Source organism: the organism of the source record quoted next, unplaced genomic scaffold (assembly GCF_019419815.1).
Source record: "Pyrus x bretschneideri cultivar Hongxiangsu unplaced genomic scaffold, Pyrus_bretschneideri_v1 Contig14, whole genome shotgun sequence".
In the NCBI taxonomy this organism is placed as follows: domain Eukaryota; kingdom Viridiplantae; phylum Streptophyta; class Magnoliopsida; order Rosales; family Rosaceae; genus Pyrus; species Pyrus x bretschneideri.
Window position 1 is genome coordinate 4651776 of NW_025999435.1, and position 68925 is coordinate 4720700.

A 68925-nucleotide genomic window follows, 5' to 3' on the forward strand; every position below is an offset into this window, starting at 1 on the left:
TTTTAGTGGGCGTGATGGTAGGTTTGATGCAGGTTGATAGGTTTAACAAATCTGGTCAGGCAGGTGCTGTTTTAGGCTTCACAGTGGTTCATGTGGACATCGAGATGATATGCAGCAACAGCGGGTTTGTGGCTCGATGACAGAGTATAGTGGATGCAAACGATAGTTTCGGTGCAGGTTTGGGCTCTGGCAAATAACGAACGGTGAACAGTCGCAACGAGTTTAGGGTTCTGGGTTCAGCGCAGTTTACCTCCCAAGTCTTAAGCAAAAATATTCAATTTTTTTCTTTGTTTTCAAACAACAAAACCCTAATTAAAACAAAACTGATACTGAACAAACCAACAAATCGATATCAACCCCAGAACAGATTAATTCCCGAATGATTTAACCTGCTCTGATACCAATTTGAATATCAGAGTGCATCACAAACAAGACTACAAAATAGAATATTATTAAACAAAAAAGAATGCCGAAATGGCTACAAAACTCCAAGAGGCTACATTGTGAATGACTTATTCCACAAAGCTACGAAGCATTATATTTATAGCGAACAAACATAACCCTAATACTAACAGGCTAGGCCTAAACTAAACTTATAAGAAAACCCAAACAATATAATACCTAAAATACTAATATATTCCAACACGGCCTTCCCAGGCGGGATGGTGACGTACGTGGGGTACATCTATCCTTGCATGTGCTTTTGCAACGGGTATATGTGATCTTTTCACCTTAGTTAGATCAGTAAAAGCATTCGGCATGCTCTGAGCAATGCTCTGAAGATCTATAATTCGACGACCTCAGTTTCAAACTAAGCAGTGCAGGGATCTAAATAAGACATAGTGGAAGCATACCACAACAATTCGTGGCGTTCTCTAGGAGCTTTAACATGCTTATTTCCCCCTAACGATGAGAAGACTGTCTCATCAAAGTGACAATCCGCAAAACATGCGGTAAAGAGATCTCCTGTCAAGGATTCTAAATAGCGAACAATTGATGGCGAATCATAACCAACATATATTCCCATTTTTCTTTGAGGACCCATTTTGGTACATAATGGCAGCGCTATTGGCACATAGACTGCGCACCCAAACACATGTAAATGCGAGACGTTAGGCTCGTATCCAGTAACCAACTGTAACGGTGAATGAGGTTGGGTAGTAGTGGGCCTCAGACGGACCAATATAACTGCGTGCAATATTGCATAGTCTCGACAAATATCGGCAGTTTAGTTCGCATAACCAAAGTTCGAGCTATCAATTGAAGGCACTTTATGAAAGCTTCTACCATGCCGTTTTGGGTGTGAACATGGGGTACATGATGTTCCACATCAATCCTTACTAACATGCAATAATGGTTAAAAGTCTGTGACGTAAACTCTCCAACGCTATCCAATCGAATCAACTTGATTGGATAATCAGGGTGGTAAGCCTTTAGCTTAATAATGTTTCGCAAATGTAGTGTTGCATGTGGACAACAGGCAAACATGTGACCATCGTGTCGATGCATCAACCAACACCATAAAATATCTAAATGGTCCGCATATTGGTTGGATAGGTCCACAAATATCCTCTTGAATACTCTAAAGGAACTTAGGAAGGTCGTGAATAATCTTTGTAATCGAGGGTTGAGTATTTAACTTCCCTAAAGAACATGCTTTGCATGGCAGGAATCCAACGTAGGGAGGTAAATGATGCACATGTGACAATTTGAGGATATGGCGCATCATGTCACGTCAGGGATGTCCCATACGGTCATGCCAAAGCAGCAAAGTGCTCTGGACCATAGCGGTACAATTGCATTATTACATAAGTTTCGGTACGAATGCATCAGTACATAAGTTTGGGTACAAGTGTATGGACACATAAGTTTCGGTACAATTGTATCGGTACATAAGTTTCAGTACAATTGCATTGGTACATAAGTTTTAGTACAAACGTATCGGTACATAAGTTTTAGTACAAAATGTCTCGGAACATGACTATAGTACAGACATAGGTACATAATATGCATATATATATATATATATAATTTACTCACATTGAAAAATATATGATATATATATATATATATATGCTTTTTTTAAATTTTTTTATTATGGAAACTTAATAATAATTGTCAAATAATATTTATTGTTTATGACACAAATAATGGTAAAAATAAATAGTAAATTAGCATTGTTGAATATCTATGCCTTAACGTACCCAAAGCTAAAGGTTGTAATAAAACGTCACCATGCCTTCAAATGTACCTAAGCATTTAAGATGAAATGCATCCAAGAATCCAATAAGAAAAAAATGTACCAATAAACAACAATCGCTCAAAGCTATAGTTTGGGTTCTGCAAGTCGAGGTGCACAAAATTTGAATATATGCATTCCTATTGCCATTCAAATTTCTTTTTCCTTGGAATTTAAAATCTCGGATTTGTTTTAGGTGCACCAAAACTGGACAGTCTTGGAATTTTCTATTCTGAATTGTACTTTTGTATTTGAGTACAAATTTCTCCTTCAATAAATTAAATTAGTTTAATAAGATATCACATCGGGAAATAGAAGATCAAAGCAAAGTACAATCAAAAGTAATAGGAAAAAAAAAGAAAGTTGTAGCAATGGTCCCTCAATTTTAATCAAATTAAAGCAATGATCCATTAACTAAAAATTATGACTATTGGTCCTTAACTCATCAAAATGTGCATCTATAGTCATTTTCCTCAACTTCATCAGAATTCTGTCAAAATGAGTCATGTTGAAAGGACCATTACTACAACTGGGTTAAAGTTGATGGATTATTTCTCTAATTAGGTTAAAGTTGAGGGACTATTTCTCCAATTGAGTTAAAGTTAAGGGATCATTGCTACAATTTTTCTCATTTGATTTTTCATATTTACCCATTGATTCAGCTTCACGTGCCACGCACGTGACTCATTTTGATGGAAGTGCTAACGGAGTTGACGTAGAGGACTATAGCTGCACATTTTGATGAAGTAAGGGACCAATGATCATGGATTTTTAATTGAGGGAGAGAAATTAAGGAGAAAGAGGAATGGAGGGCTTGTGGTTGTGATTTGTGAGCATCATAGAGAATAGGGAAGACAAAGGGTTTGCGCTTGGAAAAGGAAAAGGAAAAGGTGGGAGAGGTGGTTGGCAGCTGTGATTGGGTCGGTATACTTATATGGAATGCTAACCTGGTATCCCAGAGACGGTGGAGTTTTCACCGAATTTTGACCTTCTTTCACAAACTCTCTCTCCCCAGACATAGTAAGAATAAAAAAGACCAAAAATTGACAAGGGGCCAAAACTCTCTCTTTCTCTAGCATGCATGCTCTGAAACACTTTGTCCCCTTGGTGCCCTTCTTCCGATTTTACCACAAATCTCCTTCATCTTCATTTCCCTTTGCAGACTCCCCCATTGTTGCAGGCAAGTTTCTCTCCCTCTCTTACTCTCTTCCTCTATCTCTCTCTCACTTTATCTCTATTTCTCTGTCTTTTGCTATTTTTGGGTGTATATATATATATATATATGTGTGTGTGTGTGTGTGTGTGTGTGTGTGCGTGAATGTAATCTTTGTGTAATGTAATTTTTATGCGTGCGTGTCTGTGATTCGAGGAAAATGAGCTGACTTTTTGATGATATCAATTTTTGGGCGAAAAAGTTTGGATCCTTATGGGGTTTTCAGTTAGGTTACATCTTGCTCTGTTTTCTATTTTCTTTTATCCCTCATGTTGTTTCCTTGTCTTTATGTGTATATGTATATGTATGTCAATGTGTATGTGTTTTTGTGATTTTGGTGAACAAAAATTGACTTTTTGGGAAGTTTTCATGTTTTGGATAGAAAAGGTGGAAGGTTTGAAGTTGATAGGATGGACTACAGAAGCTTTCTAATAGCAAAGAGAAGCAGACAAGGTCAAGAGTTGTACTGGAATGAGCTTTATGACAAGAACCGGAAGAATAATCATGCGGGTGAGTCGGCCAATGTGAGTCAACCCACAAGAGATGCTGAAAAGAAGAACGCACGGAAACGAAAATCCACTCATGGCTCAAAGAAATTATCATTTGGAAGTTTAGTGGAGTACGTGTTGTAGATGATTACGATGAGAGAGAGGATAAGGCGAGAGCCTATGAATCACTGGATGTTTCTGATGAGGCTGAGGAGGCCAATGCAAGTCCACTAGCACTAAGTAAACACAAGAAAAGGCTTGGGAAACCAAAATCCAGTAACCAGTCCAAGAAATAGATGTCTATAGATGATTTTGATGATGGTGAGGAGGCCATAACAGATTCATCCACATGAGCTAAACTCAAAGAAAAGGTTGGAAAACAAAAATCTTATGAATGATTTAAGAAATGGAGGTCCTAGTTCATCTATAGATGTGTATGATGATTATGAGAATTCGTGTAGAGAAATTGATAGTGATTCAATGGATTTTGATGAGGTACATAGTGCTGAATCAAAGAATGAAAAAACATCTAAATTTGACTCTGAGAAAATTGAGAAATATGGTACACTTGATTTAGAGAATAATTATTCCTACATGGTGTATTTAGGTGAAGAGGAAAGAGAAGATGAGGAGGAAGAGGTTTTGCTCTTAATAGCTCATATGAAACAGAGAACCTCTTGTCTAGTGAAGATGACAATTCTTATTCGGATGATGAAGATTAAGACCTTGAAGAGGCAAAAAAAATTGGGTTTTTTTAGGAGTCAAGTTCAACTAGTAGAGAAGACCAGCAAAGCAATGAAAATGATGCTAAGGTGAAGGTAGGCCAAAGTATTGATAAATGTGATATTGAAGTGAAGAAATGAAATAATGTTAATACAAGAAAGCAAAGAAATGGGAAGCAGAAAAACGGGAAAGTGTTAAGGATAATGTTGTGGTGATGAAGGTTTATAATACTGATCAAATGGATGTTAAAAAGGGACTTGAGAAAGAGAGAAACAAGAAATCTGATGAAGGTGTTGATGAGGTGAAGAAGGGGAAGCATTTTAATGAAAGTAAGAGAGTGGAAAAGGGGAAACACGTCGAGGATGAGAATGTTGAAGTGAAGAAGGGGGAGAGCTTTAATGGTAGTGAGGTTAAAATGGAAAGTGGGAAAGGGATAAGAGGAAATGTGTTGAGGATGATAACGTTGAGGTGAAGGGGGAGACTTTTGATGATGGTGAGGTTAGGAAGGGAAATGAAAAAGTAGAGGTTGGTATGACGATAAAGAGAAGGTTTGGGTTGGATACAAATGCTGAAGTTAATAGAAAGAAAAATGTTCATGTTCATTTTGGTTAGAATTCCAGAAGTGTGGCACAAAGAATTCATTCACAAATAAATCCAAGAATTAAAAAAGAGAGTACTGAATATGTAAATGATAGAGGAAAAACTATGTTTGACGAGCATGATGATATTCATGAAAAGAAAACTGAGTCTGTTGATAGAAGAAACGATGAAGATGATGAAACATGTGGTGGTTGGTGGAATGATATGCAAAGAGTACGCACAAAGAATAAAGAGGAAAAGCTTACTAACAGACAGTTTGTGGGAAACAAGCTGCAATGTTTTTAGGGTTCTTGTGGATTCCATATATAAGGACCGATAGTGCTACAGGGAAGAGTCAGATCCTTTAGGTAGAAGCCCCCAAAGATGAAACAAATCAACCAGTAGATGACACTACCACTCTTCCATTGAAGTTTAGTTTTAGATCGAAGCAATCAAGCATACCGGAGAAACCAAAAATTAAGCTAGAAGAAAAGGAACTTTGGGACGAGTTTTACTTTAATCTTAGTTCTTGTGAGATTAGTTCCACCAGATCTAATGATGTAGGTTGACATAAAGTAATTGTTCGCAGTATGACTTTCTAACGATTTTCAATTTTTGTGCGAAATAATTTGGATCTTTGTGGGTTTTTCAGTTGGGTTACATCTTGCTCGGTTTTTTGTTTTTGTACAATTTTTGTGTATGTTTGTGTTCGATTTGATATAAAAGAGACGACTTTCTGGATTTTTTCATTTCTTTGCTGAAAAAGTTTGTATCTTTGGTGGTTAATAAGTTAAAGTTTGCTTTTTTTTTCCTCATCTTCTTTCCTTTTCTCTGTGTGTTTATCTATAAGTATGTTTATGTGCATGTTTTTTTTTGTTTTTTGTTTTTTTTTTTTTTTTTTGTGATTTTGGTGAACAAAAAGATGACTTTTTTGGGAATTTTTCATGTTTTCGGTTAAAAAGGCGGATCTTTGAAGTTGATAGGATGCACTACAGGAGCTTGCCAGTAGTAAAGAGAACCGGGCAAGGTCAAGAGTTATACTGGAATGAGCTTTATGACAAGAACTAGAAGAATGATCTTGCGAGTGAGTCGGCCAGTGTGAGTCAACCTATAAAAAATGTGGACAATAGGCAAACATGTGACCATCATGTTGATGCATCAACTAACACCATAAAATATCTAAATGGTCTGCATGTTGGTTGGATAAGTCCACAAATATCCCCTTTAATCCTCTGAAGGAACTTAGGAGGGTCATGAATAATCTTTGTAATCGAGGGTTGAGTATTCAACTTCCTTAAAGAACACGCTTTGCATGGTGAGAATCCAATGCATGAAGGTAAATGATGCTCATGTGATGATTTAAGGATACGGCGCATCATGTCATGTCTGGGATGTCCTATATGGTCATGCCAAAGCAACAAAGTGCTCTGGACCATAACAGTACGATTGCATCTGTACGTAAGTTTTGGTACGAATGCATCAGTACATAAGTTTCGGTACAAGCATATGGACACATAAGTTTCAGTACAATTGTATCGGTACATAAGTTTCAGTACAATTGGATCAGTACATAAGTTTTAGTACAAATGTATCGGTACGTAAGTTTTGGTATAAAATGTCTCGGAACATGACTATGGTACAGACATAGGTACGTAAAGTCATTGTTCGCAATATGACTTTCTAACGATTTTCAATTTTTGTGTGAAACAGTTTGGATCTTTATGGGTTTTTTAGTTGGGTTACATCTTGCTCGGTTTTCTGTTTTTGTACAATTTTTATGTATGTTTGTGTCCGATTTGATATAAAAGAGACAACTTTCTGGATTTTTTCGTTTCTTTGGTGAAAAAGTTTGTATCTTTGGTGGTTAATAAGTTAAAGCTTGCTTCTTTTTCCCTTATGTTCTTTCCTTTTCTCTGTGTGTTTATCTATAGGTATGTCTATGTGCATGTGTTTTTTGTGATTTTGGTGAACAAAAAGATGACTTTTTTGGGAATTCTTTATGTTTTGGGTCAAAAAGGCGAATCTTTGAGGTTGATAGGATGGATTACAGGAGCTTGCCATTAGCAAATAGAATCAAGTGAGGTCAAGAGTTGTACTGGAATGGGCTTTATGACAAGAACTGGAAGAATAATCTTGTGGGTGAGTCGGCCAATGTGAGTCAACCCGTAAAAGATGTGGAAGAGAAGGATGTCTGAAAACAAAAATCCACTCATGGCTCGAAGAAATTGTTGTATGGAAGTTCAATGGAGTATGTGTTTGTAGATGATTATGATGAGAGTGATGAGGAGACAAGAGCCTATGAATCACTAGATGTTTCTAATGAGGCTAAGGAGGCCAATACAGGTCCTTATAGATGATCTTGATGATGGCAATAAGGCCACATCAGGTCCCTCCACAAAAGCTAAACTCAAAGAAAAAATTGAGAAATGAAAATCTTGTGAAGGATTTAAGAAATGGAGGTCTGGTTCATCTATAAATGTGTTTGATGATGGTGAGGATTCGTGTAGAGAAAATTATAAGATCCAATGGATTTTGATGTGGTACATATTGCTGGCTCAAAGAATGAAAAAACATCTAAATTTGACTCTAAGAAAACTGAGAAATCTGGTCCACTTCATTTAGAGAATAATAATTCCAACATGGTTAATTTGGGTGACAAGGAATGAGAAGGAGGAGGAATATGTTTTGCTTCTGATAGCTCACATGAAACAAAGACTCTTGTCTAGTGAAGAGGAAAATGTTCATTCAGATGATGAGGATTATGACCTAGGAGGGTCAGAAAATTCTGGGTTTTCTAAGGAGTCAAGTTCACCTCGTGGATAAGACCAGTAGAGCAATGAAAGTGATGTTGAGGTAAAGATGCGCCAATGTATTGATGAATGTGATATTGAGATGAAAAAGGGAATATGTTAATGAAAAGGAGAAAAGAAGGGCAACATTTTAATGAAAGTAAGAGAGTGAGAAAGAGGAAACATGTCGAGAATGAGAATGTTGAAGTGAAGAAGGGGGACAACTTTAATTGTAATGAGGTTAATAAGGGAAGTAGGAAAGGGGATAAGGGGAAATGTGCTGAGGATGATAACATTGAGGTGAAGGGGGAGACTTTTAATGATAGTGAGGTTAGGAAGGGAAATGAAAAGTGGATGTTGGTATAACGAGAAAGAGAAGGCTTGGGTTGGATACAAATGCTGAAGTTAATAGAAAGAAAGATGTTCTTGTTCATTTTGGCTAGAATTCTAAAAGTGTGGCACAACAAACTTGTTCACAAATAAGTCCAAGAATTGAAAAATAGGGTATTGAATACGTAAATGGTAGAGAAAAAAATGTGTTTGACAAGCATGATGATATTCACAAAAAGAAAACTGGGTCAATTGATGGAAGAAACGATGAAGAGGATGAAACCTATGGTGGTAGGTGGAAGGATGTGCAAAGAGTACGCATGAAGAATAAAGGGGAGAAGCTTACTAACAGACAGTTCTTATGGGAAACAGAAGATTGCAATGTTTTTAAGGTTCTTGTGGATTCCATCTATGAAAATAGAGAAGTGTTACGGGATGGGTCAGATTCCTTTAGGGATGAATCCCCCAAAGATGAAACAAATCAACCAATAGATGGCACTACGGGACGGGTCATGTTTCTTGGCAATGTTTTAGCACTAGTGTCAGATTATGGAGGCATTCATCAAAATAGGAATCAAAGACGAAAAGTCACCCACAAGTACCTCAATAATTCGTTCCACCATGTCAAAAAAAAAAAAAAATGCTCATCATGTATCTTTGAAAAGTCACTGGTGCATTGCATAATCTATACGACATTCGTCTATACGCGAAAGTTCCAAAGAGGCATGTGAAATTGTATTTTCTTGATCTTCTAAAGCTATTACAATTTGGTTGTAACCGGAATAACCATCAAGAAAACAATAATATTGATTTCTTATAGGTCTCTCGAGCATCTGATCAACGAAGGGATAAGAGAAGTGATCGTTTCTTGTTGCATCATTGATCTTTCTGTAATCAATACACACCCTCCAACCTATGATCGTTCTCTGAGGAATCAATTCATTTTTTTCATTCTTTATTGCAGTAATACATTATCGTTTTGGTACTACATGTACTGCACTCACCCATTTGCTGGAAAAGATTGGATATATGACCCCAACATCCAACAATTTCAAAATTTCAGCACGCAGCACTTTTTTCATGTAAGGATTGAGGCGCGTTTGAGCTTTCTATGGATGGCTTTGATTTCTATTCAAGTACTATTTTATGCATGCACATAGAAGGGGTTGATCCCCTTAATGTCGGCAATTGTCCATTCCAAGGTTGTTTTGTGTTCTCTTAGTACCCATAGTAGTTTTTCGTTCTTACGTGCACTTAGATCAGAGGCTATAATGAAGAAGAGTTTTAGAAGAATGCATATTTTAACATATCAAGAAGAAGATTCAATTCTAGCTTTGAAGGCTCAATAATGGACAGAAAATTTTGGTTTATGGAGGCAAGGTTTCAAACTTCGGTTGCCATCTAGGTGGGTAGATGGCTGCAGCATTGAGTGTTGCCTCAACTACTACGTTTTCTTCATTTTCAAACTTCATGCCATGTTGTGTGATGCATATTTCCAGAGGGTCATCAATGCTTATCTTAATGAAAGTCTTTTTGACAAGATAATCCACAACGTCAATACTAAAACAATCATAAGCTCCCAATGATTTTATCAAAGCTTCGAACATCTGAAACTCAATAGTAATATCTTGCATAGTCATGGTTACTAAACCAGATTTAACTTCAATCTTTCCACCTACAGTCGCCATGAAGGGTCAACCTAGGATCAGAGGAAGTTCACAATCTTTGATCTCCATTTCTTCCATGTTCAAAATAATGAAATCAGCTAGGAGGATAAATTGATCAACTTTGACAAGTACATCTTCAATAATGCCTCTTGGGTATTTCTCTGAGTGATTCGTAAATTGCAAAGATATTGAAATAAGTTTCATCTCCCCCTAGCTTAAATGTTCTTATACAGAATAAGACTGACACTTGCCCCTAAATCAAGCAAAGCCCTTTTAAATGTTTTGTCGCCAATAATACATGGGATTGTAAAGCTTCCTGGATCTTGAAGCTTTGGTGGCAATTTTCATTGAAGAACTAAACTAACAGTTTCGGGAAGCTTCAAGTTCCACTTTTAGTCATCTCTTGCTTCCGGTTCTGGCAAGTGGTACTTTGGATTAGACTTGTGTATTGTTGATATTTCCGTTGAAATATCTAAAAAATCAAGGATTAATATGGAAAGGCGGTGAAATGCAAACTTTATCCTGTATCGTCGAGATATTGGAAAATCAATAAATATCTACAATGTTTACCGATTCGCAATAGAAATTTTGCCAGAGCCCATTGCAATTTTAAACTTTTGAATTTGTTTGAGAAATTTTTCTCTAATTTTAAATCTGAATGAGTTGATATATCCATTCCATTGCAACTTTTCATAATTTCTGTCAAAGGAAAATGATGTTGATACATCCATCGATATTTTCATAAATTTACATACCAATATTTTCACATGTATTGATATTTTCATAAATTTACATATCAATATTTTCACATATATCAATATTTTCATAAATTCACATACTAATATTTTCACATGTATCGATATTTTCATAAATTTACATATCAATATTTCCACCTGTATCGATATTTTAAACACTGATTTAGAAGTAGTGGTCCGTGGCGGTTAAAAGCAGTGGCCTAAGCTCGGCGTCTGATGCCAGGGGCTAGGTATGATGCATTTCTATGCTTGATTTAAAGTTACCAACCACTACTTTTTTTGTCCGGAGACTTGTACCGGGCTCATCCTTGAGCCTCTATGTTCTTTCGAGCTTTTTTGTGAGTTATTTATTTGGATCTAAATACGAAAATAGACTTTTATTGATTTATAATGGATCTTCAAAAGACCCCATATTAACAAGTCCCATAACTCCTTATTCAAGAATTTTCTTTTGATTTGGTGTAGTGAATGTCAATGATTCAATCAATATTATACTAAACTGTCACATCTCGGGCTCGACTCCACCGTAGCACAATATTGTCCGCTTTAGGCCCCAACTACGCCCTCACGGTTTTTTTTCTGGGAACTCACACGAGAACTTCCTAGTGGGGCACCCATCCTGGTATTGCTCTTGCGCGAACTCGCTTAACTTCGAAGTTCTGATGAACTCCGAAGCCAATGAGCTCTCAAAAGGTCTTGTGCTAGGTAGAGATGAGACTATACATATAAGGCTTACAAGATCCACTCCCCTGAGCGATATGGGATGTCACAATCCACCCCCCTTAGGGGCCCGACGTCCTCGTCGGCACACATCTGGCCAGGGATTGGCTATGATACCAAATTGTCCCATTCCGGCCTGGGCCCCAACCATATCCCAAGCTTGACTCCACTGTAGCACGATATTATCCGCTTTAGGCCCTGACTACTCCCTCATGGTTTTGTTTCTGGGAACTCACATGAGAACTTCTCAGTGGGGCACCCATCCTGGGATTGCTCTCGCACAAACTCGTTTAACTTCGAAGTTCCGATGAATTCCGAAGCTAATGAGCTCCCAAAAGGCCCCGTGCTAGGTAGAGATGATAATATACATATAAGGTGTACAAGATCCACTCCCCTAGACGATATGGGATGTCACATAAACCACCAATTTGCTTAATTCACCACAACAAAATCTCTCCACAAACATGTCAGGAATGGTACCAACAAACAAATAATTTATAAAAGAGTAATGTTAGAGATACCAAATTTGGAGACAAAATTTTAGAAACTAAAGAACATGAAAGTTGAAGATTATTTTATTACTTACGTGTTGATAAACATGCTCATTGATGACACATAATTTAGTTCGTGAATTTTATCTTCCTAGCATTACTCTTTATAAAAACACATTCAAATCTCTTGGTTCAATAGGAGATTCTGAGAAATTTCTCTCTGCGTTTGGGCCTTTAACCAACCCATTATTGATTATGGACCCAGTTGGTATGACCCGTTTTAAAGTTGGCCCATTTGCTCCTTTTGAGGGGCTCTATAAATCCGAACAAAGCAAATTAGGGTTTCTCTATTTGCTCTGAGAAGAAGAAAGTACCAGCCGCTTCAGCCCTTCACAGCCAGCAGACCCTCCAATCCATAACAATGGTATTGCTTTATTCTCTCTCTCTCTCTCTCTCTCTCTCTCTCTCTCTCTCTCTATATATATATATATGTGTATGAATCCATCCACTGTTTGTTTCCTCAGAAATTTGTTTGTTGTTTTAGTTTTCTGGGAAAATGTTGTAGTGATATGGGCTTATATTTTTTGTGGAATTAAACGATAAAAAATAGTTAGGTGTTTTGAGCTACCTCTAAACAAGAAAAAGTTATGTTGATTTGGTAGTTATGTCCGCTGTGTTTAAAGGAATGAATGTTTTGTGTGTTTCAGACTAAGAGGACGAAGAAGGCCGGTATTGTTGGGAAATATGGTAAGCTAAGTTCCATTTGTTTTACTTAAATCTTAATGCTTTTGTTGTAATGCAATCTGTTCTCTGTTATGTTGCGATCTCTGAAATTACTCATTATTCTGTAATTTAATTGCTCGTCTCATGGTCGTGTATCGGTGTGAAATTTATTTGCTCTAGTAGGTTTAACTTGGCCGAGACGCGGTTTATGTTGTGATTGTATGCCTGAATAATTGATTTTCATTTTTGCAATACAAGAGCTAGTTATAGTTACCTCGCAGCCAATATGTAGTATGTAAAACCGAATTTGGGATTGGAAATTGAACCGTCTTTTATTTTTGTTCGTTTTCTGTTTTAGTTTCGTTGGTAAGGGAAATGTGTGTTCATGTGCGTCAAATGGTTTTGGTGGAAATTATACACAACAATACAACATTCAGATTTGTTAAGAAATTCTTTGAGTAGATATGTTTCGCATTTGTGACGTTTTGATCTGATTCTAGATTGAAGTGTTTACGATTCAGTCTTCCGCCTCTTATTACAGGAACCCGTTACGGTGCCAGTCTGCGTAAGCAGATTAAGAAAATGGAAGTTAGCCAGCACAGCAAGTATTTCTGTGAATTCTGTGGCAAGGTATTGTGGTTGTATTTTGTCAACTATTTGTCTCTCTAGTCTGAGGAAACATGATTAAATTTTTCATTTCCATGTAGTATGCTGTGAAGAGAAAGGCCGTTGGAATTTGGGGATGCAAGGACTGCGGAAAAGTGAAGGCAGGCGGTGCCTATACTTTGAAGTAAGAACCCTTTTTCACTGCTTTCTCACTTTTCTTGAATTTTCTGTTCGCGTAATTAACTAAATGATCATTCCGTAATTTTAAACAGCACTGCTAGTGCTGTGACGGTTAGGAGCACCATTAGAAGGCTGAGGGAGCAAACCGAGAGTTAAGCCTGCTGTTGTGACCTCTACTACGTTTTGAGCATTTGCAGCTATGGATATTCCAAACAGTTTTGGGGATGTGGTTCTCCTTGTATTTCATTATATTGTTTCGAACAAGTTAGATGAAAATGTTGACTCGTTGTAGTATGTTTAATCTGAGATTTTAGCGGCCATCTTTGAATTCGGAGTGCAATTTAATTGTTTCTGGATTTCTGTTTGATACTGCAAGTTATGTCATCTCTTTTGCTGAGCGCAAACTTTAAGCTTGCATCCAACCCTGAGCAGCTCTGGTCTCTTTAGCTTTGCATCCAACAGTGACCTGCACGGCAATACTTCAAACGCTGACGTCGGTCTGAACTAATCTCGGACGGATCATGTGCCTCAAACTGCCGCCCTTGAGCAATGAACAAGTAGATTCTGCAGAAGGGTGTTCCGCTCTCAATGGTCTTCGATTTGTCGGATGCCATAGCAGTCCATGGAGACCGGATCAATCGGATGCCACGGTAGTCCATGGAGACCGACTTAGGTGCCGCAATCTCTTTTTTCCGTCTTTAATGTTCGCATGTCTTGCTATCTTATACCAACTCTGTAGTGGTCAGGTGCCGCAATCCATTTGCTGCTTCTGGCCCAGCTACTCTTACATCGGATTGTTATGAAACCAAACGGTGATGATACTGAAAGTCTGAAAACGCCAGTACAACTCTCTCCTAATCCCCTCGAACTGAAGACCCATCCACCTCTATCTTCGTTATTACTTGAAACATAGCGAGTTATTCATTCAGATCCAATCCTAGAGACCTAACAAGGCCCTCAACTCTAGTCGGAGTGGATTGGATTGGAAAAGTCACCATTCAATCCAACAACCGGATGCGGATTGGCTTTATCTTATTAGATTATAATTGATGAACGCCGTAGGTGAAGGAAAAACCAGTTCTATGAATTAAAAAAAAAAAAAAAAAAAAAAAAAAAACCCCTAGTTGTCAATCCTACAATGTGTAAACGGAAATACGATCCTGTATTAATTTTCTTTTTGATGTATTTCGTACTTATAGTCGAATAGGGGTGTGCTATCCACACACCCTATTTTACTTCTTACACATCCTTGATAATTTATGCCCGTTGTTCTTCTTCAATTCATCCGATCCGATGGTCGAAAATTAAAAGTGTGTGAGAAGTAAAATAGAGTGGATATCACACCCCAATCGAATATAGAGTCGTTATAGAATATTCATGGCTCGAGTTCATCCAGGCAAAATTACATATATAACAATAACCAGTAACGTTTACAATAGGAAGCAAAAACGTAGAATCACAAACCTTGGTCTATAACTTGCACTCTTACTCATCATATGTACATAATGCTGAAAGGCCAGAAGGTTAAAAAAAAGGCGAAAACCGGCCTGCTCCTCAATCAGCCATAACTATAGTTGACTGAATGTGGTTCCAGGTATGTACCTCGCATTCCCCATCAAAATAATTGCAGGAGCAAAGACACCAAGTAGAAGAGAAGAAAAACAAACCCATTTACTGATTTACGCGGTAGTTTTGCTTGTGTGGCTTTGTCACACAATCATGATGGGTGATTGATCGGAACATCAGGTGAATGCGGGTAGTGCCGCTGCTGTCATTGTTACAATGGGTGTACTTGTTTTTGCACAGCCTTTACAGCCGCAACTCGTGCAGCAATTGCTGCTTTATTAGCTATCGCTACAGCTCGGTTCACCCTTTCTTCTACTTTGGCCACTGCATATGCTCTCTCAGCAGCTCTCTGTGCTTCCTGCTCATAAGATGGCATTCAGTAAGAAACTCATATAGTTGCGGTAACTGGTAAGTGCTTGTTCAAATCAAATAATTAAGGTTTTGCATTCAGTCTTCACGTAAATCAACACCGAGTATTTCTATTGCAGAACTGTCATTTTAGAGGAAAAGCTCAGGTAGTGTAAGGTCAAGAGAAAAACGGCGGTCTAACTCTAAGGACTGATGAAATCTGTAGTAGGCGTTGGAATAATTCATCTATGCACAAACTTCCAACAAACTACGACAAAAATGCTATCATGGTTGATGTCAAAAAATAAAAGAATTATTTCCAGTTTTTCAGTACGATATTTACCTAAAATCAAATGTCTGTAAACTTGAATTGATAATCAAGTCAACAACATACAATACAAAACACAGTTAAGCAAATCAAAACGACTATTTACCTACTAAATATTTATGGTTGTAGACCAACACATTTACAGTAGAATTTGTTCCAATGAAATACTGATACCACAAGGACTATAAAAGACAATTACCTGGACTGCATTAAGCACTTTGGCATGGTTGGCAGAATAAGAAGATCCAGGTTGGGTATTTTGCGCACTGGGAATATCTAGGACCCCGTTTTGCCAGTGACCAGATTGTGTTTCCCCATTCCTGAAAGTGTACATGCCAAGTCCCTGCTTTCTACCTTCATGCCAGGCTCCTTCATATCGATGGCCATTCCCAAACTGATAAACTCCAAAACCGTGCATCTTGTCCGCAAAATATTCCCCAGCATATGTGTCACCATTTCTGCGTTATCATATATACCAAATCAGCCCTGTGCTTGCGAATTTAACTTTCACTAGCATATCAGAGGAACAAGTATTCTTAACATGTGTGAGACAAACACAGATGCAAGCGCCCACACACATGTATATGAAATTGAAAGGAGTGAAACTAGATCAGTTTTCCTTTCGAATTTAACCAAGTATAAGAACAGTAGTCAAAATCCAAAGTGTCTTGTTTATATTAAAATATAAAATAAATATTAGATTACTGAGACCCTGTAGATAATGTGCCGGAGAATGAAATAGCAAAAAAAGTATGAGATAGTTCCAAACACCATGATGCTGACCATTTAATCTATGTATTCTAATATGATGCTAGCCAATACCCACATTTGAACCCTAATAACCTGCACCCTTGATTGTTTTGGTAATTATGCAAAAGAACAACGAAAAATCCAACTGAAGGCCCGACTGACTTCACACGGAGCATCTATAAACTCATGAATGTAAAAACAAATACTTAACTACAGAGACAAAAATCAACAAGTCACTAAACTTGGTGCAAAATGTATAACAATTCCATTAAGCACATGATACCTTAAAGGCTCAAACCTTATTTAGACCTAGCTAGCCCAAAAATTGCATACCAGATGACAAGACCACATAATTGACTTAATATCTTAACAACCTAGTAACTGAGAGAGGTACAAAAACATTTCAAATCGGTCATCCTAGTACTGTGTAACTAAAACCCTACCATACCACATAGAACAACAAGGCAACTAGATGAATCAGTGTTCAATTCCAAACATCAATATCATAGACAAGAACATGGAAATCGAAACACATATCCATTCACTTCATATATGTTAAGGAAGACAGTAAGCTTTTACCTGAATTGATAATGACCAAGTCCATGTTTGACACCCCACTTAAACTCCCCAACATACCGACTTCCATCCTCGCAAGTATGTATGCCACACCCATGACACTGCCCATTAGACCACTCTCCGGCATAAACATCACCGGTGAAGAACCTATACACCCCAATTCCATGCCTCAAGCCGTGCCTATACTGCCCGCGATACCTGCTACCTCTGGCCCAAGTCTCCACACCATAACCATCATACTTCTCATCCACCCAATCACCTTCATACCTCCCACTCATATGATAGTAATAAACCCCACTTCCTGAACATTTTCCTTTATCAAATTCACCCTCATAAACATCCTTATTACTATACACCTGCACCCAAGACCCCGAATTCGGCTTTTTGTCCAACTTTGGCTTCGATCCAATTGACCAAAGAACAGGCTGAGCGGGCTTAGAGACGCAGGAAGACGAACAAAGCTTGATTGGCAAAGAGCGGGAAAGAAACAACCGAGTCGAAACAAAACGGGGAAGTGCAATGTTGAGAGAAATCAAAAGGGCCGCCGAGAAAGCGATCACAGAGAGGAAATCGAGAGCGAAAGAGCGGCGGGAACTGGTGATGAAGTAAAGGGAAGGCAAAAAGAAGAGGACAATCAAGCGGCAGTGGACTCTGAGCAAATGGGCACAGCGGAAATGGCGGAAAAGCTTCAGAACCAGTGATCGGGTGGCGAAGGGAATGATTGCAAGTGAAGCAGAATACAGAAACGAAGAAGAAGGGCCGGAATTGAAAGCAGTGTGGCTATGGCGGTGGAAGTGAATCGGGTGGTGGTGGAGAGAGGAGAGTGTGGGAGAGTGGGATAAAGTGGAAGGTGTGTGGTTCATTGCAGGATTGTAAGAGATGGGTTCCTCATGGAATTTGAATTGGGTGTGAATTTGGTGGGATTGTGCTGCTTGGCTTGGTGATTTCCAGGTCTGGGTTGCTTGGAAATGATCAAGTTGGTGGTTTGGTTTGGTGATAACATGTAGAACTAATTGGGTATTTGAACAATTAACATTTGGGTTTGAATTTAAAAGTGCTTTTGAAATTGATGAGGAATTGATTCCTCTCAGATTCTGCTTTTCTGCCTTCCTTTCCTCTTCCGATCTGAGTTGAATTGCATTTACAGTCACATATTTTCTTCTTCCTCTCTCTCTCTCTCTCTCTCTCTCTCTCTCTCTCTCTCTAGCTTTCTCTCTCTTCTGTGACTTTCTGGGTTTCTGAGATCAGAGCAAATGGAAGATATCTGTGTGATGTGTTGCTGTTTCTTGTTGCATTTGCTCTGGTTTTCATGTCTGGTTTATCTGCAGAAGCCAGAACTGACCTGGGGTGGTCTTTCCTCTTCTCTACAAAGCCCCTGGACTTCAGGATATTTTCTGAAATACCACCGCTCTTTCTTGTATTTGAAGGAAGCGAAACAAGTGGCAAGGCCCGAGTGGATAATTGCTGACTGTTTTGTTTGTTGTTTTTTTTTTTTTTTATGATACATTGATATTTCTGCACAGGAAGAGTTCGGATATCATCAGATGGTACTGCGGAGTGGCGATTGACGTTTGCGGTTTTCCGTCTTGCCGTCTGTTAACTTTGACAATCGTAACGTTTGATTGGTGCTGATTAATTAGTTATTTAATTTGAAATTGATGTTTTGCAAAACTAAATAATTTTCTAGTCTTTTACAACGTCACTGCATTGCTGTACTAAACTACATTATTGATGACTGGTTTTTATGATAAGAAAAAAAATTGTTGGGACCAATTAATTAAATGAGAATTTTAACGAAAAATTTATGATATTGTTCACTTTAATGAAAAATCATATTTTTACATAAAAGTCAATTATGGTACTATTCACTTTACCCTTTATTTTGTCCTTATCGTTAAAACTCAAAGTTTTCAAACATTTTTACACTAAAAAATCAATCATGGTGCTATTCACTTTACCCTTTATTTTGTTCTTATCTTTAAAACTCAAAGTTTTCAAATATTTTTCATTAGTTTTCCTTTAATGTTAAATTAAACTAATGATATTTTCTTTCGAATGTTGAAGGAAGTGAAACGTTTGAATTTACCTTAGCCGGTTGATGGAAAACTAATTAAGCACTACATTTAGAAAGAAAAAAATATATACATTTGTAAGAAGTGTACAATGAGATTTTTGACCGCAATAATAATTTCCAACAAATAAGAAGAAAAAAAACATTTTAATTTGTGCCCGCATACTCTTTACAAAATCTCGCTTTACACGTACACTCTATTTTATCTCACTTTATCACATGTACTCTTCTTTTGTATTCCAATTTACCCCTTTTCTTCATCTAAGTTGAGTGAAGTGTTAATTTTGCTAATGTGGCATTGCGATTTTCAATAGTGAATATAAACATTTGTTTAAACAAATTGCAAGTTTTTATAACGTTATGGGGAAAATGATTCACTTAAGGTCAGGAAGAAGGGATCTCATTGTTTCAAAAAGTGAGGATAATTGCAGAGTTCACATCCCATCAAATTTTAACGATCTGAATAATCTATTTTTCAAGTATCCATTCATAGATTATTCTTGCAAAAAATCAATTTCAATCCAAGGGTGCATAAATCCTTGAAATTCCGTGAAGAGTGCAAATGAAGAAAAAAGATTTCTGTGGATTTAGTGCCATGATGCATGATTGTGAGAATCCTTCATTTGCACCCTCTATAGAATTTCACGAAATTTCACGTAATTTAATCGTGACCGTCCAAATAGAAGGGGAGAGAAAAAAGAAGAGAGAATCCTACTCCAAAAAAACGAGTGCAAATGAAAAAGAAAAGAGTGCAGAAATCACTTCCCGACTAATAGACAAAAGAGGGCTCCCAACCTTCCAATTCAGAATCCATGCAGCATAGATGTCCCCTTGCAAATTGCACACCAAAAATATATACCAACATCTCATACAAGTGCGTATGTAATACGACTCAAAAGCAGAATAACACATCCAGTGCGTACAAAAAATATCCGAATGTAGAGGGTATAAAATTAGGGATGTGCTATCCACACATCCCAGTTTTACATCTCACACACCCCTTGATAATTTATGTCTATTGATCTTCTTCAATTCATCCGATCCGACGGCCAAAAATTAAAAAGGTGTGTAAGAAGTAAAATGGGATGTGTGGATATCACACCCCTAAAATTATATGATGCTATATTCCAACAATTAAGTGCGCATATAATCCTACTGCTGCTCTATTAGACAAGAATATTAAGAGACTACACGATACAATTCTCAAGACACAAGAAAATTGTAGAGATGAACTAGCTATTCTCAGAGCGCCAATAATCCCGCTTTAGCTAATAAGAAAACGAAGAAAACAAGTCCGGCAGAAGCCACTACAACGTAATTATTGATAATAAAGCCAAACGGACAAGTCCGCCCGCTCTCGAGAACATTACTGACAGAGGGGAGTAAGTCTCACATGAAAGCCCTGGCTGAAGCTTGAAATTTCAGCATCATGGCTTGTGAAGCTTGAATCCGAACACTCTAGGAACATAACTCTGTGACGCTTTCTGTGGCTTCAGGTGCCCGTATGTCATCATGAACAGGTGCGGAAATGTGCTTCCGAAATAGGCTCCATCAATGTCTAGATAGAGTTAAGTAACTCAGAAATTAATGCAAGCATAACTAGTGAGCATTGTGTCCGACCATCAAAATGAGCCACGGCCCTCAATGATGTTATAGATCACAAAGCAAAAGGCAGGATACTGATAAAGGTAAGTACGAAAGTATGCAGTAAATTCATATTTTTTAACAAAATTCAAGAATAAACAGAAGATATCAGTACGAAACTAACAATGTTCCCAGATGACAAAATGAAGTTGCTTAAATTAATCGATGCTTAACTATGCACAAAGGAAGCAGCCTAAGACCTCCCCACTGCACAACATGTAATCCTCTCCAAACAGACACCCATAACGCCTACTGATGCAAGTGAGTTAGAAGACGAAAAAAACTTACTGTATGATACCTCTCAGGACAAAACCTACAAATTGAATTTAAATTAAAGAAACCCCCAGCTCAACCTGGACAAGAGATTAATGCTTACGGGACATATAGATACCAACCAGCAAAGGAACAAAAAAAAAAAAATATAAGGCAAGGCATGAAAGAAAATTCTGTGAGCAGCATCTTAACAAACCAGCTGGTTATATGCAGCCAGCAATTGTAAATATAGGTTCAATGATATAAAGGATACTACCTTGATACTTTGATCGAGGGTAGTAAATATCTTCACACTTGGGGCAGTATATTTTTACAGTGCTGGACCGTGGGATATCTGACTGGCCAATTGGGAGGCAGGGTTGTCCACTGCAGAAAACTCTCGGGCATCTCCCAAAATCATAGTTCTTGTACTTGTCTAGCTGTAGATCCAATAACCCAATTCTAAATTTCCAAATTTTACAGTCAATAAGCAATGAAACTGTCAAACAGACAATCAAGAAAAGAAACTTGCCATGGCAGCCATGCCCTTGCTTGTCAATATATATCGAACATGAATGAGACCATAAAGCATCTCTGCCGCTGATTCAATCAATTCATTTTGTTCTTCTGTGAACATATCACCTGCCAAAAGTATATATCAAAATTGGCAAACAATCTTATGGGTGATCAAGGAGCACAAATATTGTCATATATTCTAAAACTGGGTTGTCTACTTGTATCCAAAATATTTCTCTCTACATTCTTTTCTCGAAAATAACAAATGGAATCTTACCTCTTCTATTAGTATTCTTTCCAGCCTTTAAAAAGTAAGAATTATAAATCTCAGTGGCCACTGGCAACCAGAAACATTACCACTGACCACAGAAACACCACGGTTAGCACATGAGGGAGAGAGGGCTAGTGGGACAGGGCAGGAAAGAGGGCAAGAGGCTTCTTCTTTTCATTTTCAATTTTTGTTTTCTAATTTTTTTCAAGAGGGTAAAATTAAGTTGGAACTTTTTTTAAATAAGGGCTTTTAAGAGTACCTTATTGGGTCTTAAAAAAATCGTACTTTATTATTAAGCTGGGGAAAGAAAAAATTTCACGAAAGCAGACATCAATATTCTGAAGTAATCGGAAAGAGTTCTAGCAAAAAATACAGTTTAATCATATAGCTGAATTGAAGAATACACATGGGCCAATGCATAACAAACTTATTTTTATTTTATAAGAAACATAATATCTAATATAATGTCATTAACACCATAGTTGTCATCAAACGAGACAATAAACCAAAACATATACTTACCGTGAGAAGATTCAACATCCAGAATTAAATCAAGTGCATAATCATAGTACGGCACTTGGCTGCATAGCCCGCAGAGGTTAAAATCATCTTGTATGTAATCATCATCGACTTCGCAGAAAAATTCATTTCCTCTCAAATTGCAAAACCATGAGATCCAAGATGTGTCATCCCCTTCGGAACCACTAACATCCGACTCTTCACTGTCTGTCTCAGATTCCTCTACAGCCAATTCAAATACATTCCAATCAGTAAATTTACAGAACTGGTAGCTTCTATCTATCAATATACCTTCTAGTTATAAATCAAATTTTACTAGAGTTCCACAAATCACATACGTCAATGATTTTAATGATGAAAACTATTGTTATGGTTTATCAACATTGCTCCTTATACAAAAGGGACACATCCAGACTACAATAACAAAGATGTCTTCATGTTGAGACGACAATATTAACTCTAGATCAACACGAATAGATGTTCAATATCACAAAATGTGAGTGAACATCTAACTGTTTAGTATTACTCCCTACAAAAACCTAATTCTACTACAATGACCGACTCTTGCCAAAGTTCAAACAAATATCCCAAATGCCCAGTAGCCTCTGGATTCGGGGCCTGGTGGTGGTTTAAAGGACTGTAAAATCATGTGAGGGAAGGGATGGGACAGCAGACTGAATAACCATCTAAATGGGCCTCAAAATTACAGCTTTTCTTCTATTGATAAGCTTGCTAAAGAAATAAGACAATGGTATTTAATTTGGGGCGGACTTCTACAGCAAAGGACATACTTTAGTTTTAGCTCTATATAACAAAGTTTGATTCAAATACCACTAACAAGCTTCAATGGGTAAAAACAGAATGCTTATCCGTAATACGCATTGTCAAGTGCTATAATAGAATTCCTAAATGGATATCCATCGTATAAAAACAAGTATATGCACACACCCGATTGTATAAAAACAAGTATATGCACACACCCGATCGAATAAAAACAAGTATATGCGTATGAAGCATGGATACAGATAAGGTGACACGATACGCCAAGACATGGTGATAGTAAAATTTCTACAAACTAGGTTACAATATGTCATGGATACGACAATAAAATATATAATTTAAAACACATTTTAACATAAATACATCCAAATTCAAGTTCATCTTTGAACTAAATCTTTGTTTCCTATTAGTTTTCTCCTCTTAAAATCTCATCTGAAAGTGTAATGCTATCCTAAATGCCGAATACTTGTATCTGGAAGTATCCGACGCATAATACACGACCAAACTGAAGTATACGTGCTTCATATTATGCACACACCCAATTGATATTATGGAAGTAAAAATTTTATCTTTCAACCCAGATGCAGTTCATTTCTTCGAGGTTTATCAAAAGGTAAATCTATGATATACCATGTTTCTTCTTCTTCCAAACTAGGCTTAAACTTAATGCAACAAAGCAAAACATAGACCTTTAACCTAATAATGATGCTAGGCAGACAATCGATCTATAATCTCCTCTTTCAAGAGAAACCCACAAAAAAATTAAAAAGATGAAAAATTAGTAAACAAAAGGTACCAAATGCGACTAAAATCGAATTAACACGACTATGAAAAGAAGGAAAGAAAGAAAATTTCAGACCATCGGAGCAATTGGTTTTGGTGAGAGAGGCAGAACGAGAGTCTTTGTGATCGGAGGGAGGCTGCTTCCCACCCATGATAAGCGGCTTGTCCTTGCCGTTGATTGCCCTAGAAGTGGAGGGCGAGGATCGCTCAAGCTGCTTGTCCAAGGCGTCGTTGATCCGCTGCTTCCGATCAACGGCGGGCCCCAACACCTCCGCCGTCTTAGACCCAACCACCCCGCGCTCTCTGTACATCTCTTCTTCTTCTTCTTCTTCGATGCCCAAAATTAATCACCCAAACATGGTAATTTCGATTTTACCCTAAAAAAAATGAAAAATAAATAAAAATTGAAATTTGAAAAGAGAAAAAACCTAGGGCTGTGGAAGTAGGGTTTTCGGTTTGGATTGCTAACTCATGTCGCCTGGAATTCGTTCGTTCGGGCTTGGGTTAGCTAACCCAGCTTCAGCTTTGAGAGGGAGAGATAGAGTATTAGTGCGAAATCAGAGTGAGGTGAGAGAAGCTTATATTTATTACGGAGGAGGGTATTATGGTAATTTAGTTGGAGATGGATGGGAGAACGATATGGAGGGAGATCTAGAGTGTGGGTCGTTTAGATTCTGTAGAGAGGAGGGGAGGATATGACCACCACGTGTCGGGTGATCGGGGAATGTTGGGTGGATCGTCATGTGGGACCCCAATCGGGCGGGAGCCAATCGGAGTGGAGCTGTCGCCAGATATAGTTTTCGCTGTTTATGGTTTTTAACTTTAAAATAATTAAATTAATAATTTGAGTGAGACTAATGAGTGAAGAGAATGCGATATTTTTCAGTGTGATTGGTACACGAAATGATACATTACGTGTCATTATACAAATGTTAGAATATGTGTGCTAAAAAATTAATAACGTAAAAAATAAAATTTCTCACCACATACCACTTATCTTCTCGTCACAACTAAAAATTTCACGAAAAAAAAAACTAAAATTATGAATGGGACTTGCAATAAATTCGACATTCTCCTTCTTCTCTGGTGGCAGGGGAAGGGTAGGGGTGGGGTCCACGATGGAGCGTGGTATTTGTCAAGTGCAGAATAAGTGGGTTGTTCAGAAAACGCTCCGAGTTTTAGGCAAAACGTGAACTCGGAATACAAGTTAACCACCTACAATCTATAGATGACCGGACCGCTAAGCTAAAAAGTCCTTTATCATGTAAGTACGCAACCGTCTTTATCCGCCTCGGCCAATCTTAACGATAGACGGTAGAGATTATTGAGATAAGCACAATAATTATGAGTGAAATACAAACAAAAATGTATTGAAGTGTGCATTATATAATCACGGGAAAAGTGAAATAACTATGCAAATATATTGCACTGGTAACATGAAATGGAAAGGTACACCGTGCACTGATGATATTTATAGGATAGGACATGTTTCTGTTCATGTAAGCTAATGATAGCTGCTAGCTCACATTAATAATTGCAGTAATGAGACAACGGTCAGAGTGTAAAGCTAATGAAAGTTGTTAGGTCGGACACACTTAAACCAATCATAATTGTTCGGCAATTTCTAACCGTGATCCACGTAAACAATTAAAGATCTCTCGTACACGCATCGAACTAATTATACATTTTTTAAATATGTCTATATATAAAGTTAATGGAAACAGTGAATGGTGATTTTGGTGTCACCAAGTTTTAACAAAAATATTTGGATAAAAATGCTTCCAAGACAAAAAAATTTCAAAAGCATCCTAAAATAATGCATCAAATAAGGCAGGAGCATTTTCCTCATTTTAATAGTATTTTTTTAATAATTAATTTTTTTTTGTGGTTTTTTTGTTTTTTGTTTTTAATTAGTACCCGACAATAGGTTAGTAATAATATAATTCAATTTCTTTATTTTTAATTACGTTCAAAACATCTCAAGAGGCGTGTAATGCCGGTTATAAAAAAGGTCATTCGCAAGGGGATAATAATGTGATTAAATTAGTTGTCAAATGATTTTTTTTTAAAACAAACAATATTATCTACATTAAGGGGGAGGTAGGTGGGTTATTGAACAGTAACAGACTCAATGAATAGTAATAGGCCAAAGCATCTCCATCCCAAAAAAAAATGTGCTGGCACCTAGTCTAAAAATGCGCTGGCACAAACGATCTCCACCCCTACAAAATGTGCTGGCACCCAGTCCATTTAAAATATTAAATAATTTTTTTATAAAATAATAAAAAAAAATAGTTTTAATTTCGGATAGGATTTTTAACCAATCTCGTCACGCCACGTGTCATTATCCGAACGTACTATTTTTTGAATAGATTTCCGCTAAGATTTTCAACCAATCCCGACAACCCACGTGTCACTTCCTATAGAAAAAAAAAATTAATTTTTTAAAATTTTTCTGTATTTTTTTAAAAATTTTTGACATTTTTTAATTAATTTTTAATAAATTTTAATGTTGTAATTAATCGGGACCGTTGGATTTGAAAAATAATCAAATCCAACAGCCAACACGATGCCACGTGGCCAACGGTCAAATTTCTGACCGTTGGGCCTTTTGCTTCACATGAGCTAACAATAATGTGATTCAATCAATTGTTTATTAAATATTATTTTCTTTATTCTTATGTAAATTATATAGAGACCGATTTTATTATATGAATTCAACTGCTTTAATTGGTTTATGAGGGGTTTCTTCTAACATGATCTAGGACTATTCATTTACTTCAATTACTTGACTTTCCTTTTGTCAATTTATGCATATAAATACATTTAAAACATATAAATCGCGCATAGCACGTCATGATCCAAAAAATATCTTCTGCACATGCATGAGCTTGTGCATGAAGGCTAATTTTTCTTAACACTACCGAATCGCCTATAAGTTCAAGTTCCTTGTAGGGAAAAAAAAAAAAAAAAAAAAAAAAACCTCGAACTCCCCATAACTTACGGACTTGATACAAAAGTACAGGTTTTGCTGCACATGTCCCATTAAAACACGTCACTTTACTTTTAAACTGTGTGTATATGCATCACTATGCATCTCCATGGAACGGTTACACCGCCAGCCTGGCATCCTGAACCAATAATCAAGTGCAAAAAAGACTTACGCAAGGCATCATATTATTAACATGGGAAGCTACGACAACGTTGTACCTATGCCCTGTACGGTGTTCTCTATAAATGAAATTATGGTGCATGCACTTGGTAAAAATCACATGGTAAGGACAGGACAGGAAAATACCAATCCACAATCCATGTGGTCTTATCGGCAAATACTGTGGTAGAATAATACCAAGGATAAACTTTGAGAACATATTTGAGCTTTGTAGTACGTTTCCATCGGCATAATCTAAATCAGTCGAGACTAACCTTTCAAGTACTCTGAAGATGTTTAAGTTTGAAAAGCCGGCAAACAACTAAAACAAAGTGCTGGTGACACACATAATGTACAGTGACGGAGAAACTAGGCGTATACTTACAACTGGATTTCTAGGTAACCGAACTCTCAAGGACACTGAGAGTATTGCTTTCAGTTAGAGCAGACAGGAAAACAATGGATGCACTTTGATTCCTTTTAATCCTCGGCAAAGTACTTCTCCTCAGCATCATGGTTGGCTTCCCTCTGCCAGTGATCATCCAGTGTTTCGTCATTGTCAATTTGTGTGTAATCTAAGTACTCGGAATCTTCTCCCAACAAAAACTTTTGCTGCATGATGTGGGTGAACTGGTCCATCTGATCTTCCAACTCTGCCGCAGATAAAGTTTCTTTCTCACTGTGCCCTCCTGTGGTGGTTTGAGTACCGTTGGGCCCATCCGACTGACCTGCAGTTTGAGCACCATTGGGCACATCTCGATTATCCATAGTTTGAGCACCGTTGGGTGCAACTGGATGATCGATAAGCATCTATAAGTAACAAGGCAAATCTGAAAACATTAGAACAACCTGCATGATTTGTAACAACTAATAGAGTCAACTAGACAACTAAATCATTCGTAATATTTGAATTATACAACAACCAAAGACCAAGCATGAAGAAAGCACGTTCACCGACTTGATTGAAGATTATTACAATCTTTAGGGGCTGTTTGATAACCATTCATGATTAGTTTTTCATTTTTCAGCCTTTGTGCTATAGACATCGGAAAAGTACTAGGGAGAAAAGAGGAATGAAGAAGGGTGAAGGAAGGATAGTGGAAGAAATGTGTATGAATTGATGCACAAAATAAATAATAAAACCCAAAAAGTGAAAATAACATTAAGTGGGTTTCTCTTGCAAGATTTTGCTTTCATATAATCTCCTTCATTTCTCCCTCCTTCCTCCCACCACCTCCCTTCACCCTTCTCCATTCTGCATTCCTCCCATATAGTTTCCCTGTATCTCTAGGGAAAAAAATGAAAACTAAAACTGAAAACAAAATGGTTGTTAAACGGGGCCTTAACGTTTCATCAGTAGAGCAGAGTGTCACAACACTCACAACTACGTTACCACCTCTTCTCATTTGTAAGAATTATTATAAAACCGACTCAAATGCAACAAATAAGAAAATCAAGGTATTATGCTATCTATACGCAGCATAATACAATAGTTAAGAGAAGAACGGCAGGGCAAGAGGGGTCTAAAATCTGAAGTCATAGCTAGGATTTTATTATAACCCACTTAAAAAGGAAAATAAATAAATAGACAGGTTTTATGCATGCAATTTTGGTCATTACATATCTCATAGAACAATACTCCAAAATTCAACAGAGAATACAGAAAATCACCATATTGTTTTCATTTTTTATCATGTGGTAGTCAGCACAAATATTAAATATATAAATATATAGATAAACAAACAAGACTTATCAATTTTGCAAGTATAACTTTGTAATTGTTTACTAAGTTACCTCGGTAGATTGTGCGCCTCTGTCAGCCCTCACAGCTTCCTCTTTGTCTTCATCCTCTTCCTCTTCTTCTTCTTCTCTCCTCCTCCTCCTCCTCCTCTTGCTCTTCTTGCTGGTTTCTATCACCACCACCAACCCAATCACTTTCAGGAACACCCAACCTCTGCTGCTCCCCTCTAATCTTTGAAATCAAAACTGCTTCCTCTGCCCTCCTCAACAACGTGTCCGACCACCTTTCTCCGGGTCTGGCCATGGTCCTTCCAATGGGATCCTGAAACTTCCCAACATATTCATGATGCAAGTATGGCTCTCTCTCTCTCATTGAGTCCTCTGAGAAATAATTCCCGTCAAACATCAATTTGTTCAGGTATGCTCGCCTCCGGTTCTTGACTGTAACTGACCTTGACTTCAATTCATCTGATGTTGGACTCATTAAGCTTTTAAGATGCTTCACATGCCAATTGATTTCATAATCATCTTGGAGCGCATCAAACTCTCGGAGCTCATCAAAGGTCAATTTTGAACCATAACGTTCTGGACAAATAAAATAAACAATCAAGAAAAAGGGTATTGGAAAAATGGGAATTAAAATTAACTCAAACCATCAGCTTCCCATAAAAATTTTGATAAAAAAAGAAGACATTGTTCTGTAATTCAGTCTAATTTCGGAAGTTCGAACCAGTTTGCCCCTGCTAAAGTGAGATTCCCAAACAAAGAAACATACAAACATGCAGCTAAGAATTCATTCTCTAATCTCAATTCTCTCAGCATCCAAAACGAATGAATATTATCAAAAATAGAAATTAAAAAAAATAATTATCCTTAAATTCTTGATTTCAAACGCGTAGCTGAGCTAAAAGCCTATCACCACTACACTAATTTATCAGCTTTACCACAATTTGTTCTTCCCTCCCCTCAATTTTCTCAGAAACCAAAGGAACAATTTTCTTTTTCTTTTTTCCCAGTAACCAAGCAGAAAGTTAGGGGCTGTGAGCCTGTGAAGAAGTACTGTAAAAACCTAATTAAAAGACATTGGATATCAGCATACCAAACACAGACATGTGAGAGATATAGATAAGGGTACCTAGGAAAACGGCGACGTCCCTCGAAAGGAGGTCGAGGAGTATAGCCTTGCGTTCAGAGGGATTGAGGGCGTTGGATTGTAGGGCACGAGGGAAGTAGAGATCCTCCAACGACGATAGCCTCTCCGATATGCTCTCCATCGCTTCGCCTCTCACTGCCTTTCCCTCCATCCCTGCTGAGTCTGCTCTGCTTCCTCTCCCAGTCGCGAGACTCCCTGATTATTTTCTCGGTTCGACCCGACACGTGAGAGTCGCGTGGTATGGAGTTTGGCTTTCATTTTATTTTCTTCGTTCTTATAATTATTTTATTTTCGTTATTATTTAAAATAAAAAGTGAAATGGTTATCACGCATAGTCTTATTATGATACACCTCAACCCGGAATATCCATCTGAACTCCAAATCGAGTTGTGCTGGCCAACACAGGAGGGTGACGAAGTCATAAAGTGTAGTAATGTAGAAAATGTGGATAAATTTAAACCTAAAAGTCTAAATATAAGATTGCGCTCGTGAGCGGTAATGAACACATTTCACACCTGATGTCAGAGCATACGTAAAGTACAATAAAATAGGATGAGAATTATACCATTGAAGGTACCACCTATACTGAAATTTGCCAAGAATCCTCGTCAATGCAAAAGCTTAGCTACTAAAACTTGGACGGGTGAAAAAACAAGGGCGAGTGAGCCTAAAAATAAGCTTTGTAAAAACCTTTTCGAAAACTTAATAACCCCTGCCGAAAAAAATATACATGTTCAAAATATAGCAGCAGATTGCTCACGTAATAACATGTGAAAATACTTAACGGTCCTGAAAGGAGGTCGAGGAACCTCACCAGGATTTACCGGCATAGGGGAGAATCAATATTTCGAGTAAAAATAAATCTCCAACGCAGTGCTTATCATACGTAATACATCGCAATAAACTAAACAGACTCCTGCGACAGTTTGGATAAACAGCACTGTGGAAGCAACCGGTGAGCACCTTCAGTTTGGATAAACAGCACTGCTGCCGCAGAATCAGCCGACCGAGAAACACCTTCAGTTTGGATAAACAGCACTGCGTCGAGGTCGACCGATTATCTATCTAAGTCTCGGCCGAGAAGGGTTTTCGAACCTTTGTTGGTAGAGGTCATCTAACTAAGCCTTTTCGGCGTAGTTGGGTGTTACGAGTTGCATTGCTCGGCGTATTGGACGCCGAGTGAGTTTATGATTGGATACTCGCAAGTAAGTTTCAGGGTTCAGCATTCCGACGGCCGAACTACGTTTACCATCAAGACATACATCACATTCGAGTACCTGTGCCCATATAGTTTGGTCTTGATTCGGCGTGCTTATACTCTTACGAATATAATCACAGTGACCGAATCAGGGTCCGACGACCTGTGAACTCCGTAGAATTAGTAGCCTTGTCTTCAGGCTATAGAACCCAGAGACCGAGAGCGTTCCTTCCTCGGTCGCAATCGCAAGATACAGAAGTCGATAGCGCACCCAACGCGACATCACATTTTACTCCTCGGCCGAGCTCGGCCGACGAGTTGGCACGCCCCGCATTCAACCGAAGGACGTAGTTAGTTCATTAGTTACTCGGCCTGCACGCCACGTAGGTTTTGTAATTTTCGTAGTCAACAACTACGTATAGTGTGAAAATACTTACCATAGCCTGCAATATCTCAAGAATTTAATAAGTCACAATATTTTGTAAATAAATGCCTAACGTTCAGTATCATGTAATCTCGCATGAACTAACATATCATAACGAGTGTTCATTAACATATGCTGACACACAAGTTCATGCAAAGATATTCTGACATGAATAGGACCGGGTGTAATAATGATTTACGTTCTAGTACTACAATCACGTGAAGACTAGTGCTATGTGCATCACATACGAGTCCTAATTGCCTATAGCAATCTAGGACATGACTAGCACCTACAATGGATCCAAAGTGAGCATACGGTGCAATGTGAACATATATGTGAAAGATTGGCCCTAGCCGGGGCGAGTACTAGCACCAGTGCATCACATGACGAGCAGATAACGTAAATAAACATCACACTAATCTAGGCAAATTGTAGAAAACTCTTTATGAAATGTATAAACGGAAACTAACAACTATATATATACTATATAAAGAAAAGACCCACTCATAGATACTCGTGAGATCGCAAGTGCTCGAACTAGGAAGGCCGGAGTCTTCGGTGGTAATTGCACCTAAGCATAATATTGGGACCCGTTAGTAAAACTCAGCTAAAATGACTTTGGGAAAATGGAGTGCGGATTTGGAATCAGAGCATTGAGATACGCTAAGAGGGGTACTGGGCAATTTTCGTAAAAAGTCAATGAAAAGTCAATGGTCAACCCTAAAAAGTCATCCGAGACGCTTCGGTGGTCATCTATGTCAAAACTTCAGAACTTCACTAAATGGATGTCAAAAACGGACTTGGGCGTCAAATTAGCCTATGAGGGTTCTCGAGAAAATTTCGAAAAAGTTCACACAAGGAATATTCCAAGCTTAATTCAGAGATGGGTTGGGCCAAATCCCAGGTTCGAATTTGGATCCAGGTCGCAGATTTGGGCTTCCTTTTTTTTTTTTTTTTTTTTTCTCTTCTCTAGCCAGTTACAGCATTTTTCTTCTTCTTCTTATCCTGCCAGTTGATGCTGCAACTACCGGGATAAATCCCAGCTCCGACCACTCAAAATCTTCACTAACCTTAGCTTTCCAATTTATCAAATTGAAGCTTAGGGGACAAGGGATTGGAATATGCCTTTAGTTTCCTCGATCAGTGGTAAAACGACATGTAACCATGCGGACTTTGCCAGAAACTGGAAAAATAGTTTCCCCGAGATGGTTTTTACAATAACGCCACCAAAACTCACGTCTAAGGAGTCAATTATCGTTAAAATGAGGTAGGCGGAGGCAAAAACATATGGTTTAAACCTTACCTTGCTCGGCATCATCGAAACTTGCCGGTGGTTTGTTGAAGGGGAAGTGTACAGTGGTCTCTATCACTGTCAAGATTCCAGGGTTTTGGAGTGGGTTTAAGAAAATGAATGAAGTGATGATGGTGGTGCTGGTTCACAGGGAAGAGTGAACTCGGTGTTGTCGTTGAAGTCGGTGACGTGAGGTAGCACTGGTGATTGTACAAAGAGTGGAGAGAGCTAGAGTGAAAGAGAGAGGGGAAATGATAAAGAGGAGAGAGAGAGAGTCCCAGTTTATGGTGGATGAGAGGAAACATGGCAAGAAGAGAGTGGAGAGTTTATGTGGGTATGGGCCCCATGGGCCAGAAAAATTGTAAAATATTTAAAATATGCACTTAGAAAATATTAAGATAATAAAGTACCCAAAATTCAAATTTTATAAAACACCCTCAAGTTTTTTAGTTTTATAAAATATTTATTGTATCTCCAAATTCGATTCCGCTTTGCGCCTACACATTCGTAACGTTAAGTACTTCGAGGTTACGGCAACCTAAGAGCTCATACGCGTCCCGAAATGACAGTTAATGAAGGTCAACAATTTTGCCTTTAGGCACATTTTCGTCCATTCACTCTTTTAAAATTAATAAAATCGTAAAATTAGGGACGGATTGTCAAATTATAAACATATCAAACTTTTTTACAATTTTTTTTTTACAGAAAATAAAGTTATTTCCTTTCACTCAAAACTACGACTTAATCTCAAAATTTAACATAAAATGGAGCATTGGTCCTCAAATATAATTTTGTTTGCTTTATTATCTACTTTGCTTATGTAACACTTATCTACGACCAATTATCCATCATTGTTTTAGCCTAACTAAGCTAAACAATGAACTTAACCCATGATACAGTATTCACTTTTGCACCAAGGAAAAAGAATGACACTCTTTCTTTCTCGTCTCTTATCTCGTTGTCTCCACTGCATTTACGACGTCTTTATTCTTCTCAATTCTCATTCCATTGCACCTCCATTAATCTTTTTTGAATTCTAAAGTTATCTTGGTCACCAAGTAATTTTTTTTTACTTTCTTAAGAATAAGATTACGATTGAAACTAGGGATATTTTTATTTTTTTTTTGAATACATTGAAACTAGGGATTAAATTTTTAAGAATTTGTTTATCTTACTTGATTTTGACAAGCACAACAAGGAAAAGACACTTCCTCACATACCAACACCTCAATTCTGAATAATGATCACTGATCCAAATGGTCTCCTTAACAAAGTGGGGGTGTGACGACCTGTCTTCTATGTAATTTCTCCCTGAGTATGTGAATTATCATTTCTGCCCTTGTTATCAAAGTGACGTGGACGTGATTTCAGCTTTAAATTATTTTCTCACTATCGTAATTAAACTATACATGTTGTTATGAGTGTACGTTAATTTTATCAGTGTTAGAAACACTATTCAGATAGATTTTCTGATTTGCTTTTACTGTGGGAAATCTATAAAAGCCTATCCTTTTACTTCTTTAAAATTTGATTCATGCCTTATGTTTTTCACCAATTAGTTTTCTTCCCTCTTTTTGGCACCCAATCAGACTCTTCGTTTTCTCTGCCCAATCAGAACCATCACTTCTCTCTCAAACCCGTACCTCGTTCTTCTCTACAACAAAGAAGACCACCACTATCTCTTCACAGATCGAACCTAAAAACCATATATTTGGACTCCTCTCATCACCATGAACTTAACCATACCCTCAAATCACGTGTTGGTTGAGTTTTGAGTGGTCAATGCTCTGACTCGGTGGTTTTTGTGTTGACATGATCGCAGCCAAGTTATAAAGTTTCAAGACTCAGAAAACTTCTACGTAACTCCTTAAGGGTCCTAGACTAGTTTCGGTGAGTCGTTGGCGTCGAAACAAGTGAGTTCAAGAGGTTGACTTTTGGTCGGAGCTATTGAGCTATTTTCAGGCCAATCTTCGACCTGTTTTTCGACTTTCAAACGTTTCCGGCGAAAATTCAAGTTGCAGACGAAGACAGGTAACGTTGTTAATGTCCGTTACTATTTAACGAAATATTCTTTCAATTCAAACGGAATATTCCTTTGTTCCGTCAGTCACCTACAATGCACGTGCCTGTGCGTGTGGCCATGGGTTGGACGGTGCATGAGGGCGCCTCCGGCAATAAGTGGTTTTTACATGTAGGTTCGTGACTTCGAGTAGAACATTTTGGTATATTCAAACCTTCCGTTTGAGCAAGTTATGGGAAGTTTTTCCTAGTTTTTCGTATATGTGTTAGTTAAGTAATTTTTATTAGTTATTTTGCATATAAGGGAGACTTACCCTGAGGACGTACGTGGACAAGCGAGACTAGGGGGCTATGACCCTATAACATACATGTGAGTGGGCATTTTGATTTTGTATATTACATATATACCTCATAGTTTCCATAAATGTTTTTAAATGGTCTTATGCATTTATGCCATGAATTATATATTTTTCTAAATGCTATGACATGGTTGAGTTTTATATTGCATCATGGCATATCCATATGCATATTACCTGCATATAATCGATGTGAATGGTTTGAAATGCTAATGTGAAAGCGGGATGCGTAGGTAAGTCCAGGTAAGGTTATGTGATGAATTGAATGGTTGAATCATTATGTCATGCTTACATATAGTTTGCTCATCATTGCTACACCCCGGTGTTAGTGATCCTGCCTAGGGCCAGGGCTAGTCCTTCACGTGTATGTTCATCTCCCGCACCGCATGCTTGCCTTGGATCCAAGTAGGTGCTAGTCTTATCGTACAAGTCACATTAGGTGACTCCGACTCGCAGGTGACCCGAGCATAGCGCTAGTCTTCACGTGATCGTAGCACTAGAGCTATTATTATTACACCTAGTCTTGTCATACAGGTCACATTAGGTGACTTCGACTCGTGTGTTAGCATATGACTGATGAGCGATAGGTGCAATCGTACAGGTCATATTAGGTGACTTCGACTGACATGTTAGTATAGATTACAACACATAATCATATCTATACTGTTGTTGAGAATATCTGTTGTGGCATACTTCTGGACTTACATTGAGCATGCATTTGATTTTCATACTTATACATAGTATGATATTTTGGAAATTATACTTGTTTTACAGCGAGAGGTTGGTATAATTGAAGGATAAATGGATTTTATAAACCTTTATTTTTGTGCCCCCTCACTCTTCTATTTTTGCCCTTCTAAGTCCTAGTTAGCTGATTTATATCTGTGGCATACGAGGAATAGCTGGTGGATTCTAACATATCTCCATCTTAACGTAGGAACTTATCTCTAGTTGTGTAATAAGTCCCTCTCTCGTTCAACTACTTTACCCTTATGTTATCTATGCTTTGAATATTTGTAGTTATGGGTTGTAACCACTTCTGCGCACTCACTGAATTAGTTTAATTAAATTCTAATTCGGTTTTAGTTTATTCACTATTTTCTTACATCACTTGCACTTTCGGCTGCATCATCTTCACGTGACGGCCATCACGTCATTGATTCCAGTCGGGGTGTGTCAGTTTGGTATTAGAGCATAGGTTTAGGCAGTCCTGTATTCCTCGTGTGTACTATAGATCCTAATAATTTTTGTATCTCTTATGTCAAAATTATGCCACTTCGTAGAGAGTCACGTGCCCCTTCTGAGGTAAAATTTTCGGACTTTGGGCAATTTGGTGAAGCCATTACCAGGGCTATTCAGTCTGCACTTCGTCCTCCCTAGAGGAACATCTTGGAGACTGTGTCCCGCTTGAAGATAGATAATTTCTATGACAATGAAGGTTATGAGAAATTTCAGATTTGGCTCGATCATGTTGAAAATACCTTTCAAGTTATGTAGCGGCAGAGAAATCTTGCAGCGAACGCTAGGTAGAGACAGCGACTTGGTTTTTTCGTCGGGGAACGAAATTTTGGTGGGCTCAGGTGTCATGCCCATCATCTGCTGAAGATGCCATGGATTGGGATATTTTCAAGCATCTATTTCAGACTAGATTTATTCCTCCAGAGTATTTGGATTGTAAAAAGGATGAATTCTCAGAGCTAAGGCAAGGTAAGATGTCAGCCACTGAATATCACCGGAAGTTTACAAATTTATTTCGTTACTGTCTTGAGACTGCCACAAATCCTAAGGAGATGCTCCGTCTTTTTAAGAGGGGGACTCATAAACGGCTGCGTTCTATGGCGACTTCGACTCCCTGTTCTACCTATAAGGAATTCTTTGAAGTTTTGCTTCGGGTTAAGGACTCTGAGAACACTCCTGATGATGATGATGATGAGGAGGAAGGTAATAATAATGTTCAGAGGAACAATAATAGGGGGCAGTCTTCTTTTGGCCCTAGAAAGACCCATAATTTCAAGCGAAGTGGAAATAGTTCGAGATCGTCGAGCGGTGGTTCAGATTCTAATATGCTGCGGAGAGGCGGCAAGTCCACATATGGTTTCTGCTTTCAGAACTAGAGGAATCCTAGCAATTCTAATGCTTCATTATGTCACAGGTGTAATAACAATCATTTTGGTGAGTGTAAGAGAGGAAGCAGTGGATGCTAACAATTGTTTGCGAAATCAACAAAATCAGCAAAAACCTCAACCTTATACTTTACCATATGCAGTTCCTCTATAGTAGATTGCAAGACCTGGTGCTTACACGCTGACAAGTTATGGTGGTGCTTATCATTATCAGGGTGATGTAGCTCAGTATCTAGGAAGAGCATACCAGTATCCACCAAATCCTTATTATCAGGGTGGTTATCCACAGTACCAAGGTGGCTACACTCAGTATCAAGGGGGCTATACATCGTATCTGGGTGGTGGAGCACATATGTATACTAGGGCACAATACCAGAATTATGAGGGAGCTTCTAGCAGCGGCACATCGACCAAGCAGACTAATCTGCAAATCAAGGTTGAGGTACCCAGGGTCGAGGAAATCATAATCAGGGAAATAGGGGCAGAGGAAGTTGATAGCAAGCTCAGGGCTGAGTTAACTATATCACCTTGCAAGATGCGCAGAATAACCCCGACTTGATTATGGGTACGTTGAATGTTCTTGGTCATTTTGCTAGAATATTAATTGACTCTGGTGCTACACATTTAGTCATTTCCCATACATTTGCTCAAAAGACTCAACCTCATCCCACTCCCCTCGGTTTTGAGTTGGAGTTCTCGATGCCTAGGGGTGAAGTTTACTATGTTGGTTGGGAGTACCAAGGATGTCTTGTTCTTATTGAGGACTTTGTGATGCCATCCAATCTCGTTCCTTTGGATATCATTGTCTTTGATGTTATCTTGGGCATAGATTGGTTACATTATAATCGTGCCAAGTTGGATTGTTATCAAAAGGTTGTTACCTTTCATCGACTGGACATGCTTATTGTCGTGTTTGTTGGTGAACAAAGCGGTTTAAAGCATGGAGTTATCTCAGCTGTGAGGGCAAATTGGTTGAAAAAAGGTTGTAAAGGCTACTTGGCTCATGTCGTGGTCACGGAAGAGAATCCTGCTTGCGTGGAAGATGTTCGGGTAATTAGACACTTTCCTGACTTTTTTCCTAACGATTTACCTGGATTGCCATCAGGGTCGTGAAGTGGAGTTCATTATCGACTTAATTCCAGTCAGGGTGTGTCAGGGGGAGGAGCCACAATCACAAAGACTCTTTTCACCATTAAAAGAGAGACCAGAATTAGGAGATGAAAATAGTTACAAGATACAAGAAAACATGGAAGGGAGAGTGAAAACATGAGCCAAAAACAGAAGAATTTTCAACTGAACACCAATAAATTTCAAAAATTAGTTCCACACTTTATTTTTCTCCCATTCACACCCACATGAAAAAATGGAAAACATAAAGAAAACCAAAAAATTATAGGCGCATCTAAGGAGCGTCGAACAACTAACCCAAAGCCAATTGCCGACAAACTACATTACAAATACAATTATTCAACTAAATTACTATAAGAACAATTTTAGGCTTCCAAAATCGAGAGCCTTAGGTGGTCACCTCATCTAACTGTTTTCAGGTCCGATCCTAAACCTTTATGTAAATTTATCATTGTATAAAACAAAGCTATCTAAAGAAATAAATAATAATAATAAAGTTAGCTAAACAGCAAAGAAAGAAAACAAAAATGAAAATGAAAGTTAGGTTTTGAGCCTGCTAACCAGTGGACTCATAATACCCCTTTCTATCTTCACAACCAGTGTTTAAAATATCCACGAAAGTGTAGATATTTTTGTCGAATATCCGTAAAATCAATGATCGATATGGAAAGAGGATGAATGGAAACTTCACCCTATATATACGACATATAGAAAAATCAATGAATATCGACGATATTTACTGATTCACGATAAAAATGTTGCTAGAAACTCATGCATATTTCGAACTTTTGAATTAAATTTTTTTTCTTCTAATTTCGACTAAATCTGATTAAGTTGATACACCCACTGTATTACAGTTTTTTATAATCTCTATTAATTAATGAAACCCTCATTGTCAACCAAAAGAGGGTGAAAAGACAACTTAGTCTTTTATCATAAAAAAAAAAAAAAGATGAGCAATAATGTAATTTCATATGTCCAAATTTTATTTTATTTATTAAAACTTCACCTACAGGTGATATTAAAATATTTCTAATATTTAAAATTAAAAAAAAAAACCTCCTACTTCCTTCGTGTTCTCTCCCTCTCTCTCTCTCCCTCCCTCCCTCTCATTTTTTAAAAAAAATGTGTTCATACACACAAAATATGTAGGCAAATGCTAGTTTCTAATGAAGCCAACTAATATCGATATATCAATCAATTTTTCATAAATTTGAATATTAATATTTTCAACTATATTCATATTTTCTTTGGTAAAAAAAAAAAAAAAACACTATATTCATATTTTAAATACCGGTCCAACTCAAAACCGAGTCACCTTTCACACGAACTCAGTCTCCCACATTCGATTTCCGGCTCCAAACCACGCACCCCACATACACATACACATACACATACACATACACTATATACATACACAGACACAGAAATCATTGAAACGAAAATTCTAAGCAAAACCCACGAAGATTTTGTCCTCGATCCTCTTTCGATGGATTTTTCAGAACAGCACAAAAATATCTTCGGCCCAGACTACGATGACGACGATGATGGTAATAAACAAGATGGGGCCCACTCATCCTCACCGTCTTCGTCATCGTCGGCTTCGACGTCGTCGTCGGCTTCGTCATCGTCGGCTTCTTCTTCATCCAACGAAGGAGGGGAGTCAAGCAGTGGGAATAGCCCGAGCGCAAGCAGTGGCGGTGGCGCCGGCGGTGGAGGTGAAGAAGAAGTAGAGAATGGCGAAGAGGCTGATTATTCAAACGCTGCCGAGGACGACAATGAGTACAGCAATATGGGTTACTTTGGGGAGGAAGACAGGGATCTGTTTGGCTCTGACAATGAAGATTACTGTAAAACCCCTGCTACTAGTCCTTTCCCTATTCCTGGTAATTACCTTTTTCGTGGCGGTGTAGTATTTTTTTGGTGATTTGGTTACTTCTTTTGTTGTGTTAAAAAATGGGTACTCAAAATTTTGGTGATTTGGCTGCTTAAGGTTAAATTCATGATATTTGTAGCTTTGTCCAAGTGAATTTCTATGATGGGTATCTTGCATTTTTCTGATTTGGTTGCTTATTAAGTTGTATTGATGGATTTTCTGGCTTACCCAATTGGCCTTCTTTGATTGGTGTTTTACATGTTTGTTTCCCACCCACTCTTCTTTTCCAGGTTTCATTTTTTCTGTAATTTGTTCTAGTACTTTTATTTTTGGTTTTGTGAATGTAATTTTGTTTCATCCAGCGTTTCTTCACTTTGCAGTGTTGCATATACTGGGAGGGGTTAATGTTTAGATACTTGTAGGTTGAACTTGTAGTTGTTACCATATCTATATTCTTTAGCTTAAAAGGTACGAGCTTTTGATGTATCAGCTAAAATGCTTAGTTTGCTACTCTCTTTGGACTGTTGGTATGTTGAACCCCCGTACTCATCAAACTTTTCTTGGCAGTATTGCCTGTCATACGCAGGTACGAATAATCAGGGTAGAGGGAATCCAGGGCGTGGTCGTTGGCAATCTGGACGTCCAAATGATAGAGGCGCAGGCATCCTTGGTCGAGGCGGACCTTTTCAACAGAGGCAAAATTTCGGATATGGTGGCTCTAATGGTTATCGTGATGAACGTTTTATCTCGGAATTAAAACTACTTTCAAAGAGTGAAGAAACACTGTCAAGAAAGGCCGTTGCATTTCAGGAAGTAAGGCTAGTAATCATTTGTTTCGATGCTATTTTTCTTTCTCTTTTTTATATTCAAGTGCTTTTAAGGTTGATTTATCAAGGGTGCACGGAAAAGCATCACAAAATATAGATCTTATATTTTTACTATAAGTAACAGTCCAAATTTTGGACTTCTAGTTTACTCCCTTTGTGTAAAATAATTTATTTATCGTGTTGCATTTCCTTTTGGTTCAACTGATGTGAGCAGCTTAATCATATATAGCCGTGTCAGTTTGGTAAATTTACTTATTGATGTTCATAAGTTGTCCTTGTCAATTGGCTGGTGCATTCTGTGTACATTGGTTGTTTTTTCTCTATGCTAATTTAATAATTTTCTCCAATAGCCCTGTGAGCTTGCTTGCTATAGTCGGGTAGAAGGTGGAGATGTCAGCTTTGACGATACCAGCTTGGTAAGCATACTGTAGCTTGCTTTCTGAATGGTCCATTGACTCCATTCTTTTGTTAGATTTCTCTTGTATACGTAGGGACGCTGATCACTAGCTAATTCATGTCGTTCTGTTATCCACACTAGAGGCTTTTCAAGCGTCTGATTACTGAAGAAATTGGAAGAGATCTTAATGAAGGTTATGATACTTTTATTGCGAAGAAAGGTATGCCTTGTGTCTAAATTATTTTTTGGGATTATAAGATGTGAATTGGAGTTAGTTTATTTTGTTTCTTTTTGGTTTTGCATATGAGGGCTGATCTTTGTTGGCAAATTTATATGCTTTTTTTATTGTGTAAACCAGATTTGGGCTCTCAAGGTTTTGGTGATCTTCTCGCCTGCATAAGAGACAAGAATATTCCTCTTCAAAACATTCATTTTGTGGTGCGAAGCGTATTACACTTGTACTTTTCTTATTATAATTTTCTCATATGGGTTATTAACTACTAATTTGCTTGACATGTTTTTCTCTTTGACAGACTTATCGCAACAATCTAAATAAGGTATCTCCTAGCCCCTTTGCTTATTTTGTTCTGAAGATCATTTTCTTAATTAGTTTGAGTGGATACCACTGATGAACAGTGGGTTTGTTATCATACTGTGTGTAGAGGTGTGGTAATTTTGGATAAGAGGGAATATGTTCAAGATGTTGAATGCATAAAGCAGCTACAGGCCTCTGATGACTGCTTTTTAATGGATACTCAAGTTACTGATAATTATAATTATCTATATGCATGCTTACTAGAGACATAATGCTGTAGAGTACTTCAACTGATAGGTTATTAGTGTAATTATTTAAGCTGTGGTATTTGTTGGACTAGTTAACAGATTTTTTGTTGTATTTCATATGCTTGTCTTTTTTTCTGTAGATATTGGCCACTTTTTATAACAAAAGGGATCCTTGGGAGATGGGAGTACATAAAAGAAATGGGGTTGTCTATCTTGATGTGCATAAACTACCTGAAAGGCCACAGACTGAGTTGGATCGAAGAAGGTACTGGACTTTTATTCATTCTTTAGAAATTTGAATGGTCTTTCTAGATGATAATGACTATTTTCTTGGAGTATTTGGAATTGCTTCCCTGGTTTGTTTATTGGAGTTATTGGAATTGCTAATTGCTTTAATAAATGGAATTCTCCTGCTTAAGAAATAGATTTATGAATGAATATCAATGTTTCCAAACCTTACTTCTCAAGTTGTACCCGAAGGATGGATTAGCAGCCAACTATTTCGAGTTTTCATTATGAAAGAATGGGAATTTTGATAAGGATTCTCAAAGCTAAATGTGTTACCATTCTTTCTGTAAATCTGTAATATGGTAATGAGATGTAATATAGAGTAGATGCAGAAGTTTTCATAAGGTATATGGTTTACTTCATTGAAGTTGGGTGTAAATGCTTCCTGTCATCTAGAGATAAAATCAGAAAGCTATTGTGGGAGATATGTATGTGTGCTCTAATTAGGGTTCAAGAGGGCTAATCATGACTTACCAGCTACTTGTAACTGATGTTTTGTTCTTCATCAACCGGTTCAAGAGGACTAATCATGCCTCGATGCATTTTTCTGTTATTGCTTATTCTCAATTTTAGGCGTGCTTTATGCAATGTTATCCTTTCAACTCAGGTGTTACTGGGGGTATTGTTTTGAGAGTCTTGCCACTGAAGATCCAGGAAGAGGCGATGGACCGATACATCATGTTGATGCCAATGTTGAATACTGTTCTGTGATCAAAACAAAATTAGGGGCTCATCGTATTCTGATGGGTGCTGAAATGGATTGCTGTGATTCAACTGATGATGGAAGGAGGTTTTATGTGGAATTAAAGACAAGCCATGAGGTTGAGATCTGTTTTTCTTTACTTTCCGTTACATGCAAATTTTTTCTTCTCTGAGTTTTCTTATGTAACTGACTGTAAATTTCTCATTAAATTGTGCAGTTGGACAACCATAAGATAGAGTACGAGTTTGAGAAAGAAAAGCTCCTCAAATTTTGGGTACATTACTGTTTTATTACCTAAAAAGTAAAAACACACAGGGTCTTCAATAGCTTTTGTTAGAGATTGACATGCATAGTTGCAGAATTTAGATTGTACCTCAGTCTTGTCTAGTTTTCTCAAGGAATTGGTTGTCATTCTCTATAGTCCATTTCCTATTTATATTTCAAAGCATCTGCTTTTTTGTAAAAGAGTTAACCCGTCTTTATATTTTCATCAGGCTTCTGTAAAATCTGTAATTGTAAAAAGAGTTAACATTTCTCTTAATTTTGGTGCAGATTCAATCATTCTTAGCGGGTGTTCCCTATATCGTCATTGGATTTAGGTAACCCAAATTGCCACTTAAGCCTTTTACTTTCTTACTCGGTAGACAATTAACTTTTTACATTCATTGGTGGCTTATGTGTATTAAAAGGCGCAAAAGAATAGTAACTGATATAGTTGACACAAATAACTTTAATTTGCATAGAAACACATGAATTATATATTCCATTGTGCAGTTACTTGTTCCTGGAAGAGTTTTTTTGTGGTAGCTCTCTGATATTCTGTTCTACAAAATTATTCAATTTGTATATATTCCCTTTTTTCAGGAACGATGCAGGTCAACTTGTCCGCACAGAGAGACTAAGAACTAAAGATATAACACACAGAGTGAAAATGAAGAACTACTGGCAGGTAAATTTTGTTTTCAGTGATGTACTCTCTGATCATACAGCCACCCACCTTCCTAATCGTCACACTGAAAAAATTTGATTTAACGATCTTAGTATTTATGAAGTTTATCGCTCATGGTTGTGCTGAATAAATGCTTAATGAAACTGGTTGTCGCTTCTAATGACTTTTGTTGGCAGGGAGGAGTTTGCTTGGCATTTGCTGATGAGGTATTATGCTGGCTCTATGGGACGGTAAAAGAGAGTGAGTTCTTTAATCTTTGTCTACGTTTTCCCTTCAGCTTCATTGTTTTCCCATTCAAATAGAAAAAAGCATAAACGAGAACATGATTCTATAGTTTCTAATTGAAGAAAGAGATTGGAGGAGGAAATGTGAGAGAAGATGAAGAAAACATATATGGTTACAGAAATAAAACTGAAAGCAATTTTTAAATTGTTTCTAGGTTTAGTTCTTTCTATTCTTCTGTTTTCTTTCTCGTTTCTCTCCTCTTCCTCCACTCTTTAGTTAAAAGAAAAACAGAACTTCGAAATCAATGCATAACTTGTACTCCTGCATCTGGCACACGAAACATTACAACTTTATTTATAACGGTTAACACAGCACTACCACATGAGTCTGCTCGATATTCTATAAAACTCATTTTATTTCCAGGAATTCAGTAGCTTTTCTTTCATAGCTCAAGTAGTGAGATTCCGATTTCTCAGCAGTCAGATGGTGCGTTTGTTTAATAAATGTGCTAATTTTGCATTTGTGCCTACAGATGAAGACTACATATTGCAGTTTACTCATCCTTTCCAACGTTTGGAGCTTTTACAAGCCCAATCTTGCCCAGAAGAAATCACTAACCATGTTCAGCAGCTGTAGACGTTGAGTGACGCGCGCCATATTAAGTAGAGACTGAAATCGGGAGTGGGAGTCCTATTATTGACTGTGCATCTCCCCCGGTTGTTCTTGCTTCAAATTACTTGCGCCTCTTCGAGGCACAAAATGCAGTGTTATTCTCATGATCAACGACCCCAAAATTGCTGTTTGACAATCGCATTCCCTTTTTATGTCTGATGGCTCATATCATTGTAATGCTGCTGAGAACAACACCAATCGAGAGAATAATATGTAACCTCTTTTGCACGTTTTTCTTGCTGATTTATTACTGTAGGAACACATCAAGGTTAAGTAGGCAAAAGGACTTGCCATCTTATAGTAATTAAGTCGACACTTGAATCGACTTTGTGCTTTTCATGACTGCTCTAGACAGTGGCGCGTAAGTGCAAGAGCGAGATTATGACGAGTCTTTCGGCTGAAATGATCAGTTTTTGGCATTTGGTTTCTGAAATGATTCGTTTTTAGTATGTCATTATATCATCATTCTGTTGTTGATACATGATCTATTTGTCGTCCATATTTGATTTTGATTATTTTAAAAGTAGATCATTTTAGCTAATTACGTAATTAAAATTAATTAACATACCAAAAAACACAGCTAAATAAATCAAGCATTAATGTCTTCATAATATCCTTGTCAATCTGATTAGTGAAAAGAATAAGCTGACAAGGAAAATGAAAAAAAAGGCGAGAGATATTACTGAACTTGTTCCAAACTATCTTAAATGCATATCAATTATTAAGGAGTGGGAGAGCGAGTTAAATATCACAATGGCTAGTAGCCGTAATAATTTGGGTTGAATTTGCGAGAATCGAATATAAAACTTTTTATTCACAAGTGAATAAGAATTCTAATAGTACTAATTAAGTAGAAAAAGAGTTACACTCACAAACTTAATTAAGTTGGTTAGAACAGCGTGCTTTAAAAAAAAAATTTAAAAGTGGCTCCCTCTCCGCTGCCTTCTCTTTTGACTCGTCTCGAGGTGAACTCTATCATCCGTAACATTGTTATAATAATATTATTTCTTGAAAGAAGCAAACGATTGAAATTAATACATTTTATCCCAAGAAAATCGTAAGAGGCTTTGGCTATAGAAACATCAATCTCTTATCATAAGATGTTGTGAGTTATGGCTCTCCTCCAAACTCTAAGTCGGAAACAGGGAAGCACAAAAATGCTTGCCACTACAAGTTTTCTGACCTTCTTGTTCATTCAAGGACTACTACTACTACAACTGCTAGTAGTAACGTCGCAGTCCAGTTACATGGCGGTGGCGGTGGCGATGGCGAAGGCCACTCCTCAAGGTTTTTCCGGCCTTCCCATGAACGAATTTATAGTATCAAGAAGAGTTTACAGAAGAGCACCACCGCCGTCACCAAAATCTAATGTTCCGTTTCATTTCCTACCTCGACCGGAGCGGTCTCCGCCGCCACCGCGACCGAAATCTAGTTTTCCTGTTCAGTTCTTGCCACCACCAGAGCGATGTCTGCCGCTGCCACTACCACGGGCATAAATTCTTAAGAACTTAGCAACATTATATTTCCCCATCAGCCTGTTCATAACTTTTATTATGATTCAGCATGCAATGTCCGTTCTGCTGTATGCATGTTATGTTGTTTTCTTTTCGTTAGTTTTATGGTTTTCTATTTGCAATGGAGTGCGTACATTTCTTTTCCGGTATCATCTAGTATGCTTCGGAGTGTCCTACACACTGGTATTTTTGGCCTTTAGATCCGTGGTCAAGAATCCAATGACCAAGATCTAACAGCCGAAAATTCAGGTGTATGATCGACCGAAGCATGGTAGAATGTTTGCTCCCCTCATGAAATCAAAAGTAATAATATATGCCAATCACACAAATGAATGACTTGTCAATGTATATGATCAAGGATTGTATAAGATCTGTGCTTTCAAAGAAAACATATTTGTAAATTGCTGACGAACTGAATCTTCATTCGTTCGTTCATTCAAATCAGGTTTTCTTTTCAACTTCCTAAAAATCGTGATTGTCGCGGAAAAACTTCAACTGTCAATGCATATTACGTCTGCTGGAACTTCCAGCACTTTTAGTCAGTGCTTTGGTAATAGCATGAGTAGCGATTCCAACAGGACAGAAAAAGAGGCAAAGAGAAACTGAATGTCGCGTCTCAATTTCATTGTCCAGTCCATCGCGAAAAACCTGCCTGGAAAAATGAACGCACTCAGTGTTAGAACCGAGAAACTATTGGACACAGACAGCAAAGTGAGAGGAAGAAAGCTACCTTGCAGCAAAGAGATCAACAACCAATAAGTGAATCCAAGCAGAAGCTAATGTCATCTCGTTCGAGAACATCCTTCCTATACCAGGCAGCTGCAAATAATAGACAGGCAGGAAAGAAAGTTTCATGTAAGAGGTTCATAACTTATCAGAACTGAAAGTATATATGCTAATGCATACCTCAGGAAGCCAGTATTTACTTGCAAAAATCAACTGTAGCGTTTCGGGAGTCCAAGAGAGGTATAGCAGATAAGCATAGAGAACTCCCAGCACAATATACGGTATACTACTTTCCATGGAAATTTTCGTCTGCATTTCAAGTGATTTGAACCAATTAGGTGCATCAGTTTAAGTTCAGCAAATCATGATAAAAAAGGGATCTTCAACCTACCGAAACAAGAGACGAGGAATTTAAAAGTCACAAAGACTAAATTTGAGATGAAATGTGCCATCAGTACAAGCATGTATGACAGGGAAAGAGATGTAACGATTTGGGGAAAACACACACATACACACAGGATTGAGCATAAACATATAACAGCTTTCAAATATATACGAGAATTATGATAATTAATCTACATGTCGAACAAAAATTGATACATTGAAAGAGAACCAGGGGACTGAGATAAATACAGAAACATACTAGTTCAGCTTTAGGTGCCAGAACCATGAGGGCATAGAATGGCAGAACTGCGGTTGTTCCGAAAGTAAAAGCAGTGCTAGCAATTTGAGAACTTGCCAACCCTGAAAAGAAATAACAACATTAAACTTAGTTTATCAGTAATATTTGAAACTAGGAGTTTATCAGTAATATTTGAAACTAAGCCTAACTCCAGCCGCCCCATCCCCTTATCCTTGCACTAACATGAGGGGCACGACAGCAAACATGTTACATATGGATCACAAGAACATGAAATGGCTAAAAATTATTACAGGTTAGACAAAACTAATTAAGAAGATTTTCAACTCCTAAAGTTATCAAACCACCATATGACACTGCTATTAGTAACCATTTATACAAATTATTCCAGGAGTTTCCGATAGAGAGAACAACAAACTTAAAAGTTAGGGGCGAAGTGTTAATACCAGATGTACCCAAATTCCAACGGCAAAGAAATCACCAATCAATTAGATGGAAGGGGCTTGGAGAACTGGATGCGGTCTCATGCAACATAGAACAAGTCATATGGGCAATAGCTGATGGTTTTGTGTCTGACTTTAATCTAGTCAGTTAGGCAGGCAACACCCACATTCAGCAGCTCAAACCTGGTGGTCTCTTAGTTACAGATTTTCTCTGTTCATAATACTACTCCTACATTGTTTTGCACATATGGGGCTACTTCAACGTCAGTACTCCCAAAACATGCTACGGACTTTCCAATTTGCGTAGTTTCGTTGGACTTAGGCATAGCATAAGTTACTTGCGCATTTTCATCCTAAATTTGTACCTCAAAAACCTCTCTGTGCTAGGACTTCGTTACTAGAAACGTTTTAAGGAATAAACAAGTTACTAACAGGCATAAAACTACTTTCAAACATTGCAAGATACACATAAAGTTATATCAACCACGCAACATTACAAATGATATTAAGAATAAACGACTAAAAGGAATTAAAGTTGCAGAGGGGGATCACATGAAGCATATACTCCAGAGACTTTTCGATGCGGAACGAATGTCTCATGCTTTGGTCTCACAGTAACTCTCGAACCTCCGACAAAACTCCAGTTCATGTGTAAGTGAGCTCCCACAGTCACAAGCTGATGACCAAAGAGTTCAGTGTTACTACTTCTGAGCAGAAAAGGGAACCTTTGTTTCCTTCGATCAATACTCCGAGGTCCTACACTCTTCTTAGCGTAGTCAATCTATAAGAAACGGAAGTTTAATCGTTAGAGAAGCCCCCAAACCAAACATGTTATGAATTATTTTACAGCAGAAGCACAATATAATTACACGAGCGACCCATCAAGCCATAAAAGAAGAACAATTATGTAGCTTTAAGGTCAAGAAAAACAACGCTCAGCTGCACCCAAACTGCAAATCCATGGACAAAACATAACTACTTTCAACCCTATATGCAAGATTAGAGATTACCCATTTCGAGAGGATCATAAATTCATCCAAAACTACCAAAAAAAATAAAAAAGTTTTATAATTTAGGAAGAAAAGATTACAAGAACAAAAAAAGGATACCTTGGAAATGGAAGAGAGTGGAGAGAGGGAAAAGCAAGAAGAGAGGGCCATGTGCTCGTTTTGTTGCGAGAGCAGACAACCCAGGAAGACAACAATAATGGCAGATGCATTTCCTTGGGTTTTATTAGGAAAAGAAAACAAAAGATAGGAAAACGGAACGTGGGAAGCTGAGTTGAATAATGGAGGTAGAGGAAAGTATGGGTTGGTTTCCACTGAGAGAAGCGCAGGACGGACAGCAAACTTGGGTGAGAGAGAGAAGCAACTACAAAAGCAAAGGCGGCATTAGCGACAGTGGTGGTTCATGTCATACATCAATCAAGTTTGTATATTTCTCTTACGCTACACACTTTATTTTTCGGAAGTTATTCGTTTTTTTAATTACGATGTGATTTTATTTTAAAAAGATTATATTCACACATGCAAATTACTTCATCCATACATTTTTAACTTTTTAATATTTTTCTATTAAATGTTAATGGTGTGGAGATAATATTAAAAAGTTAAAAGAGTGTGGAATAAGTGATTTGAGATGTGTGAATATAATATCTCTTATTTTAACGTATATAATGTTATAATAATCATTTAGTATTATTAGTGACATTATTTCTTATTTGTATACGAGAGGTTGTTTTAGATTTAATTTTCGTCAAAGACGAATTTAAACTGCATTATTGCTAGTTTGTTATGAAACTAAGCTCACCTCTGTAGATAATATTGTTTATCAAAAAAATAAAAAAAACCTTCCACATCATCTTTTTTGAAGTTATTCTTATTATTATTTTAGTGTCCAAGTAAGCAATAAGTGGGATCCATTGTTGCTACATATATATTTAAAGATGAAATTAATTGGGACTTAACGGATGTGATATTTTCAATAAATTAGATACATATTTGGAATGTTTAAAAAAATTAAAACCAATTTAAAATGATCCTAAAAAATCAGAAGGTTTTAAGTACTTAATTCTAAATAATAAAGTAATACAATACATTGATTTTCTAATAGTAATCGGGCCGCCTGACCAAGAGCCTTCTCGTGTGAATGTATGCGCTCTGATAGTCTGATGTCCTCAATCGCGCCTTAAATGCACAAATCATTTTCAACCAAGGAGTACGTAGATTAACCGTTACCCGCCTCTATTAAATAAATAGGTAAATTAACATTCACACGTGCATTTATAAGAATCAAGATTGTCGTTGAATTCTCTTTGTAAAGATTTTAGATATTCGTGATCGTGTCCGTTCATCGTATATCATATGGTTAAAAATCATTTTAATTATTTTTATTTTAAAATTAAACACAAATAGTACCTGATAAAAATTGATAGTACGATTTACGATAAACGAACATGATCCACAGATCTCAAGAATTATGAGAGGATCCTGTTGGCATTTATAATCAAGAAAACCTCAAATTAACTCAAATAAGCTGAACAAAAAAACGATGTTTATTAAATTAAGGACTAGTGCTCATCATCGCCGAATGAGAAAAACACAAAGTACGTAGTTTTAATTTAGGTCCAATTGTAGAGGTTTTCCCAAACGTCGTTTATTATGCTGTAAGAAAAGAAGCCTTCTTCTGCAACCCGCCACTGGCAATGATTCATGCAACGTTCTTGATCCCTCTTGGCGTCGTATATGTCATGGGAGGTTTGGATCCATTTTCCCTCAGGATTTTTCCACTGAAAGTAGCAATAGAAAAGGGTTGTGTCCAGAGCGTTATTCTTGAATTTGAAGCTGAAAATCTTGCCATATTCGAGTACATGGTTTTGCAGATCGTCGTCCCCGGACTTGCAATGAACTTCGATTTTAGCCTTCGAAGGGTCCATAACGTTTTGTATCTCGAGAAGGACCTCCCCGGGCAGCCATGCCGAGACCGGACGTGAAGATTGGCCCAGTGTGAGTACCACCACGGCAAAAAGAACGAACATAATACGGCTACTCCCAACCATTGTGTGACCAAACCTAATCGTTAATGCTTCCCGAGAGTGATGATTCTTGTTCATGTTATATGTTATATATGCACGCACACATATCCGGACTACTCTTTTCCTTTTGGTTGGACATTAACATACCATGTATGGTTTTGGACTGAATCGGGAACATTAATCGGGTAAACTCAGATTTCATGTGTGCAGATTCAAATTTGTCACCCAAAAGTTATTACTTATTACCATGTAAAATTCTGACAAATTTGGGAAAATATATCCGACTGATTCATCCCTTTTGTTAGCATTCCATCCATATGCATCATCGCATGCTTGTTAAATTTTTAAGGTAGGCAATCAAGATTTATTGATTTGTCAATTTGGAGAGTATGAGATATTTCGGGTTTTTCAACCATTAAATCTTTTGTCAAAAACACAAAAACCATAGAATTTCTCGTCGCCGTTCCTCTCATTTAGTTTAAGGCTTATTTTTTGCTACACTCTCTAGAACTCGATTTCAATCCCACTTTACCTTTTAAAACTCAAAAGTTGTCAACTTACTTTCTGAAACTCGATTTTGATCTCACTTTACCTCTTAAAACTCAAAAGTCGTCAGCTTACTCCTTGAAACCCGATTTTGATCCCACTTTACTTCATGAAATCCAAAACTCATTACTTTACTCCTTGAAACTCAAAATTCGCTCTAAATTGTCTTTTTTTAAAAATTTTTTTTTTCTGTTTTTTAAAATAAATTCATCCATTCAAATTTTATAATTGGTAATATGTCAAATCACCCATGAAATAATGAACAGTAAAAGGAAAAAAAAATCATCTCTCTCTCTTCACCAGCCACATCCATTGAGAACACAAAAAATAACGAAATCAGTGGAACTTTGGTAAGATAGTTGGAGATGGAGCGAGAAGAGATGAATGTATAGATAACAACTAGGGAGAGATGGGAGAGAGAGGTCGGAGGGATGAAACCTAGGAATTGTTTTTACTATTTTTTCTACTTTTCTTTTAAATTTTTAATATGTTATACAATGCTTAAAAATTAATTAATTTTTTTTTTTTTTTTCAATCTAAACAAACTATTATGTCATGGAGTAGATAAAACTAAGCCAAAGTGAACTGAATATTGAGTTTCAAAGAGTAAAACAATAGCTTTCGAGTTTTACCAGGCAAAGAGAGATCGACATCAAGTTCCGAAAAGCAAAGTGATGACTTTTGAGTTCTAAGGAGCAAAGTAGCAACTTTTGAGTTTCAAAAGGCAAAATGAAATCGAAATCAAGTTCCAGGGAGCACAGCTAAAAATAAACCTTAGTTTTTCAATCATCATCCTTCTGTAAGCCCCAGAACACTCGATGCTTTTATGGGAGGTGGATTGTCTACCCTCCCATTTCCATACCCTTCCCATGCCCTCCTATGATGTGTGATTACAGTTAAGCCACGTCAACATTTTATATTAATTTTTTTATAGAATAATAAAACAAAAAGTAATAGGAATATAAAATATTGACGTAGTTTAACTATAACCACACAAACAGAAAGGCATGGAAAGAGTATGAAAATGGAAGGGCAGACATCCCTCCTCCTCCGCTGTTATGGTGGAGCTAACAGGTGTTTTGAAAAGACATCTCAGAAATTCCAGGAGGCCGATAAACAAACTTGTCATACGTCTTTTCGGACCCAAAACAAAGAAACACAACCTACAAATCTACAGTTAAAAACATTAATCCGACTTCCCCAATCAAGCAAAAGTCGCCAACACCAAAAATGGCTAGAAATTTTCCATCATATGGATGGTGCTTTACAATCAATCACAAAGAAACTACTACTGAGGGGACTTTCCTTATGCCCGAACGCAGATAGCAGCTCTCTCCCCTTTCATCAACATACCAATTTCATTCCGTTTCTTTTTTTTTCTTCTGAACACTAGTCGATTAGTAAATATAAAAACTACAAGGAACTAAATTAAACACTATCCTTTCTAAGCGATTGCCTCTCATGTAGCAATCTCATCAACCTCGGAATTAAATACAAAACTTGGAAATGTGGTAGTAATATCCCTGCATTCAGTCAAGAATAGAAAGATTTCAAAACTAGTGAACTTTTTACGAAACACTGACTTCTACGCATGAGATAGAAAAAAACCGTTCCATACCGAAGATAGGGGAGGGTCATGATCTTTAACAATGACGGATTCTTTGAGACAAAATTGTTCCATTCATACTTGTCTATCTTCCCGTCTTGATTTACATCAGCTTCCAAGAAAGTCTGTCCACAAACATGAGAATCTAATAAATTTGTGATGCCAAATGGCAAAATTGGAAGAAAAAACATTGACAACTCTAAAAGGATGACTCTAAAATGTGTTTACTGTGAATCTCCACAAAATGCACCGAAATTGGTGTATAATATTTAGCGGATAAACAATCTGGAAGGCTTTGATGAGTTTCAAAAGACAAATGTATACACTTCTGTGTCACCTGAGGTGGTCAGGCATTTCATCAATGACAAATGACAACATACCTTATCGAGAATTATCTCAATGGTCTCATCAGCCAGCTTCATTTCAGATTCACAAAGAAGTGCAATTAACATTTGTTTGACCTGCCAAAACCAAAAACAATGAAGATGCATACAAGGAGGTTTAATATTATCGTAGGTGAATAGATTGCATTACCGTAGTGCGAAAAGTGTTATAAAGGGAAAACACATGAAAAGAAAAATTACAAAGACACACTCAAAAACTTTAAAAGATCTGAAAATCTATACAGGAAGAAATTTAGCAGACTTGCGTATATTCATAAAGAGTTTCAGAATATGGAAGTGAAGTGATACAAATTATAATATATGCTCAAACATTTCCAGTGTATTATTCTCTTTCGGCTCAGATCTTTTTGCTCATATTCTCAGAGCTACAAAAAGAAAGGAAAAATCAAAGAGTTTACAAGCTGCTGAAAATTTTGACATCCATTTTGTGAGAATTCTAACAAATTATCTGTCAATATCCTCATCCTTCTTCTGGTGTTTAATAAGATTAGCTTAATATAGTTTAATTTTAAACCCATGCGTGCTGCTCAATCACCCCTGCAATAGTGTAATGTGTTGTAGTTTCAGTCCATGAATGACAGAAAGATACTGATTACAGTCCCACTTCCTATGGGAACACAATTTTTAACCAGCCCTGCAATTCTAATTGTTTTATATCCTAACCCACTTCAGCGTACCAAGATGAAGCATACAATGTAAATAAAGAGGGTAAAAAAAGACGAAGATGAACACCAATATACCTCTTGGCGCTCAATAAAGCCCGTGCTATCCAAATCATAAAGCTTGAATGAAACTGCAACACAACATAAAAATGCAAACTTTAGAATATAGTACAGGCATTAGAGGTTCTGTGGTAAATAAAGGAACTCTGTTCTTTGAAATACATTTAAGATATCTATGTGTTCATTCAACTTACAGTCAATCTTGTCTTCTAGCGAGGCATTGGGATGGAAAACATTGAGTGATCTCACAAAGTCGGTGAAGTCAATCACACCCTTCCGTTTAACATCAAACATATCAAATATCTGCATATAGAGTTGGTTCAAGAACAAAAGTCAAAACTTGAACCAAAACAGAAATTTAGAGAGAAAATGGTTAGATTCACCAGGTCATATCATGATTCAGTGAAATATAGGAATTGAATACCTCCAATTACTCTAAATTTAAATTACATCTAGTTATTAATTTAGGCGGATGAATCTAATTAAACAACTGATGCACCTGCATAAAGTTAATTTGTTCACCACAATACAGAATGTGGACAAATAGATTGAGCATAAGTCAACAACCTATGCATAGCTGAAAGTTATATTATCACCAGTCATCTAATGCGTGAACTGTTAAAAAGTACACAAGTTTCAAGAAATTAGTTTTATATGTTACTGGAATATACTTAACAGCATGATTTCTATGTTTATACATACAGCATAATCTGCACACAATAAAAAACTACACTAGTAATTAAAACTATAGATACATACCCGATTTGCAAAGAGATTTTCTTTCTTTCTATTCTTGAAAATGGCTAGCTGAAATTCTTCCTGCATATTCACCAAGAACACTCAAATGTCACATTTTCCTAACAGATATTTGCACACAAACTTTGCAGTATTACGTTAGTAAATAAATGTTTATCAAAAACTTTTGACCAGACAGTATAAATAAATACAAATATTTTTATGTATAAATATGTGTAGGCTTAATTCTAAACTGATTTTAAATATATATATTTGGAACCAAACCGTAAAAGCGAGCCATCCTGTTACATCATGTAATACACTGACCAATACAGTTTAACACCGTTGAAACTTTCAATTGTAAAATGTTGTTAACATTAACTGTAATACGAACATTAGAAATCCAAGTCCTTTTCACTTTAATCAAAACTTGAAGTTCTACAATAAAGAAGGCTGGGAGAGAATTAGCATGATGGTTGCAAGCAGGTACATACCTTGTTTATCAACCCATCATCAATCACAGAACTGCTGATACTCTTATATAACTCAAAGAGTGCTTCAACTTCACTAACAGTAACTGGGGAACAAAACGAAAGCGTTAAATTGGTTTGAGAATGAACGAGTAAGTTTGTGCGTGTGCTAGAGAGAGAAAAGAGATTAAATGATCAGTTTAATTATATTATTATGTCAAAATACCGCGGCAAAACAAATATTGTAGTCAAATTCCTTGATTATCTTTTGAGGCCATAACCAATTAATTGAGGTAGAATATAAAGGTTCACATAGGAAACAAAGCCTAATAACAACAATTGAAACTCAGGAAGTAACATGAGATCCAGTGATCTTATATTTTAGACACAAAAGATAAATATAATCGCTGAGAGATACGAAACAAGTAGAAGAACCTATAAAATAAAAAGTCAAGATTAATAAAGTGTGTACAGGGCCTTCATTGACAACCAAAAGATTACAACAAACTACGGGGCGTAAACACATGGTCATCATCGTTCAAAAGGAGAATGCAAAAAACACTAATAAAAAAGAGAACATCGAACAACTTACAAGACGTTTGCGAAGCAAGACTCACGGGATCCTCGTGTCCAGGAAACTGCCGCCTTGCCTTAGAACTAAAGCAACCCATTTAGAGCATCTACCAACACCAAACTTCAGCTCACCCTCCCCTCCCCAGGCCTTATGCCTCCTTTGAACCTAAAAATGGAGACAACGGAACAGCACATTAGTGAACAAGGCAAAGGAGTAACTTAGAATATATCACCAAACCAGTCTGGAATAACACATGGTAAATCTTATCCCATAATTATCTTGATTTGTAGCTGTAATTAGTAAAAATCTATTGCATAAATGCACGAGGAGTAATTGGAACCATCTTTCAACTTGTTCAAAGAAAAAAACACAGTCAAGATGAACTCAATCGTAACAGCCATTCAATTCCTTTTAAAACAAATTAATTTTTAAATGTTTGCCAAATTGATTACAGAGAAAATAATAGGAAGTTTGGAATTGCTTTTGCATGCAAAGTTCCATGAATGTAAGTTCCATTTTTTTTTCTTAAATTCCTAAAAGCTAAATCAATAAATCATTTTCCATTTTCCTTTGCAAATATCAACCCAATGAAATAGTTGGATTAAAAACAAAAACAGCAATGATTTTCCCAGCAACCAAACAAATAACTTCAGAGAAAAATAGAATAGAGAAACCCAAATCACAAAACCCCCCAAAATCTTAGAAAAATCAGAACTTTCTCCAAAACACATCATAAAAACCAGAAATAAATTGAACCCACAAAAAATAAGCAAAAAGAAGGAAACTTTATAGCACGGTAAAACGGGAAAGAAGGTAAAAACGACTTACCGACCAAGAATTTGGCCGGAAAAGCTTGGCTGCCAATTGTGGAGAGGGAAAAGGTAACGATACAGATTCGGAGAGGCAACGAACTGGAAGGGAGGTAGAAAAGGAGAGATGGGTTACTTCCGAAGAAAAAGAATAGGTAAATCGGACGGCTGAGGTTCAGTTTGATCACGAACTTCTCGGGAAATTCACGCTGATTTGTCTAAATAAAAGCTCTTTCCGAAAGCCCAAAAGAAAACAACTAGGAGGCGTGGGAGGAGGAGGAGGAGGAGGAGGAGGAAGAGAGGATTGCCCTGCACGCGGGGTCAATGCGCGTGATGGGCTTTTTGATTTTTAAAGAAGGGGATATTCTTCTTGGTAGAAATGAAAGGGATGTTGAGTTAGGCCTTGCTGCATACTTAGGTTAAATTTTCGTTAAAGTTGAATTTGAATTATATAATTATTAGTTTATTATAAGGTTAAGTCTACTTTCCTTTTATTTAGTGTAAATAATATCGTTTTTTCAAATGAAAACTAGCATTTGTCTCCACATTTTATGTATATGAACACATATTTTTAGAAAATAAGAAGGAGAGAGGAGGGAGAGAGAGAGAGAAAGTGAACGTGGGTGAGTGAAATGTTTTTGTTTTTGGGTTTTTTTAATTTTATTTTAAATATTAGATATATTTTAACATCACCTTTAGGTAAGGCTTTAATAAAAAACAATAAAATTTGGACCTGTGAAATTACATTATTGCCCTTTTTTTGTGTGATAGAAGATTAAGCTGTCTTTTCACCATCTTTTGTTTGACAAAGAGGGTTTCATTAATTAATAGAGATCATTTATGAGTTAGGTCCTTTAAAGGGGAATTGTTATTAGCAATTTAAAATAGGATTCATTAGATATTGGTCCTGAAAAATCATGATTTCTAAACATAAACCCACATATAATTAAGCATCCAACAAAAACCCAAAAGTCAAATAAACTGCATCATAAGAATATAAGTAACCTACTAATACAAATTATTTACAATTTTTGCCACACCCACACTTGAAAATTAGCTTCAATCAAGGGCCTTAAAATCTAATTAATCGTCCTGACATTTTTTCTATTTATTTTTTTGTAATTTCTACAACAATCTAGTGCATTACTTTAAATAATGACTACATTATTATTCGTTGTAATTATTCTCCTTGTATATAAAAGTTAAACGTCCCTACTCTACCTATATAAATAATAATATTCTCATGTTTTGTTGGCATTTTCCCTAAATTATGCAAGTAGGTAAATTAATAGAATAGTAGGTAAATTATGCAACTAGGTAAATTTCAATAATAGTATGTAAATTATGCACACGTGATTTACCAACATTTTTTATGTTAATCAAATATCTAGATTGTATATGTAAATAATTTACCTATAGTTGATTATTTTCTTTTTCTTTGTCTTGAAATTAATTTACCTGCAATTTTTATCTCCTTTAATTTATATATTTTTACTTTGACAACAATTTTTTATATATATTTTAAAGTACAATAACTTACCTATATATAATATGGACACGTTGTAATGGTAAATTGGAATTCAAGAGCCAAACTAACCAACAAATCCTTAAATTTATATGCAAAATATTATTTTTGTAAAATCATTAATTCTGCTTACAATTTGCATAGAATTAATTGTGTACATTAACATTCAATAAGGGTGTTTTAGGCATCCGAAAATTTTTAAATGGGTAAAGTCAAACATAATTAATGAATTTGCTGATGTGGAGTCTAGTCAATGAGTTTTATTTGAACAAAAAAATTTACGTCGAGTTTTATGTGAAGAAAATTGAGTTCTAGGGACTAAAATCATATTTTCAGTTTAAAATAAAAAGAAGTAGAATTTAGCTGTAATTACCTAAATGATTTATGACTTTTTTTTTTCCATAAAGATTTAGGACTAATTTTAGACTTTTTCTTTTTTTCCTTTCTTTAATTTAGGAAAGAAAAACGAGTTTCCCCATCTTGTGATCCTATAACTGAATTTATCCTATTTTAATATAGGAAAATTATGTTAAAATATTATAAGGAGTGGACTCAATATCCATTTTATAGATGAAATACTTTGGTTAAGTGGATATATTTATCAAATAATATCTCTAGAATAATCTTTCCAACTTCAGCCTACGGATAACACATCTTAGCCAACTAGATGACGACTTATTGCGCGAGATCTCTCCCCATGACTGGCCTTATGCTCTATAAATATCCCATTTCCCCGCCAAATTTGAACAAGCTTCTGACTTAAGCATCAGAGATCTATTGGTCAAACCCCCTCCTTGGGCACATGGCTTTGGTCTTCTTTTTTGATCAACACCAACAACAACAAAACCTTTTCCCACTAACTGGGGTTAGCTGTATGAATCCTAGAACGCGATTATGCTCGGTCATGCGCCACGTCTTTTGTTAGATTCAAGTAAATTTTATTGAAAGAGAAAGTTAGTACAAGGTAAGGTTACAATGAAACGGGCCCAAAGTGAGCAACCTACAGCAACATGCAAATAGAAAAACCTAGACATGAAAATGTAAAACGACCACATCCATCAAAACACTTGCATCACTACCTCGGATCCATCACTAACACCTGGAAGAAGGGCCAAAGAACCAAAAGGATGAACGGAAAATAGGGGTAGGCAAGCTACCAACTGCTGAGAGCAATCCCATAATCCTACCAAATAGTGCAGAATGCACTTTAAATTCTACGAGCAACAATGGTAAATGGTTGAAGATTCACGGTGATGAGCGATATTTGGAGAGAAACAAGAGAAAACAGATCTAAATATAAACTCAGAGCAAACTGAGACTAAGCTTAGAACAACCTGAGACACAAAATGCTCATATCAAAAACAGCCAAAAGCTAAGTGCATAAATAGATAATCCAAATCGACAACCATGTGGTTTGGAGAAGGGAAAAATTGGGGGGAGGGGGAAGAGGGTGAGTTGGAGGAAAAGGTGGAAACCAAAAATAGGGAAAGATGGGGAGGTAGGGAAGAATCAGAGGGTGGAAGAAAGGGGAAAAGGGAGGAAGGTGAGGAGGGGTGGGCACTGGCTGACGCTGACCCCAAGCTGGAGTAAGGGGCCGACAGCTAGGAGGCTTTCAAAAATTTAGGGTTTTTGGGAGATATAGGGCATAAAGTCATAGGCAGAGAGAAAAACACACTACTGGTGGAATCAAGTAAGCAATTAAACGAAGTCGGTCTTTAATTAAATATGTTTATTTATTTTGCAGGTACAAATTCGTCTAGAACGAAAATGACGAATTTTCGCTAAAACACTAATCATTCTCTCTATGTCTCCTCAAGTAATTCAAATTGAAAACCTAGCTAGAGATTTCTAAGTTTATCTTTAACCAAGAGACTCCAAGCCAAAACATTAACACTATGTTGATGAGGGAAATAAATTTGAAATTTTTGACAAAAGTGAGAATTTATAAATTGATATACACTAATTCCCTTGTTTGGATTTGTACATATAGAAATTTAGAATTTTTGTGTGGAAAAAAACTTGAAATTTGGGATCTCCAATTCCCAAGTTTAAATTGCATGTAAATAAGTGTCATTTTCAAATTTTTATGAGTTAGAGTTTAAAAACAAAAAAAATTCCATATTCAAATTCTATTGTTCTTTTAGGTTAATCAAATAAGAAAATTCACAAATTTTGGAAAATGAAATTCTGTCATTTTTTTTTATTTCCACCATTTCGAAATTCTTTAATAATCTTAAATTTTCTCATCCAAACACTGTGTAAACAATCAAACTAATATCTAGGCAAAACTCAAGTGGGAATTTGGAGAGTTGTTCTAATTGGCTCCATACACAACAAAAAAACTTGTTGAAACTCGTGAACGTAAATTAAGGATTGTCCAAAGTCATGCCTAATGCAATGAATTTGTTTTTCAAATAAGAAAATAAATAAATCTCAAACGTGGAGTTAGGTTTTAAAATTCTGCAAATGGTGGAGTTAGGATCTTTCTCTTTAACGCACCTCATTCTCAAGTTCAAACCCTCCTTTCTTCTCAATGTAGACTAGTATAAAATATCGTTTATCTTAAAACTCTAAAAATATCGCTTATCTTAAAACTCTAAAAATATCGCTTGCTCGAGCTTAATTGATCCTACTGAGTTTTATTTTTTATGGATTGTTCTTGAATTGTTAACAGAGGCAAATACATTCTTCACTCGAGCTTAATTGATCCTACTGAGTTTTATTTTTTATGGATTGTTCTTGAATTGTTAACAGAGGCAAATACATTCTTCAAATTGATAATTTAATTACAATTTACATTCTTCGGGTTCGATGTAATTTTTAAAATGAGCTATGAATTTTCAATTTTCTCATTTTGCACTATAAGATATTGAATTTGTATCAATTTATGCCTTCGGTCAGATTTATTCTTTGATCATTCACTAAATTGATGATACGGTGAACATGAGACCCTTATATGGATTAAAAGGTAAGCCACTTTTGCACTGCATTAACAAAAAAACTTGTCAATTTAATGGAAAATTAGATGTTCAAAGAGACAAAAAAATATAAATGATACAATTTCGAAGCCTCATAGTGTAATATAAGAAAATCAGTTGATCGTAACTGACACACCCTGATCCGGAATGTTCACCTGGACTCTGAATCGACCTGTGCTGGTCGATACCATAAAGATGACGAAACCATAAAGTGTAGTGATGTGGAAAATGTGAATAAATTTAAACCTAAAAGTGCCTAAATAAAAAAAGAGTGAGCGGGAATGAACCCATTTCACACGTGATGTCAGAGCATAAGTAAAGTACAATAACATTAGAATAAAAAATATACCATTGGAAGTGATCTCTGATACCAACTTTGCCAGGAATCCTCGTTGACAAAATAGCTCTGCCACTAAAATCTGGAGGGGTGAAAAACAAGAGTGAGTGGGCCTAAAAATAAAGCTTTGTAAAACCTTTTCAAAAACGTATTAACCCCTCGCAACAAGTATAATTTCCAAAATATACATACTACGTATAGTTTGAAAATACTTACTGTAGCCTGCAATATCTCAAGAATTCAATACGTCATAATATTTCGTAAATAAACATCTAACGTCTGGTAATCACATAATCTCGCATAAACAAACATATCATATCAAGTGCGCATCGACATATGTTGACACACGAGTTCATGTAGAGGTATTCTGACATGAACAAGACTGAGTGTAATAATGATTTACGCTCTAGTACTACAATCACGTGAAAACTGGCGTTATGTGCATCACATACGAGTCCTAATGGCTTATAGCAATCTAGGACAGGACTGGCACCTATAATGGATCCTAAGTGAGTGTACGGTGCGATGTGAGCATACACGTAAAAGACTAGCCTTAACCCAGGCGAGCACTAACATCGGTGCAGCACACACATTGAGCAAATAATGTAAATATGAACATGCCACGGTAAATCGATAATTTGATATTTCTAATCAATACAATGCTATTCATGACCATAAATCCAGGCATCAATAATAATACGCATACATGTGCTTCCCGTATGTCGTTGCATAATTTCATAAATTTCGTTAATACACTAATTTCTAAAAACGTTAGTCTAATCTAGGCGTAACATAGAAAATTCTTTATTAAATATATAAATGTAAACTAAATGAATATATAATATTTAAAAGCAAATACCCCCTCATAAATCATGTCCTCGGGTCGAGCCCATCTCGTGGGCATCGAAGATCCTTGAAATGCATTTCACCTAGAAACGAAATCACATACGTAAATATATAACGTCTATACGCATTTTCATACAAAGTACGGCTAATAAAGAAACTATTTTCCACAAGGTGGTGGCACTAGTTGCCACACGCCGCACGAGCGTCCACACGTTTTCCTCATGATTTCTAGATGTTCCAGATTTTCTCTCCAACTTTGAGAGCTCTGTTTAAGCTCATTTCTCAACCAAAATTAGTTATTCAAGAACCAAATAAAAGCTAGGAATGTAGGGAACAAAACCATTTCAAAGTGGGGCCGAGATATGGTCGGTGTTGACCGAAAAATGGGCTAAAATTGGCCAGACGGTCACAGTTTAATTTCCAGAATTCTGGGAAAATGTCCAATCTGTCCCAAAAGCCTACCAAAACATGCCTAAAACCTTGTGATCCTTCATAGAAAATGAAAAAGTAAGAGAGAAGGAGTTCTAGAGGCTTACCTTGGTTGCACCGTGGAGCCTTGCCATGAGAAATGGCGATGGTGATGACATGTTATCTTTGCACTTGCAGAGATATGGAGAGACGAGAAAGATGGGTAAGAAACGAGGGAGAGAGGGTCTGGTGCTCAGGGGTGGTTTGGATTTCGCTGGAGTGGCGAAAGAGTGGTGATGGATTCAGTTTGCAGAGAAAAAGATAGTGTTTTAGTGAAAGAAAGAGTTTGAAAATAAGAGAGTTAGAAAGAGAGAGAGAGAGAGAGAGAGAGAGAGAGAGAGAGACCGAGATCTATAGGGAGAAAGGACACGGGACAGGATAAGAGTGAGGTAGGGGCCCCACGTGGCTCACAAAGCAAGCCACTAGATATCTTTAAACATGAAATTACCAAATCGCCCTTCACGATCGTAAGTCCATAAAATCTCTATCGTAGTTCTAAATTTGATTCCGCTTGTTCCCACTCTTTCATATTGTTAAGTGCTACAATGAAACGCTGAAGGAATGTTTCGTACATCTCATTATACGCTGTCAATGAAAGTCAACACCCTCGCTTCTAGAGACAATTTTCGTCAATTTACTCTTTTAAAATTAATAAAATCATAAAATTATGTCCGGTCCCATTTTGAAACTTTTCCCAAACTTGGTAGGCGGAAAATATAGTTAGCCCTTATTTGTTTGAATGTTTTGCAAGTGCATCCAGATGACAATTGAATTATATATATGCATAAGATTAGGAATTTCAAGTTTAATTCCATAGATTACCTCAACGGAAGAAATGGGTATATAATTAAGTTTTTTATTTTATTTTATTATTATTATTATTTTGAACAAACGATATTATTTACGCTAAGGGGGAGATGATGGGCTTAGTTTCACAGTGGGTTAACAATAATGTGGTTCAAATTCACATTTGGCAAGAATCGAACCTAAGATATTTCACTTACAAATGAAGAATAATATCATTAGACTGTAATAATAAGTGGCATATAATTAAGAAATTAAATACCTGATTCCAAATGAAAATAATTCACCAAGGCCAAATTCAATTGTTACACAGGGTTTTAAAATTAAAAAAAAAAAAGGAAAACTTATGAAAAGTGCTTCAAAACTTTGAAATTAACCGAAAACTATCTAATAACTTTATTTAATGATAAGGACAAGAGAAAAAAATTATCAAACACGTGTGTAGTCTCCTTAGGATGAGAAAATTTGATGACTATCGAAGAAAATTAGAAGAAGAAAATGTGTTTGGAAGGTGAGAATGTGCCAAGAAAATTCAAGAAGAGGAGAGAGAAGAATGTAGTACCATTAAGTTTTATAAACAGTATAGTACCGTAAAGTTTCATAAACAATGTAACATCATTAAGTTTCATAAATAGTGTAGTACTGTTAAGTTTCATAAACAGTGTAGTAAGTTTCATAAACAGTGTCGTAAATTTCATAAATAGTGTAGTACCATTGAGTTTCATAAACAGTGTAGAAAGTTTCATAAACAGTTTGTATGAGGACACGCAGGTCTGCGAGTCAAATTTCTTTTTTTATTTTTTTTAATATTAAAATTATGTCTTTTTCATTAAAATTTAAGTTCTTTTGCCATTTTTATTAAAATTTACGAGTTTTTCATTAAAATTTAAGTCTTTTCATTAAATAAAGTTATAGCATGATTTTTTATTAAAATAAATTTAGCCCAAACCCTTATTATTAAAGTTCCCTAAAAAAAACCTATTGTTTCACGTGTCCATTTTTTTTTTTAACGCAAGCCATATTCTACAATAATCTATCGTAAGGGGACAGAAGATAGTCAGTCCAAATAAACTTCAAAGGAAAGAACTTTTTGCTTTTGATACCTAGTAAGCTTTTTCTCTTTTGAGTACTCATTCTTAAGGTGCTAGTAACATATTATATGTGTTTATTTGCTTAAATTTTGGAGGGTGAAATGCACGCTCGTTTGATCCCATAAATGCCGAAAACATTCCAAATACACTCTAAGGGAGAACTGTGTACTTTTGACACCCAATAAGCTTTTGATCTTTTGAGTGCTCATTCTTAGGATCCTAGTTATGGATGCAAATTTCCGTCTTCTTCTCCTTTGACGAAAATGCACTTGCAAAATAATAAAACCTAGGATTACGGCCAAGAGCCTCACGCGCCCACGATGAATGAGGGGGCTTTGGCCGAAGAATCTCCGATGCCAAAGTTAGAATTTTAGAGAGAAAGTGTTTAGGGGATTTTTTGGAGAGATTGAACTTGCTTTTTGGTGGAGAAAATGGGACTATTTATAGGGGAGTGGCCAGTCCTTATTTGGAGACTAGGGACCGGCCATTATTGGTAGAATTATGAGTTTAATTGCAAGATATTATGTTATGTGAAATAATATCTTGCAATTAACTTGAAAATCAATCCTAATTTAAAAAGGATAGTTGAGAGTTAACTTTTGAGTGGGGATTTATTGAGGAGTGATGAGAGGGACTTGAATAAATATCATTTTGATCACCCTTGACTCTTCCTTGATCGAGCCATTATTGTCTATTGCATGCGCGTGGGAATCCCAGTGTGCCTTAAGTGTAATGTTGTCCTTTTCACCCCAAAAGTCCACGTGTTGTGACAAACCGTCCCAAATTTTATTATTTTAGAAATCTTAAAATGTGAAATTTACAAGAATACCCTAAAGGCGAGGGTATTGATTTTCGTTGATCGTTAGTTCATGACGCGTATGAGCTATTACCTTACTGTATTCCAAAAGTGCGTTGGTAAGAATTATTATTTATTATCATATTCATTTCTTATTATTATTTTTTTTTATGTAAAATGGTTGTGGGAGATTAATAAAAAGAAAAAGAAGAAGAAAGAAAAAGGGAGGATGGCTGCCTAATAGCAGCGAAAGAGAGGGAAAGGAAGGAGATGAGCACTGCCCAATCAGAAATGAGGAGAGAGGGAGAGTGACGAATGGGAGAGAAGAACCAGGAGGGAAAGGAGAGAAGAAGAAAATGAGGGAACCCAAAACGGGTCTTCCTTGACCCGTGTGACCTGGTCGGCGGAAACCATAGAAACCGATGGTTTCCGTGCCAAATTCCAGTGAATTAAGCCAAACCATCACCTGGAAACACCTCCCTAGCCTTCTCTCTACCATTTCTACCCCTAAATTCATACAATTTGGCATTAGATTCGGGAGAAATGCACCGGTGGTGCGTATGGGTGTTCGGCGGCAATCCACAAATTGTGAAGCTAACTCAGCCAATTGTCACTACCAATAGGTTCCCCTCAACCTCAGGAAGAAAACCCAAGTGATGGTAGGGGCGTCGGAGCATCCATGGAGTCGAATCGAATATACCCAAAAACTAGGGTTCCGGTGGGTTTTCGTAAAATTGGAGCCTTTCCAAGCCAAATTGGTATTAGTCTCAGGTATAAAGTTTGCTTTACTCATTGAGATCTTTATTTATGTGAAATTTGGTATTTTTTGGAAATAGTTGGATTTTCCAGCGAATCGGGGCGGCCGATCGCCACCTACGGCAGTGCGTGCGGCGGCGTGTGGCCAGTGGGTCACTAATGCTATTTTTAGGCTATGTTAAATGTCTTGAATTCAGTTTTGATATTTGAATGATGTAGGTTGATTGTTGGAACCTAAATTCTCTATGATACGTTAATATGTATTTATGTGAATTGACAATCCAGTCGTTGGATTGTCACCAAACTTTATTACATTGTAGTACATAATATTTGAAGAATGTAGAAAGTTACAAATTGGGAATCTGACGAGCGGATCTTCCCGAATTAGATTTGTAAGTTCGTAAAATAAATGTTAACCGCCACTTGGTTTTGGGCAATTGGCAAAGATTTGACAGTTGGATCGTAATGAAATTTTAGTGTGTTATTCTAGAAGCATAATTTGAATCTTTGGAAGTTGCGGATTGGAAATCTGATATGCGGATCTTCTGGACTGAGTTATATAGGGTTGTAGACCCTACCGTTGATCAAAGATCGACGGTTGACTTGTGGTCAATGGGCCTCAAACTATTTTAGAATGTCCTTGAGGATGTACTTTATGTGAATTATGTATTCTGTTGATAAGAGTTCTGAGATGTAATTCGATAATTGTTATAGGCACCAATCGTTCGGACGCCTCGATGTGCGTGCTAGAGGATCATAGCGTGGACTCTAGGTGAGTGAGTCTTTTCCCTTTTGATCATATGTATATAATTGATTGTTCCACAAACACTTCTAAATTGATTTATGCATGTTACCTACAAATAATTATTGTGAACTACGATTGGCTTGATCCTTGTTTAGGGTACGTAGGCAGTCTAACGAGACGTTAGATGCAGCCATACAATAAAGGAGATTAAATAATCAAGACAAAAGCCTTGTTTGGGGAATTGAGCAATGTGAAGGAAGTTGATGGAAAATGTGAGATTTAGCCTTATTTATTGGTGGTTAAATGTTGGTTATAAATTAATATGTGAAGAATCGTAATATTGAAGTGAAAAATAGTTAGGAATGATAGTTAATTTAACTAGTGTTTAGTTGGGCTTATCACCGAGAATTATTTTCCGAAGGTAAATAGTTTGGGAGTGGGGTGTTACAGCTTACGCATATTATGCCATTTGTATATATGTTTATATATTTGGAAATATTATGATATGGTTGAATTTCAGATTTACATTCTGGTATATCCATATGTATGTTACTTCCACATAATTGAAGGTGAACGCTCTGAAGTGTAAAGGTGAACGCAGGATGCACAAGTAAGTTCAGGTGAGTTTATGGTATTAGTTGAAATGATGGAGTTATGGCATGACTACATATAAGTTTTAGGCAACTCCGACATTGTCGTACTAGTTGCCCATGAATTGTACATGTTATATTGAGATGCATTGAGAGCTCATAAACCTGCACCCCGGTGTTAGTGCTCCCGCTCGTGGCTAGGGCACAGTCCTTCACGTGATGTTCACCTTCCGCACCTTACGCTCACCTTGGATCCAAGGTAGGTGCACAATCTTGTTGTACATACCACTATAGGTGGTTCCGACTTGTAGGTGACCCGCGATTATTCGCATAGTCTTCACATGATCGTAGCACTTGAGCGTATTTATTTACATCCAGTCTTGTCGTACAGACCACTAGAGGTGGTTTCGACTCGTGTGCATGCATGTTTGATGAGCTATGGATAAGTCGTACATGTCACTATAGGTGACTCCAACTTATATGTTAGCATTGATTGATGAGATATGTGATGAGATATTGATTAAGCCGTACATGTCACTATAGGTGACTCTGACTT

At 36.9% G+C, this 68925-nt stretch overlaps 8 protein-coding genes across 12 annotated transcripts; 2 read left to right on the forward strand and 6 right to left on the reverse strand.

Annotated features, from left to right (window-relative positions):
- Positions 1 to 12296: 12296 nt before the first annotated feature.
- On the forward strand, positions 12297 to 13859 carry LOC103966887 (60S ribosomal protein L37a). Its single transcript, XM_009380111.3, has 5 exons — positions 12297 to 12418; positions 12702 to 12741; positions 13259 to 13347; positions 13425 to 13507; positions 13596 to 13859. Exons 1-5 carry the CDS (start codon positions 12416 to 12418, stop codon positions 13657 to 13659), a joined length of 279 nt encoding a protein of 92 aa, XP_009378386.1. The 5' UTR covers positions 12297 to 12415; the 3' UTR covers positions 13660 to 13859.
- Positions 13860 to 14894: 1035 nt separating this feature from the next.
- Positions 14895 to 18143, reverse strand: LOC125475250. The gene is made up of 3 exons (XM_048579880.1): positions 17075 to 18143; positions 15945 to 16203; positions 14895 to 15427 (listed from the first exon to the last, which is right to left on the reverse strand). The coding sequence occupies exons 1-3, from the start codon at positions 17932 to 17934 to the stop codon at positions 15281 to 15283; spliced, it is 1266 nt and encodes a 421-aa protein (XP_048435837.1). The 5' UTR covers positions 17935 to 18143; the 3' UTR covers positions 14895 to 15280.
- Positions 18144 to 19782: 1639 nt separating this feature from the next.
- LOC125475251 (casein kinase II subunit beta-1-like) lies at positions 19783 to 24459 on the reverse strand. Of its 5 annotated transcripts, none has more exons than XM_048579881.1 (6): positions 23984 to 24239; positions 22348 to 22566; positions 21571 to 21680; positions 21313 to 21478; positions 20536 to 20700; positions 19783 to 19987 (listed from the first exon to the last, which is right to left on the reverse strand). In XM_048579881.1, the coding sequence occupies exons 1-5, from the start codon at positions 24216 to 24218 to the stop codon at positions 20570 to 20572; spliced, it is 861 nt and encodes a 286-aa protein (XP_048435838.1). In that variant the 5' UTR covers positions 24219 to 24239; the 3' UTR covers positions 19783 to 19987; positions 20536 to 20569. The 5 variants fall into 5 exon arrangements, with proteins under 5 accessions (XP_048435838.1, XP_048435842.1, XP_048435841.1 ...); XM_048579885.1 differs by lacking the exon at positions 19783 to 19987 and adding an exon at positions 24377 to 24453 and having other exon boundaries at positions 20282 to 20700; positions 23984 to 24284; XM_048579884.1 differs by lacking the exon at positions 19783 to 19987 and having other exon boundaries at positions 20282 to 20700; positions 23984 to 24459.
- A 2882-nt stretch (positions 24460 to 27341) lies between these two features.
- Positions 27342 to 30209, reverse strand: LOC125475252 (coiled-coil domain-containing protein 97). The gene is given in 4 exon segments (XM_048579886.1): positions 27342 to 27868; positions 28853 to 28928; positions 28930 to 29383; positions 29934 to 30209. Coding segments are annotated over 4 exon segments (1029 nt in total). The 5' UTR covers positions 30103 to 30209; the 3' UTR covers positions 27342 to 27538.
- A 9630-nt stretch (positions 30210 to 39839) lies between these two features.
- Positions 39840 to 45626, forward strand: LOC125475253 (NAD-capped RNA hydrolase DXO1). Its single transcript, XM_048579887.1, is given in 14 exon segments — positions 39840 to 40376; positions 40934 to 40953; positions 40955 to 41179; positions 41544 to 41609; positions 41732 to 41810; positions 41949 to 42028; positions 42124 to 42147; positions 42514 to 42638; positions 43269 to 43482; positions 43582 to 43638; positions 43917 to 43963; positions 44229 to 44313; positions 44490 to 44553; positions 45071 to 45626. Coding segments are annotated over 14 exon segments (1587 nt in total). The 5' UTR covers positions 39840 to 39979; the 3' UTR covers positions 45175 to 45626.
- A 1427-nt stretch (positions 45627 to 47053) lies between these two features.
- LOC125475254 (protein ABA DEFICIENT 4, chloroplastic-like) lies at positions 47054 to 49921 on the reverse strand. Its single transcript, XM_048579888.1, has 6 exons — positions 49643 to 49921; positions 49086 to 49314; positions 48094 to 48194; positions 47631 to 47759; positions 47455 to 47543; positions 47054 to 47376 (listed from the first exon to the last, which is right to left on the reverse strand). Exons 1-6 carry the CDS (start codon positions 49691 to 49693, stop codon positions 47223 to 47225), a joined length of 753 nt encoding a protein of 250 aa, XP_048435845.1. The 5' UTR covers positions 49694 to 49921; the 3' UTR covers positions 47054 to 47222.
- A 1232-nt stretch (positions 49922 to 51153) lies between these two features.
- Positions 51154 to 51591, reverse strand: LOC125475315 (S-protein homolog 5-like). The gene has a single exon (XM_048580030.1). It carries the CDS (start codon positions 51589 to 51591, stop codon positions 51154 to 51156), a length of 438 nt encoding a protein of 145 aa, XP_048435987.1.
- Positions 51592 to 53226: 1635 nt separating this feature from the next.
- LOC125475255 (calcineurin B-like protein 1) lies at positions 53227 to 57772 on the reverse strand. Its single transcript, XM_048579889.1, has 9 exons — positions 57453 to 57772; positions 56643 to 56789; positions 56075 to 56157; positions 55605 to 55664; positions 55040 to 55148; positions 54864 to 54916; positions 54100 to 54180; positions 53732 to 53844; positions 53227 to 53636 (listed from the first exon to the last, which is right to left on the reverse strand). Exons 2-9 carry the CDS (start codon positions 56719 to 56721, stop codon positions 53573 to 53575), a joined length of 642 nt encoding a protein of 213 aa, XP_048435846.1. The 5' UTR covers positions 56722 to 56789; positions 57453 to 57772; the 3' UTR covers positions 53227 to 53572.
- Between the last annotated feature and the right edge of the window lie 11153 nt (positions 57773 to 68925).

Excerpts from the sequence above, each read along its gene's own strand:
- LOC103966887 (XM_009380111.3), top strand. Across the intron at positions 13,348-13,424 it reads TCTGTGAATTCTGTGGCAAG|TATGCTGTGAAGAGAAAGGC; the intron begins GTATTGTGGTTG and ends ATTTCCATGTAG. Across the intron at positions 13,508-13,595 it reads GGCGGTGCCTATACTTTGAA|CACTGCTAGTGCTGTGACGG; the intron begins GTAAGAACCCTT and ends AATTTTAAACAG.
- LOC125475250 (XM_048579880.1), bottom strand. The coding sequence starts at position 17,934 with ATGAACCACACACCTTCCACTTTATCCCACTCTCCCACACTCTCCTCT. Across the intron at positions 16,204-17,074 it reads CTTGGTCATTATCAATTCAG|AAATGGTGACACATATGCTG; the intron begins GTAAAAGCTTAC and ends ATGATAACGCAG. Across the intron at positions 15,428-15,944 it reads AAGTGCTTAATGCAGTCCAG|GAAGCACAGAGAGCTGCTGA; the intron begins GTAATTGTCTTT and ends TCTTATGAGCAG.
- LOC125475251 (XM_048579881.1), bottom strand. The coding sequence starts at position 24,218 with ATGTACAGAGAGCGCGGGGTGGTTGGGTCTAAGACGGCGGAGGTGTTG. Across the intron at positions 22,567-23,983 it reads CAAAACCAATTGCTCCGATG|AGGAATCTGAGACAGACAGT; the intron begins GTCTGAAATTTT and ends AATTGGCTGTAG. Across the intron at positions 21,479-21,570 it reads GCAAGGGCATGGCTGCCATG|CTAGACAAGTACAAGAACTA; the intron begins GCAAGTTTCTTT and ends TTGGATCTACAG.
- LOC125475254 (XM_048579888.1), bottom strand. The coding sequence starts at position 49,693 with ATGGCCCTCTCTTCTTGCTTTTCCCTCTCTCCACTCTCTTCCATTTCC. Across the intron at positions 49,315-49,642 it reads CACTCTCTTCCATTTCCAAG|ATTGACTACGCTAAGAAGAG; the intron begins GTATCCTTTTTT and ends CGTTTCTTATAG. Across the intron at positions 48,195-49,085 it reads CTCTGGAGTATATGCTTCAT|GGTTGGCAAGTTCTCAAATT; the intron begins GTGATCCCCCTC and ends ATTTCTTTTCAG.
- LOC125475315 (XM_048580030.1), bottom strand. The coding sequence starts at position 51,591 with ATGGTTGGGAGTAGCCGTATTATGTTCGTTCTTTTTGCCGTGGTGGTA.
- LOC125475255 (XM_048579889.1), bottom strand. The coding sequence starts at position 56,721 with ATGGGTTGCTTTAGTTCTAAGGCAAGGCGGCAGTTTCCTGGACACGAG. Across the intron at positions 55,665-56,074 it reads ATGATGGGTTGATAAACAAG|GAAGAATTTCAGCTAGCCAT; the intron begins GTATGTACCTGC and ends GTGAATATGCAG. Across the intron at positions 55,149-55,604 it reads AAAATCTCTTTGCAAATCGG|ATATTTGATATGTTTGATGT; the intron begins GTATGTATCTAT and ends CTCTATATGCAG.